This window comes from Spermophilus citellus, assembly GCF_964194105.1.
Source record: "Spermophilus citellus genome assembly, chromosome: 9".
NCBI lineage: Eukaryota > Metazoa > Chordata > Mammalia > Rodentia > Sciuridae > Spermophilus > Spermophilus citellus.
This window is the reverse complement of record NC_138191.1, coordinates 96,130,711-96,196,221: the sequence shown is the minus strand read 5'-3', so window position 1 is coordinate 96,196,221 and position 65,511 is coordinate 96,130,711. Positions and strand designations below refer to the sequence as shown.

Below are 65,511 nucleotides of genomic sequence, written 5' to 3'. Positions count from 1 at the left end.
TGAAATTTAGATACGGTCAGTGGTTTAGTTGACAATGTTATGCAATGTGAATTTGTTTTGATCATTTTGCTGTGATCATGTAGCCAGTGTGAACATTAGGAGAGAGTCTGGGAGAGGGGATGTTGGAACTCTGTACTATCATTGCAGCTTTTATGTTAAGCTTAAACTAATTCAAAATAAAAAATATATTCAATAAAACTTTTGTTAAAAGACAGTTTACCTTATAGTATGAGTACATTTCTTGGAATGTATCTGTCAACTATCATATTACTGATAGTCACTGTCCCCATGGAGGTCAGCAGATTTAGAATACTCACTTTTGTATAAGAGAAGACTGTGTAACAACTTGCACTTAGTTCTTTTAAGTATTTTGCTGGAGATAACCAATGAACTTGCATGTTGTTCTGAAAGTTATGTGTGCTGAGGAGGAATGCCCACCTATGAGTGCAAAGATTGGCTGGCTTCCAGGTCAGGTTTATCAGTGTGGAGGCTAGAGGCACCACATCCCCAGGGGCTGCCCTCACTGGTGGAAGTTAGTGTATCTGACACCCAGCTCCCTCAGCCCCTGAGGGGTACAATTTGAAGTGCATGTTTTACATTGCCTTCTGAAGATTTCCCCAGGGCAATTAAACTCTAGTTTAATAAGCAACTTGCCCTTGAATTCTTTTCTCAGGGTCAACTTCTAGGGAAACCTAAACCAGGACAAATGCTAATATTTATTCTGGCATCATTCTGGTGGATCATCTTGCACACCTCTGGATTTGGTACCTCATTTTGAAGACCATTGTTCTTCTCCCTGACAATCATTCCATCTTCCAGTCTCCTCTCTCATTCCCCAGACAGCCTCTCCCATCACAGAGAAGTGATGAGTGTAAGTGTCCTTTGATGTTGACTTGAAATCTTGCTCCTGTGACCTTTGCCCTTTTGCTTGGGCAAGGCCAGAAGAGGACATGAGATGTGAGGTTTATTAACAGGGCCCTGCTGAGGCCTCTAGCACCCCTTGGGGAAGGAGGGCACAGGGGCTGGACTTCTGGCTCTACCCTGCTGGAATCAAAAGAAGTTCCATGTTGGTTATACAGTGGACTTTTCCTAAAAGCATTTGTTTGGAAAAAAAAGAGTTCCATGGCCAATAAATAATAGATGCTAATAGCCACCTATTCTAGTTTGATCTTTTAACACAGTTTTGAAGAAGACTGGGTTGAATACTTGGGCACATAAATCTAATAAAGTTAACATAGGTTCTGGCACCTCCCCAGCTGGTCAGGAAGGTAGCACTTTATTCCACTCCAGTGTGAGATCCTGCCAGGTTGTGAGAAGCTCTGAGCAGGACCAAAATTGCCTTTCCCAAGCCACCAGACCTAACATCCAGGTTCCTCACTAGGCTTCCCGCATCTTGCCACACAGACCACAGGTACTAAAACAAGGAGCGGGCATCACACTCAGACAGTACTGCTGCAAGCAGGTCCTGGTGAGCAGGTAGTGGGTGTGGCAGATGGGCATTGGCCATGCTGTGGCAGCACCAAGAATGAATGGCATAGCTGCTCACTTGACAAGGAGAAACCGAAGCCCAGAGAAGGATCCCATTTACCTAGTTGACACAGGGTTAGTGCTTTAGTAAACACACAGAACAAGGTCTTCCTTGGCTATGTGAGGGTCTTATCAGTTTCTGAGGGCAATGGTTCTGACACCAGTGTCTTATTTGGCTTTATATTCACAATCCACAATATTCCAGCAACCAGGGTAGATGAGAGGAGTACTGTTCTAGGACCCAGGGTCACAGGCATGCTAGGCAAGTGTTCTACCTCTGAATTACATTCACAACCCTTCTTATTTTGTATTTTGAGTCAGGGTCTTGCTAAGTTATCCAGATTGGGCTCAAATTTGGGATCCTCCTACCTTAGCCTCCTGGGTGGCTGGGATCTTCAAAGTTGTTGGCTGCTGGGTATGTGTCCTGGTCTCGAGTCAGTGCAGCCTCACTGCTGGCCCTGCCTGCTGTGGTCCTTCGGCCCTGCAGGCAGCCTCACTCATTTAGCTTGACCCTACAAGTCCTCCTTAGGGCCATCTGTGTACATTCTGGGTTCCATTATCCGCTCTCTTTTCCTAGATCTGCTACAGTATTGGCCAGGGAATGGGGATTCAACAAGAATGGGAATGAGTGGCTGGGGTGTGGGGAGGATCTCAGAGATGCGGAGATTCCAAAGCCTGAGAGATGAGTGTGCTGAGGCCAGGGAGAGCTGAGGGATGAGGCCCTTTCCTGCTGAACTTGCAGTTGGGAGGGTGTCAGGAACAGAGCTATCTAAGTGGTGTCTGACAGTTGGTTCTCCAAACGGAGCACCTGTGATAGTTAAGGTTATATGTCAGTTCACACCATAGAGTGCCCAGACCCTGGAGCAAGCATTCTTTTGGTTGTTCTATGAGGGCATTTATTGCTCCTCCCTAGTGTGGGTGGGCTTTATCCAGTCAACTGAAGACCTGAATACAAAGACTGAGTGAGGAGAACCCCTCCTGCCTGACTCCTGCAGCCCAGGCTTCAGTCTTTTCCTGCCTTTGGACTTGAATGGAAACATTGGTTCTTCCTGGGTCTTGAGCCTGCTGGCCTTGGATTAGAGCTACAGTATGGGCTCCTCTGGGTCTCTACCCTGATGACTGTAGACCTTGGAATGGTTTAGCCTCTGTCATCATGGGAGCCGATATCTAATAACTCTCTGTTGTGCTGGTTCTCTGGAGAACCCTGACTCTCATAACACCAGAGCAAAACAGGCCCTGATCTGTAGTGATTGCTAATTTCTGTGGTATAGACAAATGATTTCATGCTGCGGGCATCACTGAGCACAGAGGTGGGAGAAGGTATGTACAGTGGCTCTTGAAGACAGTTTAAAGCAGCCCAGTACACCGCCGTCCCCTCCTCCACACACCTTCCACATTGTTCCCGCTGAGGAGTCAGACTTGGGGTTTGTGGGTGAGGCTTCTGGGAGTTTCAAGGTCATGCATGGGAGGGCTCTTCTGCCTGCAGCTCCACAAGGTTGGGGAGTGGACACGCTGCTGGCCTGACCACCTGGCTCTTCCACCCTCCTGCATGGCTGAGTTGACAGCAAGACAGGGCAGTCCCCCTTGCTCCTCTCACAGGTCTCAGTGCCAGGTCCCAGGCTTCAGGTCAGGAGCCCACTGCTTCTAAGATTCAGGATTGGAACTGGAGGAGGACACAGCAGTGTGCAGACTGAAGTGCAGACCCAACCCATCAAGGCCTCTGGTCTGAGCTCTTGGGCATCAGCCCAGTTAGCAAGTGGTTCAATTTAAAACAAAAAACATTCCTTGGATCTGCTCCGTAGGAGGCCCGTGGGGAGGTGGGGTGATGGGCAGAGCCAAGTTCAGCTCTTTCTGAGTCACTTGGCCCAACAAAATTAACATCACCAAAAGGTCACCTCCTGGAGCTCAGCAGGCCTGCAATCCTCCTCCACACAGCAGTTAGCTGCCATCATCAGTGGCCATAGGATGCTACCTGTGGGCCATATCAACACTGGGACACAGCCGAGAAGCATGTTGTTGAAATGCATTCCATGTAGCTTGCATAGTGGTGTGTGATTTTTTTTTTTGGTACCAGGGATTGAACCCACAAAGTCTTAATAACTGAGTCACATCCACAGCCCTTTTTGTTTTGTGCCAGGGTCTCCCTAAGCTGCTTAGGGCTGGCTTTGAACTTGCAAACATCCTGCCTTAGCCTCCTAAACTGCTGGGATTATAGGCATGTGCCACCACCCCTGGTTTGTGATTCTTTCTCTTTGGAAAGCCAGCTATTACAACTCTGGCATGAAGGTAATTATCTGGACACTGCCCTGGGGACTGAGGGTCTGGCTCCCAACAGAAGGAATTGCTCCAGATCAAAGCAGAACACTCCTTGTTGACCACTAGTGGCTTCCCTTCTAAGCCAAGCCCAGTGCTGTGAACTCTGACTACCTGCCACCCACAGGCTCAGACACAAGCCTCTCCCCACCTTGGATGGAGCCTCACCTCCGATGGCTTGGGCTCTAAAGTGCTTTTATGAAAGGCTAGACGATGAGTCTGCATCCTTGCCTAACCCATGAGCAGTCTCAATGTGGCTTTTTAGGCAACTCAAGCTTTCTTGAGCTTCACTTTTCTTCATTTGTAAAATGGGGATAGAAGCTGACCCTTCTAAAATTGTGAAGATTAAATAAATAAGATATTGTGCTATTAAAATGTAAGGTGCAGGGGGAAGTGCTAGGGAGTGATACTGGTCAAATTATGATGTGACATTGTGTGCATGGACAAATACCCAACAACCCATCCCACCAATATGTACAGCTATTAAAAAAAAAAGAGAGATAAAATGTATTCAAAAATCATGGAAGCTGCAGGCTGTTCTAAGGAATGCTATGGCTTGGATCTGGAATGCCCCAAGGACCAGGTGTCAAAGGCTTGGCTCTATTGGTAGGTGGTAGAACCTTTGAGAGGTAGGAAGTCTTTAGGCCTCTGGGGGACTTGTGTCCTCAGGAGGAATGTGGACCTCAGTCCCCTCCTGGCTCTTCTTTTTATTCCCTGGCTGGTGAAGTGAGGGTCTAGGTCCACCACACACTCCACCACGAGGAGCTGCCTCACCACAGGCCCAATTGACCATGGACTGAATCTTTTCAAAACTGTGAGCCAAAATAAACCCTTTTCTGATAGTCTCAAGTGTTTTGTTATAGTGCTGGAAAGCCGAGAACACAAAGAACCTTAAAGATTTCTCCTTTAAAGAGAATATGCAGAACCCAGTTTGTGAAACTGAACCACTGGAAAAGGAATTTCCTAAATGCATCTCTGGAGAGAACTTTAGAGTAAGATTCACACATCGCATATATTTTAGGAAAATGACCACTGTGTATATCCTTGTGTTTGCATAAAACTTTTTTGCATTAAATTCAACTTTTATATCTATTCACTTAGCCTATGGTATTTGAGGTGAACTACTATACAATCTTGTTGAAGTGGCTCAACTGCCATAGAAGTTTTTCTTGCTCCCATAACTCAGGATAGGGTTTGGGTTGGTGGCCAGTTCTCCATACAGTCACTCAGGGATCCAGTCTCTCTCCAACTGAGGACTTTCCTGCCTCCTATGCTTGGAAGACTGCCTCCTTCAGGCAAGATGTCATTTTCACCCAGCTTACATGCCACTGGAGAACACTCTTTTCAAGGACACACCTGACTACAAGGGAGGCTGAGAAACACCATTCAGCTGTGTATGTACAAAGGGAGGGATGTGCTCTGGTGGACAGCTAATGGTTCCTGAACTAACAGATGAGGAAAACACTCAATGGATTAACTAGCTTGTCAAAACCAGTCGGTCACAACCAAGTGATAAAGCCAGGACGGTAGCTAAACTTCCTGATGGCTCTGTCTGGTGCCTTAAAAAGGACTGCCCCACCCTGACCTGAGCAGCGCTCCTCTCACTTGGACTCCGGCCTTTTCTCTGGTCTCCTCACTTCAGCCTGTTCTCTACCTGGCAGGGGACTGACTCCAGGAGAGCCCAGTCCAGACCTCAGTGGGATGACAGAAATGCAGCTCATCCCCCCATGTTCTTGTCGTCCTGTCCCTGGGCACGCAGGTTTGGAGAAGGCATCTGAGGGGCAGAGCAGCATGGCCTGCACCTAAGCCCAGGTGTGACTGTGCATCGTGGTCCCGAGCAAGAAATGACGAAGGCTAGCTTCCAGGCCATACTTTTATTTTGACAGAAGCAGCAGCCCCACAGCCACAGGACGTGTGTTCAAGTAGGCACAGTGTCTGCAGCTGAAAGAGCCTTATAGGGGAGACTCATGCCTTTCTCTTTGGTCCCCATGACCAAAGAAAAAAAAAGTAAAAATCACACACCACACAACGCCACACCCATCCCCACCCCTCTCTTCTCGGTCAGTTAACAGTCAACAATTCATCCTTCAAAAGAAACGGGATTTTACATTAAACCTCAAGCAACCAAGAAACCAGGGCCCTGGAGGGGAGAGGCTCACTGTTCCTTTCTATACTCACTGCCCCGTAGCACCAAGTTTAACTCTGCCCAAAGCCACCACATGGATGGACAATGACAGGGCTGGCTACAAGAAAAGCTAGAATGCAGCTCAGCATGCTTGGGAGACGGACTCTTTCAGGCAAGATGTCACAGGGGCCAAACGTCAACCTGGTGGGACTCCAAAAACCTCCCCTTTGAAGCCCTGGGTTCTGCCTAAGGTCTGTGAAGGGCTAGACTGGGGTTATAGGACTCAGGGTGACACAGGATGCTGGCATCTCTGGCCACCAGTGGCTTTGCGATGGGGCCTCCACTGGTGAAATGATGGCACTTCAGCTGCTGGATTAGCCTCTCAGGTCAACCATTCATCCACAGAAGTGGAGTCATCAGTTGACACCGAGTGAGGAAGCCTGGGGCCCACTCAGAGCTCAGGCCACAACGTGCGGCTTTGCAGACTAGAGAATGAAGGCTACTTTCTTCTGCCTCGCCCAGAGGCCAATGGGTAAGGGTGGCTCCTTTGCCTCCTGAGTGCCACAGCCAGACCTCACAGGACCACAAGAAGACACGGCAGTGTGCCAAGGCCTGGTGGGAAGGTCCTTCAGTAAAAGTGTGACAAGATCTCAAGAGGATACTGGCCCTGGAAGGGACAAGACAGAAGCCAGCTGAAGATGAGCTGTTCTGAAAATGAGATGGGAACTGGCCCTGGGGCTGAAGGAAGGACCTTAAATGACGGACAATCCCTAAGGGTCACCTGCCTCATTTATTCTTCCTCTGACTTTCAACACAAATAAGGGTTGATCCTCATGGGTTTTGCAACCATGGTATCGAAGACAGAAAGGCTCTAGGGAGGTCTTATCTGTTCCAATGTGACCGATGAGGAAACTGCAGCTCGGAGGGACAAATGATTTGCCCACGGTTGCACAGCTCGTTGACGGTAGAGCAGGGACTGAAAGCCAGGCCCCCTGACTCCATCATCATGGCCGTGACTGGCTCAGCTCACAGAGTCTGGCTTCCCTTTAATAGGTCCTTCCCACATTCTGGGTTTCCAGCTGGGCCAGCAGTTCTCAAAGTGGAGCTGCGTAAACAAACAGGCTTTGATAACAAGGCAGAAGGACCTAGGAAGGTCCCTTCCCTCTGAACGGAAACTGAGCTAACTTTCTCTGAGCTTAGGATTTGTAAGGCACTGAAATTAACTACAGCTGGGGCAGGAGAAAGAAAAAGGGGATTAATGATTGGAGAAATCCAGTTGATGGTCTTTTCTTTCAGCCCCACAGGGAGACTCCTCACAGAAACACAATGATGGCGGACTCCACTTTCTCACCTGTTGCAGTCCACCTGCCCTGATGCCACAGAGCAGTGCGGACCTGCCCCCACCATGCCTAAGTGGGGTCTGCATACAAGAGGAGGCCTAGGGGGTTGGTGAGCCATGAAGAATGAGCCTGTGGTGCTCTGGATCCAATCAGAACCAAGGCCCTTCTCCCCACCTGGGCATACTGGGCCGGGCCGGACAGGATCCCAGATGTCTTCTCCAGGAACACAGTCCTCTGAGTGAACTTGGTGACGGCTGAGGTGGACCCACAGGCTTGAGCATGCAGGAGAAAGGGATAGGACATCACCAAGGATGGCAGAGAGAACTTCGGAATCGAACCTGGCTTTGGCACGGCACATCTCGGGCCTGCCCACCCTATGTGTTGCCCTCCTGAGACCCCAGGGGTGGAGAGTAGTCTTCCTTCTCCCCACGAGGAGCTCTTCTGACTGACTCAGGCAATGGCAGTACAACTCCAGGGCTCCCCCTTCATCATTCCAGCCAAACCTGTGCCCAGGGGACCTAACCCGGGTGGCCTTTTTGGACTCAGCTGCTGAATCCAAAGCACTTCAGTCAGAATGACACTGAATGGGAAGCACTAATAACAGCTCCTGCTCACACAGCCCCTTCCATGTGACAGGTGCATGACTTTGAGGACAACCTGCAGGTAGGTATTACTGCCCCTTCAAAAGATGAAGAGGCTGGGACACAGAGGGATTAAGTGACTCACCCAGAGTTACACAGCTAATGAGTGGCTAATCTTGAGCCTGGATTCAGGTGTGCCTGATTCCAGATCCCATGTCCTGGCCACCTGATTGGGCTGCCCCTAGAAGCCAGTAGGAAGCGGTCAGGGCTCTCTGGATGGGATTTCTGCAGGGGATTCTTTCTGAAAATGTGGATCTGGGAAAGCAGCCAAGCTGGAGTAAAGGGAAGACGCCGGTCCCTGCCACATGTCTGTCTCTCCAGGTGGCCCCCCTCAGTGCCTCGCGGCCTTGCAGATCTTGTCGTACACCTCAGGGAAGGCGTCTTGGCAACCGAGCTGCTTGCGCAACTTGTGGTACAAGGAGCCATCAAACATCTCCCAGAACTCCTCCCGGTTCATGTAGCAGTCAGCATAGAGCATCTGGAATCTGCAGAGGGAGAGAAGCGGGTGAGGGCACAGGTTGGTGGCATCCAGAAGGGTGGGAGATAAGAGGCACGTGGGAGAAGCCACAACTCCCCTGGCACCCTGAGACACCTGCTCACCCATGCACGCTCCGGACGAACTTCTCCAACTGCCTCATGCAGGATCTGGCTTCAAAGTGCTTCACCCGCGGCTCTCCATATGCCCCAATGTCGACGTACAGCTCTGCCTCGTCTCCCTTGGGGTGCACCAGGCCTGGCTGGCTGGGCAGGATGAACGGACACAACCAGATGGGGTAAACCTGAGGAGGCCAGGGAGGAGGGTATTGGTGCTTTTTCTCCAGCAGGTGACAGTTGATGGCTGTAGCCCGCCCCCTCCAGTCCTGCCTAAGACTCCCGACTCCCCCACATGAGGTGACCCACCCAAGCTGTCCACAGAGGTGCTCATCACCAGGCCATCGCTGATAGGCTGAGGCCCCTATAGGCCTGGGGATGAGGCCCCCATAGACCTGGGGACGAGCCCCCCATTTTGTAGTTGGGGAAGGTGAGGCCCAGAGGGCAGGCCTGCCAAAGTGGGGCATGTGGTTTAGACAAGACTGGGGATTCGGTGGGACCCCGCCCGGCCCCTGGCTCACGTGGATGTCGTTGTGGAAGGTGAGCAGGGCCTGCCGCAGGCACTTCATGGGCACCAGCATGTCCTGCACCACGTGGTGCTGCTCGTACAGTTTGCGCAGGGTCTCGCCCTGGGTCAGCTTCAGGAGGGAGATCTTGGGAGGCACCATCCAACCAAAGAGGTAGCGGAAAATGGGGTTGTTGCCAAAGGGAATGATATCCTGCAAGATGGAGGCGGGGGTGGAGAGCAGGGCTGAGGGTCCACGTGCATGGATCACGGCCAGGTCCTCGTTCTGTGCTCCATGTAAGTACTCCATGTACAATCTCCTCACGTGGTGGGGCGTGAGGGCACTTAGGACTTGATCAAGTAGGTGTGGATTTGATTGTCAGCTCTGACATTAACAGCTGTGATGACCTTGGGCTAGTTATTTAACCTCTCTGAGCTTAGTTTCCTTATCTGTGAAAAGGGACTTGTGAGGCTAATAAGACATCAAATGGAAGACACTCTGCCCAGTTTCTGGAGCAAAATGATAAGGTGGCTATCATTCCTGTTCTAATAATTGAGGTCAGGGTGGCTGGCACAGAGCAGACATTCCATAAATGTCTGAAAAATGAATGCTGTTGAATGAGAAGAGCAATACCCAGAGAGCTTAAGTAATTTCCTTCAGGTTACACAGCAGGGAGGGTGAAGCCTGGCTCAGGTTCCATAAGGAGTCCGCTGACTGGCAGCTTCCCTTGCTCACAGCCTGACGCTTGCCTGCCTTTCCAGCTTAGGGCTGCTGGCCACCCTGCTGAGCAGAAGCAGCCCTTCCTCTTCCACAATGCTGACTGTCAGGAGGGATGAGCCACCTCACACAGTGCTGCTGCTTTCCAGTGATGCCCTCTGCTCCCTGCCAGCCCCTCCAGGGCTCTCATAGCTGGTGATCCTGCCGACCCCAGAGAAGACTTTGGCCCCCTGGCTTGCAATGTTCCTCAATGCTGCAAGTCCTGCCGTCTTCCTGAGCGCCTCAGTGCCCCGGGGGAATCCCTTGAAGCCATGGCTGCTCCATTCTTTAGACAGTCATAAGGCACCTGTGAGGTCAGGTACCAGGTTCTATGCTGGGCACTGGTGCTACCTGTGGCAATGGAGACATGGGCCCTGTCTTTATGACACTTGTTCCCTCAGGTATGGAAGGAACAGGCCACTGGACTGTGGTGTGGATGAGCTGAGACAAATGGAGCAGAAGCAGCTCATCAAAGAAGCCACACGTGCCAAGCACTGAAGGCATGTGACTCTTCTGCAACCCCTCAAATTAATCAGACCATTCCATAAGGGCAGGGACCTATCTGCTTCCTTCTCTGTTGAATCCCTGCGGCTCATCAACGCCTGTACACTGCAAAGGCTCAATAAATTATATATATCTTTTATTGTTTCCTGGGAAGCTTTAAAAAAGCAGATATCCCATTGGACAAAGGTTAAAAGGCCTCCTTTCACACCCTGACTCTTTCCAAGAGCAACTGCTAATATGAATTCACTTGTGTGCATTGCTGGGCTGCAGGGGCCACTAGGGACCCAGCCAGGCCAGGACCCCCATTCCTAGAAGCAGAGCCTATGGCAATAGCCCCCCAAGAAGACCAATGACCAAGGGCCCAGCATCTGCTCTTACCTGTGCTAACTGCCTACAGGACTAGCCACCTTCACCAAAAACAAGAGGACTCCTCTCTTGGGATGCCATCTTCTCCTGGTTTTTCTCTCCCAGATGCTGGGTTCCTTGGCGGGTTTGCCCTTCCCTAACCTACAGGCCCCCCTAGGCTCTTGCACCTTTCTTTTATCCACCCTCACTCTTCTACTCCCCTGGCTTTAAATAACATTCATCTGTTACTGACACCCACATTTATTTTTGTAGCCTCAACCTCTGCTGAATCTGAGGTCCTGACCCACATACAGGCTGCCTGCAGGTGTCCCATCCAGGTGTCAGGAGGCATCTCAAACTGACACGCCCCAGACTAAGCTTCTGATTGCCCTTCCAGAGCCCCCCTGCTTCTTCCCGTGGCAGCCAAGGGCACCTCTGTCCACCCAGTTCTTGGGCCCCTAACCTCGGACTCACACCCACTGCCGATCTATCTGGAAAGCCTGTCAAATGGCTTGTCTCTTACAGTACATCTCAGGCCCGACACTTCTTTCCAAAGCTGTCACCTGGTCAGCAGAAATCTTTCCTTTCCTCTTCTACTTATGTCCACCCGCCATGCCATCAAGCTGTTTAAAAGTCATTCTTTAAAACAAAAATCAGGTCATTGTCACTTCCCTCCTCGGATCCCCCACTGATTTCCTGCCACACTTACAACAGCCATGGGGTCCAGCCTCTGGCTGCCATTTGACCTCATTCTGCACCAAGGCTCTAGCCCTGCAGCCTTCGTGCTGTTTTCCAAACATTCTTGCCTGGACTACACAGCTACAAGCAAAACAATGGAGGTTGACTCCTACCTCACACAGCATAGAGAAGTTGACTCAAAATGTGCAGCAACCTAAATAGAAGAGCTAAAACCTTAAATAAAGCATTTATGGAAAAACGGGCAAATTGTGATCTTGCATTTGGCATGGATTCTTAAATAGGACACTAAAAGTATAAACAACAAAGGGGGAAATAGATAAACTGGATTTTGTCTGAATTAAAAACTATTGAGTACCAAAGGGCATGACCAAGGAAGCGAAAGAACAACATACAGAATGGGAGAAAATTCTTGCAAATCACATATGAAGAACATATGACGTACTCTTAGAACTCAACAACAAACAGCCTAGTTAAAAATGGACATAGGATCTAAACAGACATTTTTGCAAAAAAAGATATACAAATGCTCAAGAAGACACAAAATGACGCTCAACACGGTTAGTCAATAAGCAAATGCAAATTAAAACCAAGAGATAAACATTTCACATTGACTAGGATGGCTGTAATTAGACTAATACTTTAAAAATCATGCTGGGTGTGGTAGTGCATGCCTGTAATCCCAGAGGCTTGGGAGGCTGAGGCAGGAGGATCACAAGTTTGAGACCAGTCTTAGCAAGTTATCCAAGACCCTGTCTCAAAATAAAAAATAAAAAGGACTGGGGATGTGGCTCAGTAGTTAAGTGCCTCTGGGTTTAATCCCTGGTACAAAACAAACAAACAAACAACCTCCCCCCCAAAAAAACAACCAATCAGAAATAACAGGGAGGGAGGAAGTGCTGAGGAATGATAGTGGCCAAATTATATTGTGCATGTGAAAATATGTAAAAAGAAATCCCATCATTACATGCAACTATAATGTACCAATAAAAATTGTGGAAAAATAAAACAAAATAAACTGCAATAAGTAAATAATAAACAAACAAATAAATAAATAGCTATCTATCTCAGAAGTAAGTGTTGGTGAGAAGGCAGAAAAATCAGAACACTCGTATGTTGCTAGTGGGAATGGTAAATGGTGTGGCCATTGTGGAAAACGGTAGGCTCCTTAATTAACCAGACAGAATTACCATACAATCCAGCAAATCCACTCCTGGATCTATGTACACATCCCTCCAAACAACCAAAAACTGGCCCTCGAACAAACACTCATGCACGAATGCTTACAACAGCACTGCTGTAAGAGGGCTGAAACCCAGATGTCCACCGACAGGTACATGGAAAAAACCAATGTGGGACATCTATCCAATGGAGCATGATTCAGCCACAAAGAGAAATACTGATACCTGACAGCATTCTGCTAAGTGAAAGAAGCAAGTCCCAAAGGCACATACTGTATGTCTATTTTTATGAAATTTCTAGAATAGATCAATCCACAGGGATAGAGAACAAATTGTGGTTGCCACAGGCTGGGGGAAGGCAGGATAGAGAGGCGCTGCTTAATGGGCACCAGGCTTCCTTGTGGAACGAGGAAAGTGTTTTGGAGCCAGGGGGGTGGAGGTTCCCCTCCTCTGAGTACCTGACACAGTGAATTTTCTGTTGGTCCACCTTAGCTGTTTCAGCTGTTCCCTGCCTGGGCACTCTCCAGGAGGTTCTGCGTGGTCTGCCCTCCTCACATTCAGTTCCTGCTCATCTCCTAAGGGGCCTTTTCTGACCCCATTTAAAATGTCCCTGCTTTCCATCTGCCCACTCCTCCCTACATAAAGCACAAATTCTTGCTCACCTTTCAAGGCCAAGGCCAAGTTTGACTGCCCCCTTCCACTCGAAGGAGAACTAGCCACTTCCTCCTCTTGTTCTCTAGCCCTGTACCAAGCCAGAATCCATCGGTTCGATGAGGCTAACTGCTTCTCTAAGATAGAGCAGGTTTCTATTCCCCAAAACACCAGCCCAGAGACCCACTGCCAGACCCTTGAAGGAAGTTTACTGCTCTCACTGCAGGGATCACAACTATTGCAGCTTAAGGTGTTTGTCCCTCAGGACAAGGTGTCAGTGTAGCTACAGTCCTAACCATCCTGGTTCCTGCTGCTGGCCAGGTGGACCCAGGGCTGTGCAAAGCCAAGCCTCACCTGGAGCTCCCAGAAGATGCTGCGCGTGTGGCGGTGGTAATAGTGTCTCAGGGGAATGTACTCCAGGCCCTCTCGGTTTGTCTTCAGGTAGTTCTCCACATGCTTGAAGAACCACGGCTTGTAGTAATTACCAATGCTATTCAGCTGAAATGACAGAGGCCATTGTGATCAGCATGTAGACAAATGCCAAATGCCACCAGGGAGTGAAAGTGGCCAGGGAGTGGCCTTTTCAAAGCTGTCATGTTGATTGCTGCCTTTGAGACTTGAAAGCCAGGTAAGGTTGGGCATTAACAGTGTCTGCCACCAACAGAGCTCCGTGCAGGTGGGCTCCTTCCTGCTCTCACTAGGCCAGCATGGGGCACCCATCTCATTGCAACCACTGCCCACAGTTCTAATTGACCATGGCACCTCTACGCTGCTCCTGGACCAAGCTCCACCATCCTCTGGGCACAGTACTTCCCCAGGCATCCTCATCCCCTGGAGAAGCTCAGCAGTACGAACCAGCACACTCTGTGGTCTGCAACATGCAATTCTTACAGTGAGCCATCTTCTGCAGTTACAAATGGTTCAGGACTCACTGTGCTGTGCACCCTGAGATGACTCAGCTTCTCCACACCTCAGCTCCCTCATCTATGAAACGCATTCTGGGCAGATGCTCCTGGGGATTGGTGGGGGTGGAGGGGCATCCTGGACAGAGCATAGGCTCTGGGGCTGGGTGGCTGGGGCCAGATAATGTTCAGTTGTCCTCTAGCTATGTGACTCTGAACAGGTCACTCTCTGAGCCTATTTCTTCATATGTAAAAATGACAAAATACATATTTGGGGGGGGGAGTTCTTTGTGCCTTATAGATAATATACACACATACTCTCACACACACACATGCACGCAGTTGTTATAAAAATAGAACCATCCTTTACATACTGCTCCAATTTGCTTTTTCCATTTACAACCTACTTGGCTGCTTCTGTGCAGGCTACTTAGCCTCTCTGAGCCTCACTTTCTGAACAGGCAAGATGGAGACACTGCTGCCCCCTGGGGTGGTTGGGGAGGCTAAAAGAGAGAACACAGGATGTGCCAAGCCTGGTGCCTGGCCTGCAGCAGGGCTCACCCTTAGTTCTGGCCCCATACAGGGTAGAATCCATTTGCTTGGCGAGGCTCACCACTCCTCCAGGACAGAGCAGGTCTTTGTTCCCCAAAGTATGGCCCAGTGGCCCACTCCTGGCAATGCAGCAACTTGGACCACGCCAAGCAGGGTCCAGCCACACTGGCAGTGGCACCTACTTCATACTCAAGTTGAGACTTGGGGTACCTGGCTACAGGGTTCCTGGTGTCTAGATACTTCAGGTACCTTATGTGCCAGAGAAGCTTAGGAGACAATAAAGAAGCTAGATAGTGTGTCTCTCCTGGAGTGCGTGTCAGCTGGGGAGGCCAGGTGGCAGCACCAGCCTCACTTCATTGCTTCATTAATTACAATCATGAAAAAACTGGAAGCAACTTAAATTTCCCACTACAGGACAGTGGCATTAAGTGACAGGCACTCGCTCGGTGCAGTGTTCTGCAGAAATCAACTAAGGTGATGTGACTCACTGTTTCACGGGCAACACTTACCATGCCCAGTGAGATGAATTTGAAGAGGTGATCACAGATGAAGACAAGAATGGAAAACTCTGTAAAGAGATGTCCAACCCCACGAGTAACCCAAGAACTGCCAAATAAAAAGACTTACTAATTTTAGCCTTATCAGATTGGCAAAAATGAAAGAGTAACACTATCATCACTAGTGCTGGCAAAAATGTAGGGGAAAAGAAATTCTGCTACCCCACTGCCGCCAGCAGACATCGAAGTGACTTTTCTGGAAGGCTGTGTGGTCCTATTTATCAGTATTTAATGTGCTCAAAGCCTTAGATTAGGAATTCCACTTATTTGACTCAACTCTACAAAAATGTCTGTATGAAAGGCCAAGGACAGATGTGAGAGAATCTTCAGTGCCATCTTGCTTGTAGGAGCAAAACAACTTACGCAACATAAATGCTCATCAGTAAACGATGAGTCAGGCTATTTCTATACAGCAATGGATGTTAAGGAATGAAATCAGAGCACACTCACGTGTGCACACACATACACACAGAAAATGGGTCTGGAAGAATGCACACCAAACCCCCGAGTGGTTACCCTGGGGGTAAAGAGATACCCTTTAACTTTTCTCTTATATATTTCAATATCATCTATCACTTTTATAATTTAACAAGTTAAACTCTATGCATAGAGAAAGACAGGAAATAAATAAACTCTGACATAGAGTTTCTATGTCTATTGTCTTCTACCTGAAGTGGCAGCTGGCTGTGGGTCACATTTACAGATGAAGTCTTTTTTTTTCCTTTTACTTATTTCCACCTTCCAAGTCTCTTTAGGAAGGACAATTCAATTCCTCTCTTTTCTTTTTTTTTTGGTTTTGGTTTTGGTATCAGGAATTGAACCCAGGGTTGCTTAACCACTGAGCTACAATCCCTTTTTATATTTTATTTAGAGACAGGGTCTTGCTGGGTTGCTTACAGCTTCACCAAGCTGCTGAGGATGGCTTTGAACTCATGATCCTCCAACCTCCACCTCTCAAGCTGCTGGGATTACAGGCATACACCACCTTGCCCAGCTTGGGAGGGACAAAATCCTTTCTAAATGGAGAAAAAATGGCTACTAAAAAATGACATGGTGTAAGTTGAAGGAATGTGAATCTGGACTCTAAGGCATCAGATCTTGGCTTTGTCACCCTGTGGAAATTTACATCATCTCTTGGAGCCTTGGTCTCCCCCATGGTCTATAAAATGGGGCTGCTGTGAGAAGCAAAGATCACACCTACCAAGAGGGGCCCACAACCCTGGCAGGTGGCAGGAGCAGAGAAGACGGAGGCTTTCATCTCTGCCTAAGCCACCTCAGGAGGTCGAGTCCAGGTGGGGTGACCCAGGGAGCAGGCTCAAAGAGGCCCGGCCCAGGCCCCCAGGCCGTCTTCTCCCCGGATCTTGGTCTGGGGCAGAGGATGCCCTGGCCTACCTTGCTGGGTTCTGCTTCATCTGTCATGACCCCTGTCATGATGACAGCCTCATCCAGAGAGTAGAGCAGCCCTTCCACGAAGTGGTTCTCCGGCTGCTGGGACTCGCGGGTGAATTTTTCACAGATGGCCTCCAGGCCCCGCACTGGCTCAAACCGAAGCTTGACATACTTCTTGGCAGGGATGATGCGGATCTCAGCAGCCACCAGGAAGCCCAGGGTCCCACAGGACCAGGGCACAGCGTAGAACAGGTCCGAGTTTTCAGACTAGGAGACGGAATTGACACACGTTGAGAACTTGAACCCTGGACCCTACATTGTGGCCAGCAGCCACTGGGAGGACCTGGGGCTGGGGCTGCATTCCTGACCTGTCACTATCTCATATACATCTGAAGAGGAACTTCAGAAACTGTGCCCAGCTTTCCCTTTCAAATGCCACATGATACTTAACCCACCACTGCTCTCTACAGTAGGGCTGTTCATTGGGACAGCATCGTCCTCTTCCATTGAGAGGGGAAAGCCCCCGAGCCATAGGACACCCAGGAAGAAGGCCATGACAAGAAGTGTTCAGATCCCAAACAGGGACTAAGAGGCAGGGGGCCCACGCCAGGCTAAAAAAGAGCTGAACCTTAACTAAGAGTCAAGGTAGCCGAACAACAGGACACTGCCTCTCTTCTCAGCTGGTATGAAGAGTTACCCTGCATTCCTGTGTCCACTAGATTGGGAGATCCTCCTTCACCCTGATACACACACGCAAAGCCCGTGGGGGGGCATTGCCTCTTCGATAGCAAGGAAAGTGAGCCTCCAAGAGGTGGCCTACCTTGCCCAAGGCTTCCCCAAAAGCCAGCTGCAACACTGCTAGGCTCAGGCCAGGATCCCTAACTCTGGGTCCAACATTTCTTCCTGCAGGATCTCACCTGGTCCCGTCAATCTGTTTCTTACTTCACAAATTTCTTGCTTTGACATTTGTCTCAGAGACAAACTGCTGGCCTTCCCTCTGGCCATTCTAACTCAGACTCTTTGATTCTAAAACAGCTCCTTTTGCAAAAGTCCTGCCCTGGTTGCCATTACCAACAGACTTGCCCTGTGGATGCTCTCCTAGACTGGAACACCCTAGGTGGCGGACATGGGGGAGGCAGATGCTAGGAGCCACAAACAAAATATAAATGGCACCTTTGGTTGTAAAGTGACGCCAACTAGCCACTGAGGTATTATTATGCTAAGATTTACATTCATATGCAAATTGGGCTCCTGCTGTTCACCTTGGCTTGCTACAGGACTCTAGTTACCGGACTGCTGGAGAGTTCCCATTGGTTGGGGAAAGATAGTAGGAGGAAATTCCGGGGAAAGTCCGGGACCCTGGCTCCGGGAGGCGCGCGGTTCCGGCAGACGCCCGCGTGGGAGGACCGGGTTTGGCTTGCCTGCGGCGGCTTTTTCAAAATAAAGTTTTGTTCCTGCTTGACTGGCTCGTGATTCTGTGCCCAGCCAAAACTGCAACATTTGGTGGCCCGTACGGGGAACGCCTAAAACTTAGAGGTGAGTAAAACTGCTCGCCCCTGAGGGAAGGCAACAGAATGGGTGAACATTTAGAAAAACAATGTGTTCTTGTTTTGATTTATTTTGTTTTCATTTCAAGCTCCCTAACCCTAGAATTTTCTCAGGCGAACTGGAAAAAATGGTTGGCTCAAGGTTTGAAGTTATTCGGCCCTAAGAAAGAGAAAATTGATACAACCATTGTCTGTTCCGTTTTTGTTTCATTCTGTTTTGGCTTTGTTTTATCCTATCTTATTGGGTTACGTTACCTTTATAGTAGATTAGAATCCAGTAAAAAACAAACCGAAAAACTGCTAAGTAAATTGTTAGAGGTCCAGACTATGGTAGAAAAAACGCTAAGTCAAGCAAAAGAGAAGGTCTCTCAAGCTAGTCAGACAGAGGAAAATTTAAAGAAACCAAGCTTAGAGGAAAAGCAGCCATCAGGTGGAGAATTACAACAGGAGGTTGCTACTAACTCCGTTCTATCACCAGAGGGCATAACTCAACCAACAGCTCCATCTACCGCTGAGCAGCCCTCAACTCCCGTAGTTGATGGACGGAATTCTGAGGCAGGACCCCAAAGATTAGCATGCCCTGTACTTGAGCAGGCAGGAAGGCAACGAATTCACCGTGCTTTAGATTTCAAAACAATAAAGCAATTAAAGGAGGCTATAACGACCTATGGGCCGCAAGCTCCCTTCACAATAAGCATGGTCGAATCTGTTACCAACTTGGACATGACACCAACAGATTGGGCTAACATGTGTCGATCTGTGCTAAACGGAGGACAATATTTATTATGGAAAGTTGCCAATGAGGAATTTTGCATGGAGACAGCTAGGCAAAATGCAGAAGCTGGTTATCCTCAAAGAAATATAGAAATGCTTTTGGGGAAAGGACCTTATGAGGGTCAAAGACAGCAAATTGAATATGACCCTGGCGTATACGCACAGATTGCTATAGATGCAGTTAGGGCATGGAAAACTTTACAGGGGCATGGAGACTTACAAGGTCAATTATCTAAGGTAATACAAGGAACTAATGAACCTTACGCTGAATTTGTAGATAGACTTATTCAGTCAACCTCTAGGATATTTGGTAATACAGAACAGATAATGCCATTTATAAAACAACTGGCTTATGACCAAGCAAATCGTTGCTGCAGAGAGGTCATTAGACCATGGAGACATGAAGATTTAAACACATATATTAAATTATGTAGAGACATTAATGAACAAGGGCAAGTCTTAGCAGCAGTACAACAGGCTTTAGATGCCAGGCCAAAAACATGCTATAATTGTAATCAAACAGGACATTTTAAAAGGAGTTGCCCCATAAGAGGAGGGTTTAACAAAGCGGGGTATCAAAGGAATAGAATACCGGGTATTTGCCCACGATGCCATAGAGGGAAACATTGGGCTAATGAATGCCGTTCTCAAACCACCATAGAGGGTATTCCGTTATCAAAAAACGGACAAAGACCAAATGTTTACCCACGATATCATGGAGAAAGGTATCAAGCTCCGTTGCCAAAAAACGGACTAGAAGGCCCAATGCCCCGGGGCCCAAAACCACAAATATATGGGGCAATGGAGGAACCCAACAGCACCATCAAGGTAGTGCCCAGGACGCATTATCCATTAAATCCCTCATCAGACAAACTAGAGGGAACGCAAGGCTGGACATCTGCTCCTCTGCCAGAGCAGTACTAACTCCAGAGATGGGAATTCAAATCATTCCCACAGGAGTAAAAGGACCTCTTCCCCAGGGAACAGTAGGCTTATTATTGGGACGCAGTTCTTCTACACTAAAAGGACTTACGATAAGTCCTGGGGTAATTGATCCCGATTATGAGGGTAAAATAAAAATTATAGCTAGTTCTCCAAGAGGTATATCAGTAATTTCACCAGGAGATAGAATAGCACAGTTATTAATAATACCCAGCCTACATGATAAATTTTCCAGTCGTAATGTAGAAAGAGGTTCCAAGGGATTAGGCTCCACAGGTGTAGATTGGGCTATGCTGTCTTTGAATTTAGATTCTCGCCCAATGCTAAAATTAAATATACAAGGACATAACTTTAATGGGCTGCTGGACACAGGAGCTGACCTTAGTGTCATCTCTCGTCAAGAATGGCCAAAACATTGGCCATTACAACAAGCCACTCAAACGCTTCGAAGCCTAAGAGTGGCGACTAATCCCCATAGAAGTGCTATGGTATTAGATTGGAGGGATCCTAAAGGATGTGAAGGAACTATACAGCCCTATGTATTGGATCATCTTCCCGTAAATTTATGGGGACGAAATATCCTAGATCAATTAGGATTGACATTAACAAATAACATCAATCCTAATGCGCCCACTACTAGGGCTAAACAAGGCTTTAGGAAAGAAAAAAGATTAAGAGAACAAGAACAAGGTATAACAGCACCTATTCAAATAGATCAAGAAATAAATAGACACGAATTGGGTTTTCAGAAAGGGCCACTGAGACAATCAAAATTACTTGGAAATCAGAAAGACCAATATGGGTTCCTCAGTGGCCCCTGACTAAAGAAAAGATACAAGTAGCCCATGACTTGGTCAGACAACAATTAGCGGAAGGACATATACAACCTTCCGTATCTCCCCATAATACTCCCATTTTTGTCATTAAAAAGAAATCTGGTAAATGGAGATTATTACAAGATTTAAGAGCCATTAATAATGAGATGGTTATTATGGGACCTGCTCAATCAGGGATTCCTCAATTGTCTGCTTTACCAAAAACCTGGCATGTTTTAGCTATAGATATTAAAGATTGTTTCTTTTCAATTCCAATTCATCCCGAGGATAGTCCACATTTTGCATTTACTATCCCTGCACTGAATCATGAAGGTCCTGATCAGAGATATGAATGGAAAGTACTCCCTCAAGGGATGGCTAACAGCCCAACTATGTGTCAAATTTATGTTAATAAAGCAATCCAGCCACTTAGAAACCAAAATCCTGAACTACAAATATTTCACTATATGGATGATGTGTTATTGGCACATAAAGATAAAAACACATTACTAGAATGTTATGCCACACTTACAAACTTATTGAAAAATTATAATCTAGAGATAGCAATAGATAAAGTACAATTAAATCTTCCAATTAATTATTTAGGAGTTCTATTATCCTCAACCATGGTCCGTCCACCAAAAATTCAAATACGAGTAGATCAACTCAAATCACTTAATGACTTTCAAAAGTTATTGGGAGACATAAATTGGATAAGGCCTTATCTAGGCATACCAACAGGAGAGTTAGGACCTTTATTTGATATTCTAAAAGGTCCATCAGATCCAAATTCACCCCGCATGTTAACGCCTGAAGCAAGAAAAACATTAAAAATCATTGAAACGTATATGGAAAATATGCATTTGGATAGAATTGATATAAGTTTGCCTTTATTATTTATTGTACTACCAACAAAAAATATTCCTACAGGAGTATTTTGGCAGGAAGGTCCATTATTGTGGATACATTTATCTTATTCTCCTAACACTATTCTTACTAGATATCCTGAGGCTGTAGGACAATTAATACTCAAAGGAATAAAAACAGCTAAGGGAGTATTTGGGATTTCTCCCAATAAAATTATCACTCCATATACTATGGATCAAATTGATGAGTTAGCTAATGAGTTAAATACTTGGGCAATAATCATATGTAAAACTAGTGTTTCATTTGATAATCACTTACCATCTAATCCTTTGTTGTCTTTTTGGTCTAAGCATCCTGTAATTTTTCCAAAAATGACAAGAAAAACCCCTATCATAAATGCTCCAAATATATTCACTGATGGGTCAAACAATGGTACAGCAGCAGTAGTTACTCCTGATCAAACTTTTACATTTTTAGTTCCCAAACAATCAGCTCAAAAGGTAGAGCTTAATGCAGTATTACAAGCTTTTATGATGTTTAAAGATTCTGTATTTAATTTATTTTCTGATAGTCAGTATGTAATTAATGCTATAATATCCCTTGAAGATGCTGGTAGGATTTCACCTTCTTCTACTGTTTTCTCTTTGTTTTCTGCTATACAAAGTCTAATCTGGGACCGAAAAGATCCATTCTTTATAGGTCATATCAGGGCACATACAGGATTGCCTGGAGCCCTTAGTATGGGCAATGAACTAGCAGATAAATCTACACATGACATACATATTTTCTCTACAATAGAAGAAGCTATAAATTTTCATAAAAGGTTCCATATCAATGCTAATACTTTACAAAAACGTTTTAAAATAACTAAAGAACAAGCCAAACATATAATAAAACAATGTCAAAATTGTGTGACATTTTTACCACAAGTTAATCTTGGAGTCAATCCTAGAGGACTGATACCTAACCATATTTGGCAGATGGACGTCACACACTTGCCAGAATTTGGAAAATTAAAATATTTACATGTTACAGTTGATACCTCTTCCGGATTTTTGATGGGCTCCCTTCATGCCGGAGAAAAAACTAAAAATATTATAGCTCATTGCTTACAAAATTTTGCCACTGTGGGTGTTCCAAAACAGTTAAAAACGGACAACAGTCCTGGTTATACTTCCACCTCTTTTAAACAATTTTGCTCATCATTTGGTATTACTCACATAACAGGAATTCCATACAATCCACAAGGACAAAACATAGTTGAAAGAGCTCATCAAACTATTAAAATGTACTTATTAAAACAAAAGGAGGAAATTAAAAAGGGGTATATATCCCCCAAAGATAAACTTAAAATAACCCTTTTTACTCTAAACTTTTTAAATTTAGATTCATCGGGACTTAGTGCTGCAGAAAGACACTTGTACCCCAAAAATGTACATAAGCCTAAGGTACTTTGGAAAGATATTCTAACAGGACAATGGAAAGGCCCCGATCCAGTCATAGTATGGAATCGGGGTGCTATCTGTGTTTTCCCACAGGATGAACAGCAACCGATTTGGATTCCAGAGAGATTAACTAAAACAATTTCTACAGAAAAAGAAGATGATTTGACTCAAATTCATAACAGCTGACATCCAAAGCTCCAGCTTGGCTATTCTTACATCTGCGGCAGTGATTAACCAAAATGTTTTTTTTTTTTTTTTCAATATCTATTTTATTATTGCATTTTTCCCACACCATAAAGTTCTATTTTATTTTATTTTATTTATTTATTTATTTTTTGAGCTCATACAAACCTAGGTTAATGTTTTTCTGATCAGTTTTATTTTTTGACTGTGTTTTATTTTTTGACTGTGGAGTTTTTAAACATTGCAATGGAAATTTCACCTAGGTATAGTTACAAGGCCTTTATTTACTATTGTCTTATGTGTTGTATGTTGTGTGCACACTTCTGTTTTGTGTTGTATGTCTGTATGTATGTATGTCCATATTTCTTATATGAGGAGCGCTCATGAAAAAATGGATCCAAATTTTTTCTTTATTCACGTGATTTATATGGTTTAATTTAAATTAGGTGAACAGCTGTTAATGATTGTTTTTAAAGATGGTTAACAGATCTGTTTATTTGCTAATTTAAATTTGGTAAACAGCTGTTAAGGATTGTTTTTAAAGGAGTTTAACAGATCTGTTTGTTTACTTTCACCTTTCCTTTTTATTATATTTAATAATTCTGTTCAGGATAATGTCTCTTTAGCATCATTGCCAGAATTCCCATCTCCATCCCAGTGCCGGTGAAGACTAAGATAAAACCAAACTACAGCTTCTATGATAGCAATCACAGTAAACTGTATAAACTGATGCATCAATGAATATAACTCAACAAGTAATGCTATCAAGGACTTGATTTACTTTGGGAGGAAATAGACACATTGATAGACTCCTCCAATTTGAACTGCTTCCAGAACTTGCCTGGACTATATATCAGTTGCATACATTGTGAAATATCATCTGGTGCACCGAATTGTGGTACTGCTGGCATATCTTTGCTGATGGTGTCACCAGTGATGCAATTTCCTTGCCAGCTCACCCCATGTTTATTGTGGTAATACTGGCATATCTTTGCTGATGGTGTCACCAGTGACGCAATTTTTCCAAGGAGCCATCAATTGGCTTAATGTCGTGGCATTTCTGTATCCTCCTCCCTTCTACTAGTGATGGTCTAAAATTTGGGGGCCAACAGAGGTGAGGCAAAGAACCTCACCCCCCCACTGGCACCAAGGCAAAATTTGGGGGCCAACAAAGGTGAGGCAAGAACCTCACCCCCCCCACTGGTGCATAGGCCTATCCACAAGCATGGCTAAATGCTGGACCGGTAATCAGTGACGGGTTGATCTGATTACAATGGATTCAACCTAAGACAGGAAGCTGACGCCTAAAGGTCAGTTCTCCCATGACGGGTAAGAACCATATGTTAAATTGGACAACCTACCAGGCACGGTCCATAGCCACATTGCTTGTTGCTTAATTAAACAGAAGGGGGCAAAATAATGTTGCAGTTTTGGCTGGGCACAGAATCACGAGCCAGTCAAGCAGGAACAAAACTTTATTTTGAAAAAGCCGCCGCAGGCAAGCCAAACCCGGTCCTCCCACGCGGGCGTCTGCCGGAACCGCGCGCCTCCCGGAGCCAGGGTCCCGGACTTTCCCCGGAATTTCCTCCTACTATCTTTCCCCAACCAATGGGAACTCTCCAGCAGTCCGGTAACTAGAGTCCTGTAGCAAGCCAAGGTGAACAGCAGGAGCCCAATTTGCATATGAATGTAAATCTTAGCATAATAATACTTCAGTGGCTAGTTGGCGTCACTTTACAACCAAAGGTGCCATTTATATTTTGTTTGTGGCTCCTAGCAGGCAGCGGAATAGGGAAGCCAGGGCAGGGACATTTGGTAGTGGGCCAGGAGAAGACTCTGGAACTGCAGAAATGGACCAGCCCCCGATCTGAGTTGCTAGCTGATTGCACCATTCTGATCGTGGCAGCAGAAACTGAACACTCATTGCGTGCCTGTCTCAATGCTAGGAGCTTTGAACACACCACCTACTTATCTTCCTAACTGTGCATCTGAAGCCTAGCCTCAGAAGAGAGGCCAATCCGTAGCATCTGTCTCCTTTCTCTGCTGGTAACAAGTAGGCCAAAAGTGGGGGCCCAGGCAAGTGTTCAGGAAAACATGCTGAAACTGATGGAGGCGCACCTGTCCAAGACCAGAGCTCCAAGCAGGCTTCGAGTGCCTGACTCTGTTCTGTGAAGCCAATAGCTTTGGTGGCTCTCTAAAATATCCCCTTCAAAAGGATCAGAATGTCCTTCTTATCCCAGGGGCCTCTGGCCTATGCCAGGACAGATCTGAGGTTATTTAAAGCTTCAATTCTGTCTCATTCCTTAGATAAAATTCTTCAAATGTTTGTGTCCTACAGCCCCTCTAATTGCTTTTAATTACCTCAAAACATCTGAAATTGAGTTTTAATGCAGAGGCCTGACTTCCTTCAGAGAGGCAATCTGGAATGATCCATGGAAGCCTCATTATCTAGGTTTGAGCCCCAACTGTGTAGGATTTACTGTCTGTGTGATGTAGGGCAAGCTTATTAACCTCTCTGTGCATTACTGTTCTATCCATAAAAATGCAGATAATACTAGAACTCACCTTATAGACTGCTGAAGGATTAAATGCCTATATATATATAAAGCATTCGCAAGAGTGCTTAAGCACATATAAGGGGCTATATAAATTTTTGTTATTATTATTTGAAATGATAAATCAGGGAGCTACTTCCCTGACCCCAGGATCCCTAATGACCAGAGCAGGCTGGTGCAGATGTCCCCAACTCACCAGCGTGCATCGCACAAAGCTGCCATCGGCCAGGACCAGTTCGTAGGCGGTGCAGATGTGTTGGAACAGGCCATACTTGTGGGATGATGACTCGATGCCTGTGCCCATGATCAAGCCCCCTGCAGAGACACAAGCGTTAGCCAGAGAGAACAGCGAGCTGCAGGTCAGGGCAGAGATGGGGACGCTGACCTAGGGGAGACTTCCCATCTCTGCCAATTTAGATGGACTTAGATGGGAGCTTGAGGGCTTCCCCCAGACCAGAGGAGGGATGGGCAGACCCCTCCAGGGTGCTCACGACCTCACCTCCAGCCCCTCTCCATCTGGACACCCGTGTGCATTCATTTTAAGAAGGACTTTATGGAAAGGGCTGTTGCTGGGTGGGCAGGAAGCCATGACTCCTGGGAATGGTTCGAGGAACGGAAGGTGCTTCCCCTGGACAAGAATAGGCTCTAGGGGCCATAAATGCTGTGCAAAGGAAAGAGGGATTAGACTGATTGTGTGTTCCATAGGTCGAACTGGAGCAAGGAGCACAAGTCATAGGGAAGCAGATTCAACCTAGAAATTTAGAAGTGCTGTCTGTTAACCTGAGTTGCTCAGAAATTGGGTGGTGGATAGGGAGGGCCCTGTCATTGGCTCCAGGCAAGTAAAAGACAGGGTGCTTATATGTCACCGACAGAAGAGTGGCCATTCCTGGACCAAATGGAAGGTGGCCAAGGACCCTTGACTCGGATCCTGAGATTGTCAGACTCCTCTTGCCCTTGAACATGGACTACTTACCCACTGTGAGATCATCAAGCTCAGGTAACACAGGCAGGGTCCAGCCAATGGAGGTCAGTAGGGCAGTCACCTGACCCATGGACACCAAGGGCTCTACACGGACAATCTGTAGACACAAGAAAAGCATCCTGGGTCTCAAGAAGGTGGCCAGTCCTGTCGAGGGCTCTTGTGTGTGAAAGTGTCATCCCAAACCTTCTTGAAAACACTCAACGTATGGATTCCTATGCAGTTGTTATAGGTGATCTCTGGCTCTAGACTAACCAGGGTTGGATTGCATCCTTTCAGATATTTTCCAATGAATGCTTTCTTAATTTTTTCAAGATAACAGGAAAAATATTCATTTGGAAGATACAACAAAAGTGAAAAAGAAAACAAAAATAATCTATCCTAGCTCTTCAGAGTTATCAGTGTTAATGATGGAGTGATTTACATGTTTTTTTTTTCATATATGCCTATATATTGCTATTTTGTAAACACACCCTTCTGTCTTGCCTGTTAAAAAGTTAGCACAGTATTGTGACTTATCATTAAATATCCTTGGAAAACATGCTTTTAATGAACATGTTAATATGCTGTCACTTGAACTTCTCTGCTTCTAGCTGAGATGGAGCAACAGAGAACAGATTTACACTGCTATCTGGGGGGAAAAAAAAGCATGAAAAAAATATATGAAACAAGTTTTCGACATGATGGACACAGGGCCTGAGACTTAGTGATCCCTGAGATAGGAAGCAAACATGGCTAGCTCTGCGCACGCCCCAGCTGTCTGGAGTTAGGCAGTGTGGGGAGGGGAACCCAGGTGGAGCCCAGTGCACTGAGCTGTGGAGGTGGAGGTGAGAGACCTGGAAGACCAAGGAGAAAGTGTTCGCAGGACAGAGCACTAGGAGGAACGCATTGCAGAGAGAGCACCTTGAAGAACTGCAAAGGGTGCCGCTGGCTATCAACTGAGTAGGACTGGTGCATTCAGGCAGACAGTACCTGAGGCGGGGGCTGAGGATGAGGCAGGGAACAACCATCAGAAAAGATAACAGGTAAAGACAGCTCACATGGGGCAGGAAATGGTATCTGTTCCCAGAAGCCAGCCTGGGGAACCTCATGATTCCCAGGGACTTGGACAGAGGACTCAGAATGGTCTTGCCTCAGCAATGGGGAACAATGAACCCCAGGTTAAATGCTGCTGTGGTCCCACCCAACAAAATCAAGACCCAGTGGGATCAAACTGTTTCCAAGTAACTCAGCTGCCTCCTAGAACAAAGCTTAAGACTTACAGGACTACAACACCTAGCACCCAACGAGGTAAAATCAGAATGTCTTAATGTCAGAATCCACTTGACATTTACCAGGCATGCAAAGAGGTAGGAAAATTCCAGCCATAGGGAGGAGAAATATCACTCAAGCAAAACAGACCCAGAACTGTAACGTGTGTTAGAATTAGCAATCAGGAATACCAAAACAGTTATTCTATCTGTATTTTCTATATTCAAATACTTTAGTAGGAAACATTCCAAAGATATCAGAAAGACCCCAATCAAACTTCTAGAAATGAAAATCACAATGTTTGGAATGAAATATACACTGAATTGGACTAACAGCAAATTAGATATTACAGAATAAAAGATTAATAAACTTAAATACAGAAACGATCCAAAATGAAACAAAGAGAAAAACATTTAAAAAAACGAACAGTTCATCAATGAGCTGCGCTGTGGAACTTGAAGCAGCCTAATACACATGTGATCGTCTCCAAAGGAGAGGAAAAGGAGAAGACAGAAAAAAAATATTTGAAGAAATAGTGGCCATCAAGTTTCTAGATTTGATGAAAAATAATAGATTCCAAACCTAGGAATTATGAAGAAAACTACACAAAGGAACATCATCGTAAAATTGCTCAAAGCCAGTAATTAAGAAAAAAAAAATCTTAAAAGCAGGCAGATGTAAAAATAAACACAGGAGACACAGTGAATCGAAGATGAGGGTAACAGATTACTTGCCAGAAACAAAGCAACTAAAAAGACAGTGGAGTATCTTCTTTATGGTACTGAAAGAAACACCTGTCAACCAGGGGAAATAAATGGTATGTGTATACACCCCCCCCCCCCCCCCCACAAAACATCTAGGCTGACAAGTATACAATGGAACATAGAGATGGCAAGTACAAGGGCAAATACGAAAGGTTCTTCCTTATTAAATTTCTTGAAGCTGGGTGCAATGGCACATGTCTGTGATCCCCATGACTCAGGAGGCTGAGGTTGGAGGATCAGGAGTTCAAGTGCAGTCCCAGCAACTTAGCAAGGTCCTAAGCAACTCAGCGAGACCATGTCTCTAAAAATATAAAAAAGGGGTAGGGATGTGGCTTGGTGGTTAAGTGCCCCTGGGTTCAATCCCTGAAACCAAAAAAAAAAAAAAAAAAAAAAAAAAAAAAAAAAAAATCTTTAATAGATAAATTGACATTTAAAATAATAATATAGTGTGGGGTTTATAACATGTAAAAATATGACAGCAATAGTACAAAAAGATAGGAGGAAAGAAGTGGAAGTCGATTATTGTAAGATGATTATGTACTACATGTGAAATAAGGTAACTGCACTTGAAGGTGGACCCGAGTAAGTAAAATGTGTATCATATACCTTAAAATAGCGGCTAACATAGCAAAACAAAGAGTGAATAGCTGGGGCTGGGGATGTGGCTCAAGCGGTAGCGTGCTCGCCTGGCATGCGTGTGGCCCGGGTTCGATCCTCAGCACCACATACCAACAAAGATGTTGTGTCCGCCGAGAACTAAAAAATAAATAGTAAAAAAAAAATTCTCTCTCTCTCTCTCTCCTCTCTCACTCTCTCTTTAAAAAAAAAAAAAAAAGAGTGAATAGCTAATGTCAATAAAGGAACTAAAACAGGGTCTTAAAATTTTTTCAATAATCCAAAAGAAGATGGGAGATTAAAAAAAGAAACAGAGAATAAAAAATATATAGGATAGATAGAAAATAAATAACAAGATGTCAGATTTAAACATCATATCAATCACATCAAATGTAAATGGTCTTACCACCCCCAGTTAAAAGGCAGAGGTTGTCAGATTCAATAAAAAAGCAAGACCCAGGGGCTGGGGTTGTGGCTCAGTGGTAGAGCACTTCCTAGTACATGTGAGGCACTGGGTTTGATTCTCAGCACCACATATAAATAAATGAATAAAATAAAGGTCCAGCAACATCTAAAAATATATTTTAAAAAATACATCATTTCTTTTTTAAAAAAAATAAATGACAGCAGACTGCATTACAATTCTTATTACATGTATACAGCATAATTTTTCATATCTCTGGTTGTATATAAAGTATGTTGACACCAATTTGTGTCTTCATACATATACTTTGGATGATGATGTCTATCATATTCCACCATCTTTGCTAATCCCCTGCCCACTCCCTTTCCCTCCCACTCCTCTGCCCCATCTAGAATTCATCTATTCCTCCCATGCTCCTCCTCCCTACCCCACTATGAGTCAGCTTCCTTATATCAGAGAAAACATTTGGCATTTGTTTTTTTGGGATTGGCTAACTTCACTTAGCATTATCTTCTTCAACACCATCCATTTACATGCAAATGCCATGATTATATTCTCTTTTATTGCTAAGTAATATTCCATTGTGTATATATATATATAGGCCACATTTTTTTAATCCATTCATCCACTGAAGGGCATCTACGTTGGCTTCACAGTGTAGCTATTGTGAATTGTGCTGCTATAAACATTGATGTGGCTGTGTTCCTGTAGTATGATGTTTTTAAGTTTTTTGGGTATAAACCGAGGAGAGGGATAGCTGGGTCAAATAGTGATTTCATTCCCAGATTTCCAAGGAATCTCCATTCTGCTTTCCATAATGGCTGCACCAATTTGCAGTCCCACCAGAAATATATGAGTGTACATTTTCCCCCACATCCTCGCCAACACTTATTGTTGTTAAATAAATGAATAAAATAAAGGTGCAGCAACATCTAAAAAAAAAAAAAAAAGATATTTTAAAAATACATCATTTCTTAAAAAAAAAAATCAAATCAAGCCCCAGGGCTGGGGTTGTGGCTCAGTGGTAGAGCTCTTGCATGAGGTGCTCGGTGTGCTCCCCAGCACCACATATAAATGAAGAAATAATGTGACACAGCAATCTGTATACGGGGTAAAAATGGGAGTTCATAACCCACTTGAATCAATCTGTGAAATATGGTATATTAAGAACTATGTAAGGTTTTGAACAACCAACAATAAAAAAAAAAAAAGAAATAAAGGTATTGTGACCACCTACAACTAAAAAATATATATATATTAAAAAAAAAGCAAGACCCAACTACATGTTGCCTACAAGAGAAATACCCTTTAAAGATTAAGAGACATTAGTCAAATGAAAACTGGGTGGTTTGTTTTTTTTAGTATCAAAGTAGATTTCAGAGCAAAGAATATAGAAGGGTTATAAAAGTTGATTTCATAATGAAAAAGGGATTGATTAATCAAAGACCCAAAAAATATTAAATATGCTTATACCTAATAACAGAATGTCCAAATACATGAAGCAGAAATTGATGAAACTATAAGAGAAATAAGTACACAGTTAGAGATTTCAATATCCCCTCTCTTAATAAATGATAGAATAAATAAAATTTGTTAAGTTCATAGAAGACTTGAATAAAACTACTAAACAACATGACCTAATAGACATTCATAGGACATGCCATCCCCAAATATCAGAATATATTTTTAAAAAAAAGTATGAAACATTTACCCAGATAGAGCATATTCTGGGCTATAAAGGTAATCTCAGGGCTGGGGGTGAAGCACGGTGGTAGAACATTTGCCAAGCATGCATGAAGTCCCAGTTTCCATCTCCAGCAATGTAGAAAAAAAAGTTAAGCCTCAATAAATTGAAAGCATTCTAATCTGAAAGTGTTTTTGACAACTGAATTAAATCAGATATCAGAAATATAAAGACCTCTGGAATATTTCCAAGTATTTGGAAACTTAGTAACATACTCGTATAACCCAGGGATCAAAGCACAGCACACATCAAAAGAAAAATCAAAGTATTCTGAACTAAATGAAAAGAAGATATACTGTATTTGTGTGCTGTCTCTAAAACAGTGCTTAGGAAAAAATTTATAGCATCAAACATCTCTATTAGATAAAAGCAAAGGTCTAATGTATGACTTATGCCATAACCTTAAAAAATTACAAAAAGGGTCTGAAGATGTAGTTCAGTGGTAAAACCGAGTGCTTTGCATGTCCTGCTTTAATCCCCAGCACTGCAAAAGGGAGAGTAAAATAAAAAAAAAAAAAAATAAGGAAAGAAAGGGAATAACAAAGATCACAGCAAGATCTCTATTTCTCAACGAATTAGAGAAAAAGAGAAAAATCAATGAAATCAAAGCTAGTTTTTTGAGAAGCTCAATAAAATTGACTAACCTTTAGCCAGAATGATCAGGAAGAAAGGAGAGGACTCAAAAATTACCAATATCAAGAATGAAGGATGTCGCCGGGCATGGTAGCGCATGCCTGGAATCCCAGTGGCTTGGGAGGCTGAGGCAGGAGGATGATGAGTTCAAAGCCAGACTCAACAACTTAGTGAGGCCCTAATAAACTTAGTGAAATCTTGTCTCTAAATAAAATATAAAAAAGGCCTGCAGATGTAGCTCAGTGGTTAAGAGCCCCTGGGTTCAATCCCCGGTTAAAAAGAAAGAATGATGTGACAATAGCTACAGATTCTATAGATTTCAAAAGGACAATCTGGGAATATTACAAACAAGTCTGTCAATAGATCATACAATTTTGTGAAATGAATTAATGCCTTTGAGAACAAATTACCAAAGCTCCCTTAACAAGAAACAAAGAGAAGGGGCTGGGGATGTGGCTCAAGCGGTAGCGCGCTCGCCTGGCATGCATGCGGCCCGGGTTCGATCCTCAGCACCACATACAAACAAAGATGTTGTGTCCGCCGAGAACTAAAAAAATAAATATTAAAAAATTCTCTCTCTCTCTCACTCTCTCTTTAAAAAAAAAAAAAAAGAAACAAAGGAAGAGCCATATCTATTAAAGAAATTTAACTGGTAGTTAAAATGTTGCTCACAACTCCAGGCCCAAACAGCTTCACTTAAATCAGATATCAGAAATATAAAGATTTCTGGAACATTTCCAAGTATTTGGAAACTAAGTAAGTAACATACTCGTGAATAACCTAGGGATCAAAGCACACTTCAAAAGAAAAATCAAAATAATAATAATCATTAAATCTCTGAACTAAATGAAAAGAAGATATACTGCTATTTGTGTGCTGGTTTCTATAAAACATAGGAGAAATCCTTTGTGACATTGGATTAGGCAAAGATTTCTTAAATAAGGCACCAAAAGCATGATCTAGAAAAGAAGAAACTAATGAGCTAGATTTTTAACAAAATTAAAAACTTTTTGAAAGACAAGCCACAGACTGGGAGAAAATATTTGCAAATTGTTGGTTTATAGAATATATAAGAAAAGAAATAACGCGATTTTTAAAAATTGGCGAAAAGTCTGAACAGGCCTCACACCAAAGATATACAAATGGGGCTGGGGATGTGGCTCAAGCAGTAGCTAGCGCGCTCGCCTGGCATGCGTGCGGCCCAGGTTCGATCCTCAGCACCACATACAAAGATGTTGTGTCCGCTGAAAACTAAAAAATAAATATTAAAATTCTCTCTCTCTCTCTCTAAAAAAAAAAGATACATAAATGGCAAACATGAACATGAAAAGACTCCCATCATTAATACAAACTAAAGCCACAATGAGATATTAGTACACATCTATTAGAATGGCTAAGATTAAGACTAACCATACTGTGCTCTGATGGTACACAGCAATGGGAACATTCACGCTGCTGTTGGGAATGCAAAATGCTACAACCCCTTTGGAAAACAATTTGGCAATTTCTTTAAAAATTAAACATACAGAGCCTGGCACAGTGGTGCACACCTGTCATCCCAGCAACTTGAGAGGCTGAGGCAGGAGAATTGCAAGTTTGAGGCCAGCCTAGGCAACTTAACTATGTGAAAAACTAAGTGGGAGTGTAGCTCCATGGTAGAGTGCCTATGAGTCTAGTCCCCAGTACCAAAAAAAAGAAAAACATAAAGATAAAGAAAGTTAAATATCATAAGCTTCAGCCACTCAACTCCTAGTTATTTGTCCAGGAGAAAGTCTTTATGTGCCTATAAAGAGATTGCTCACTCAAGTTCCTAATCATTTTATTTGTAATAGTCCCAACCTGGAAATAGCCCATGTGTTATCAACAGCTGAATGGATGAACAAACTGTAAATTCACAAAATGGAATATTACAACAGTAAAACAGAACGTACTACTGATTTATGCTTTCACCCAAATGAATCTTGAAATAATCATTAAAGCAGTCAAACCTTTCTCCCCCAAAGAGTATATATTATATGTTTCCAATGATATCAAACTCTAAATATGAACCAATTTATAGGGAGAGAAAGCAGACCATGATTTGCCTAAGGATATGGAAGAAGAGGCAGGGAGTTTAAGCCAGGTTTCAAGAAGTAGAATTACTGGTGGGCCAAAGAGTAAGCCTATTCCTAAGACTGTTATAAACGAGTGAGTCTCAAGGAAGCTCGTAACAAGGTCCCCTCCTTCCAACACCTTTGTAGCCCTTTTTTTTTTTTTTTTTTTTTTTTTTTTTTTACCAGCACATACCAGGTAGGGGTAAACGAATGCTCTTTTGTCTCATCTTTACTCATATTTCCCCATCCTTGATTTTCTGTAGAAATGAAGACAATCAAAGGACCCCTCCCCCCTTGAGTTCTGAGTTTGCCTTTCTGTGGAATGGGGCTGACCAGTCCCCAAGCTGGGAGGCTTGGGAGAACAGCAATGGTAGACAGAGACTTTCTTGATGACCATGGGCCTTGGCCCTGTCCACTCTGAGATGCTCTTGGCTAAAACCATCATCCTGAGTCTGTCCCCCCTCCCAGAGCTAGGCACCCACAGTGCATTCTCACCTGCTTCTTGGTGTCCACCTCCAGGATGTCCATCAGATTGATCATGATGTTTTTGTGTGTCTTCTTGTACTTCCCAACGCGCAGCGAGACGGTGAGCCAACCGGGGCGCCCGGTGCACATGAACGTCTTGCTTCCCTGTTCCTTCCATTCTCGCACCTGCAAGGTGGGACAGAAGCTGAGCTAGTCCCACAAGGGATTCCCAGAGAGCCGCAGCCTTGTTTCAGGGAGGGAGCTGACAAAGTTGTTTCCATCCAGGAACTGATTAAGACAGTAAAAGGCCTACTGGCCCCACCTTTTGGCATCTCCCTGGTTGGCAAGGCTGACAGAAAAAGCTGATTTATTGCTACACCACAAGGTAGAATGAAGACAGAGAGAATACATAATCAGGGCATTTTGAAAATAATAACTGGAAAGTTCAGGAAAGGTTTTGCAATGGTAATTAGTGCAATTACAACAATGATCACCATTTACCGTGTACCCCCACCATGCTATGTAACTGTTGTATGCAGTCTTTCACAATTCCGCATGGTTGGGATGACTCCCTTTTGCATATGAGGAAACTCAGAGGCAATAAAACTTTCCCAAGGTCCCACACGAAATAACTGGCAGGGCCTGGATTTGTAGCCAGGACTGTCTGACAACATGTCTAGGAGCACAGCTGGGCTTGTGATGGTAGTCACAGATCAGCTAACACTACTGAGGCCTATTCTGCACATGCCCTGTTCTCAGCATTCACCCAGGTGAACTCATGACCATTCTGACAGGAACAAAAGGGGAGGAAAAGACCAGAAAGCCAATGGAAGGGACAGCTTTGGCAAAGCCTTGACTATAAGTGACCAGCGCACAAAATAGGAAATGAATGACCCTGATGATGACAAGCCTTCAGGAACAGAGAAGGAGGCATCTGCTCCTGCTGAGAAGGAAAGGGCAGGGGAGGTGGACAGCTCTTGTTCTGACTGGCAAACATTGAGCCCTTGGTCAAGCTGGAGGGTAGGCCAGCCTCTACCAAAGGGTAGAAGTAAAAAGCCTGAAACACTGGTTGAATAGGATTCTAATGGGAGGTGACCAACATTTTGGGCAGGGAAGCAATGCTGAGAAAAACACTCTTCAAACTACACAGGACAAAGGTTAGGGGTAGGTCCTTGGAAAAGGGAACTGGTCAGGCAGCTATTTACAACAACCAGATTTACAGAATGGAATGGAAACGATGGAAAAGAAAACAGACCAAGGGCTCAGGCTCTGAATTCAAGATAACCAGGATGAGCTTGTCATGCTGGGCACGTAACTCAGTTTGAACCTCCATTTTTTCCATTAGTAAAACAGGTATAAGATCTATGACGATTTCTGTGGGAATTATAAATAAGGGACATTAATAGCACAGGGGAGTGGGACATGGCAGGTCCAGGGCAAGAGGCTCGTTTAGCGTCCACAGTGCATCCTTCTGTTGAGTTTGAGTTCATAAGCACTCCCCAAGCTGCCTGGAGTCTGGCCCCAGGGGCCAGAGGTGAGTCAGATAACAGTCCTTGCCTTCCAGGAGCTCACCGTCTGATGGGGTTGATCAGCAGGTAAATCAAGAATCCGAACTCTAGGAAAGAGCTGGGAAAAAGAATGCACCTGGAGGGAGGGCAGGCAGAGCTCTTGTGCTGCGACTGCTCAGAAAAAACACTTCCAAAACATTGCATTCTTTGCCACCAGGCCTAAGGTCTCTGCATCGTCACCCTCTTGCCTGCAGCACCCAGTGTGGAACAGACAGAATATAAAGGCTGCTGCACCTGCAACGAGGGTGACAGCAGGAAACAGAAGCTTTCTGCAACCTGATGCCAGTGAGAGAGGAACATAAGAAGGGACCCAGGGGACCAAGAAACTGCCCAGGCCAGAATTCCAAGTCAGCCCTGAATGTGAAGAAGGTGGTTCCACCTGGAGCTGCAGCAAGGTCCCAGCAGGGTGCTGGGAGTATAGGAGTATGTCCAGTTACTGGGAAATGGACTGCCTAGGTCAAAGAGTGAACCCTGGGTCACCAGAGGATGTGAAGCTCTTCACTAGGGGTTGTGGGCTGGACTCTACCTTTATGCTTTAGTCTTCTACTCTAAATGCGTCAAACCACCTTGTTGCTACAAGATAAACTTTAACCTCTAACCTGGCATCAAGGACCCTCTCCAAGGTAGCTCCAAACTGACTGTCCAACCTTATTCTGTCAGCACTTTTCTTTCCCTGCCTTTGCTCACACCAGTTTCTCCACCTAACATAACTTCCCCAATAATTTCTCTTCCTTCCCAGCCCCACCTCCCGGAAGCCTTTCCTCCTCTGAAATGTTTGGGCCTGGTGAGAGTTACCTGACTGTTGCGCACCTTCCCCTCATCTGAGTGTTTTTTATATCCGTCCACATGCCTAGTGGGCACTCCATAAACATCGGGGCAATGTTTTGTTGCCCCCAAACCTTTCCTTATTCTCTTCCCTCTCCAGAAAGCCCCTATCACAGGTTTGCTTCGTCCAATTCATCCCCCCCTCCCCCGCTCCAGCTCCTCCTCCGCCAGATCTAGGGTGCCTCCTGCACCGTTCTAGCCTTCGCTGCCTCGCGGACCGCTATCCCCGAAGCCCGTGGTGCTGGGCCCTGGTCAGGCCGGCGTCGCTCACCTGCTTTTGGATGTCCCGCACGCGCTGCTCGTGCAGGCGCGGCGCGCTGCTGAGCTTGAATACCACCCAGGCGCGCACGGAGTAGTAGATGTCGAAAATGAGCGAGAGCGGTAGGAGGAAGAGGCACACGAACACCCAGCGCTGGTGGATGAGCACGAACTCCAGCCCCTTCACGCGCACCCACAGCAGGAAGAGCAGCGCGCACACGGCCAGCGACACGGCGGGCTCCATGGTGTAGCGGCGCGCCGCGCGGGGAGCGTGCGGGCTCGCGCCGCCTGTCACCGCCACCCGCGCAGCGCCTGGCCGGCTCAGCGCCCGCCGCCGCCGCCGCCCCGGGAGCCGGTAGGTCGCCCGCCGCCTCGTGATTGGCTTAGATATCCAAGGTTCGGTGGGCCGAGACCCAGGAGGCGACCAATGGTGAACCGCGCTGGGGATCGGACCAGGAACCCGCTTTTATGATTGGCTGCGGGAGCCGGACCGCTCCACCCTCTTCCCGCCGACGCGCGAGGAGGGGTTGACCCGGGCGGGGGACGCTGGTGGGGTTGGCTGCGTTTAGTCGCGCAGGGGGCGGTGGGGACTCTGTTTTCCCGGCCTTGGGGTCTGCAGAGCCGTCCCTCCGTTTCCCCTTAGGTGGCGCCTCCTGGAGACGCGCGTCGAACGGTCACGCGTAGGGTTGCCTCCCGAGGGTGGGAGGCGCACCAGGCCACGAGTCAGGCACCCCGCCATCCCACAGCTTCTTGGCAGGTCTTGTCACTCAGGGCGAGCTAGGCCAGCAGGGGCACCTTTTCATTTTTCGAAGTGCTTTCTCCATACATTCATTTGAACTACCCAGCAGTACTAGGCAATGAGTAGTTTGTGAGCCCCGTTTTTTACGCGGGGACCCAGCAGGTAGAGGGTGAAGACCCCGACATGAACTCCAAAGTACTTTTTGAAGTATAGAGGCCTCTGCTGACGCCCTTCCATTTTTCCCACACTTGAGGCTCTTGGGGAGGCCTGCGGAGAAAAAAGGAAGGAAGGAATTCCAGCCAGTGTAAATAAATCCCCCAGGGCCCGGGCCCCTTTGCAGGCTCTGGGGTAAGGTGGTGAACAAAGCAGAAGGCCCCGCCCTCCCAGAGCAACCTGGAGCAGCCCCGGTGCCCAGCTGAAACCTAAGTCTGGTGTGATTTGCATTTCATCTGGAATTATAGGAAGTTTTTGAGGTGTTTTATTTTAGAAGCCAAACGTGACCTACCCGGCCTTCTCTGTCTGGCCCTCCTATCTTTACAGTTGCCTCTCCTTTCACCCTTGCCCTGACACACATTTCTAGGAGGTTCCCTTGGCTGGCTTTCCGGGCCCCTCATTTCAGCCTCTTTGGTTAAGGAGTCACTTCAGGGATAGTTTTCCCATTTCCTTCACAGAGCTAGCATTCCACAGCTCAGACCCACCTTAAGCTACATTTATGGCACTGGTCTACCCTTGCAGGTGCTCATAAAATAATGTGCATTATTCTGCCACATTATTTTATAGTTGTCTCTTTATGTGTCTCTACCCCCATAGACTGAGCTGTAGGGCAAACATTATCTTGTTTGCTTTTGTATTTAAGTTTCTAGCACAGTGCTTGGAGCATAGTAGACATGTCAGGATGTGTTAACCAATGGCTGAGTAAAGAATATAGGCCAAGGCTCAAGTATTCAATAATAATTGAAGTCCAAAGAGTGAGAGGTTGTTTACACTGGACTTGAAAAGGGAATAGTCTAGACTTGTCTTAACATAACCGCTATGTATGGCTACAAGTATGTGGGAAACTCAAATTGAGAAGCCTCAAGAATAAAACACACACTAGGTTTCAAAGACTTAGGAAAAAAAAAAAGATGGTGCAAAATACTTCATTAATATTTCTCATTAATTATATATTGAGATGATACATTTTGATATATTGGATTGAGTAAAGTAGTAAAGTCATTGTCACCTGCTTTATTTACTTAAAAAAAATGTTGTTGTTGTAGATGGACACTATATATATATATATATATATATATATATATATATATATATATATTTATTTATTTATTTTTATGTGGGGCTGAGGATTGAACCCAGTGCCTCATATGTGCTAGGCAAGTGCTCTACCACTGAGCTAAAACCCCAACCCCTTTATTTACATTTCTAAGGTGGCGACTAGAAATTTTTAAATTTAATATTTGTCTTGCATTATATCTCTAGAAGCTGCAGTCCTGAGGAGGCATCTTCAGTATGCAAAGGGTACAAAATAGTTCCATCACCTCCAAACCTCCCTCCTGTTGCCTGTTTGAAATCCCACCCAAGCCCCAGGCATCTGCTGCTCTGTTCTTGGCCACAGTAGTTTTGTTTTTTCCAGAAGGTCAAATAAATGATTATATGATAGCCAACCGGAGGCCATTAATTTTTGCTAGAGTCAAAGCTTCTCTCTTTCATAGGGAATCTACACAAAATTGTACCTTATTTACGGACTTGGTAACTCATGAAAATAGAATGTGTAGGAATAGGATGTTCTGAGCAATAACTCCTCAGGTTAACTGGGAATTAAGCAAAATCCTTTTCTAGTTTTGTCATATTATAATCTTTATGAAATATGAGTCTCTATTTTTTTTCAATATAGACCCTAATGAACACAATTTTTTTAAATTAAGGAGCTCAGTAAATACCAGAGTCCTAGAAACAGCATTTTCTTATATTTGTACAGTACAGTTACTGAGATCATTTGGTCTTTACAACCAGCATGAGGGGTGGCAATGCAGAGAACTATTGATCTGTTATTATTAACAAATGGAGACATTAGGACTAAGACTCAGAGGTTAAATGATGTCTTGTTGTAAATAATGAAGCTGAGATATAGCTCCCATCTTCTGGATATTTGCATCAGATGAATCTATTCCCTTGATTATGGTGTGAAACATGTTTTCTTGAGTTTCCATTCCGTAAATAAAAGTCAAAGTGTTATAATAGAAGTTCTTGTGTAGTTTGCAGACCAGTTACATCAGAATGCTTACTGAAATGCAGATCCTGGACTCCACAGTATCCCACTGAATCTAACCCTCCAGCAGTGGGGCCCAAGTACCTGCTTTTAAAAAATGGTCTCAAGTTATTCTTATGTGTGCTAAATTTAGGAGATGGGACTGATTATATATTGATCCTGGAATGTCTCCAAGGATTTTACTCTTGTTTTAAATAAAGCCCCATTTGGGGGATTTCTTTTCCCTTACAAAGTGAGGTTTCTACCAAAAAGCCAAGTTTATCCAGAAAACTATAATAAGCTAACTTCCAGATAATCAAGGCTTTTACTCTTATTGCCTTGAGTTTCTCAAGTACTCTTAGAAGTTTTTGAAGTCTCCAAGGCAAGACTTGAATGGATCTAGGGGAGTTGGCGTTCTTATGCTAGTGAATGTCCAGTTATCATTGGACATTCATTCACTCATGTTCTGATGATTTTGGCTGCATGTAACAGAAAACCCTGATTCCAGCAGCTCCAAAAGCAGAGGTGCTTGTTAGTCCGCATAACAAATCTGAATGTAGATGGGCCCAGAGTGGTTTAATTTGTTAGTCAGGGGCAGTGTGAAAGACGCAGTTCTTCCTATCTTTTGCCCACTCCTTCTCAGGTTACCTCCCCTGGCAGTAGTGAAGAACAGCCATAGTTCTAGGTGGTGTAGCTGATAGATCAGTATCCAGCAAAAGAAGGGGAATGGATTTGGAGAAGTCAACCATGTTTGCAGCACATTCATTCTGGGATTAATGATGTGTAGGAATTGTGCAAAGTGCTCAGGATACAGTAGTGAATTAGAAATCTTGCCCTAACAGATTGTTGTGGAGGATTCAGAGAGATCAACAAGCAATTATAAACCAATGTGATAAGGAATTATAGGATGCTATAGAAGCACATGAAGGTGTGTGTGTGGGTGTGTATGCAGACTACACAGAGATGCCATGGGGTGAGTAGGAGTTAGGCAGGTGAAACAATGCATTGGGTTTAAAGGGATAAGATCATTCCAGGAGAGTAATGCCACATACAAAAGCTCAGAAGAGGGCTGGGGATATAGCTCAGTTGGTAGAGTGTTTGCCTTGATTTCACAAGGTCCTGGGTTCAATCCCCAGCACCACAGAAGCTCAGAAGAGAACAAGAGGATGTGGTATTTGGATAATCAAAAGGAGAGCAACTGGCAGACTTTTAGAAGAGTCATCCCCATGTTTGAAATGATCATTCTGGCTGCAGGAAGAGGAGTGAATCAGGAAAGGTGGCGAGCAGGTGGGAGGCCAGGTAGGAGGACATGATGAAAATCCAGGTAAGAAGTTATGGGCTTATAAAGCTCAAGTGGTACTGGTAGATATGGAGAGGAGATGGACATTAGAGATACTGAAGGGGAAGACAGGAAAAAGGAGGCGGAGCCCAAGATGCTTTCTGGGTGTCTTGCCTGGATGACAAGGTAGATGGGAATGTTTACCAGCAAGTCAGAGAGTAGGTTTAGGGCCAGACTTGTAGGTAGAGTGGAAGGCTGGATGAGTCAGAGGTCTTCTGGTCTGATGCAAAGAAATGATAACTGGACATCATCAGGGTATGAGGAAAGACAAAGCTGTGGGAGCTCATCTCCTGTATCCCTTCCATTTGGGCACTGTTGTTGTCTTTCCAGAAAGTCAGTGAATCAAACTGAGGAATTAACTACAGCACAGTCATCTCAGAAGGCATCATAGATTTCGAAAGGAGATAATAACAGCTATAACATATTTCACATGAAAATAGTTTTATTGCTTTTTTAATCATGGGATATACTCTTCTAAGCAAAGCAAGTTATACAGGAAAGTACAGAGAAGAAAGTAAAAATCATCTCCAATTTCCTCATGCAGAGCTAACTAAGGTTTCCATTTTCATGACATTGCCTTTAGACCTGTCTCTACATCCATATATATGCGTGCGTGTGTCGTATGTGTATGTAATGCATATGTGTGTATATCTATCTATATATTTATATGACTTTACAAAATGTTAACTCTACATGAGTTTTACAATTTGCTTTTGAAGAACTTGACAATATGTAACAGCTATTTCAAATGCTTTCTTTGTATTCCAATGAGTGTGATTGTGTGTTATATATATATATAGGTGTGTGAATGTTTGTGTGTGTGCTCGTATGTGGCTTATTTTAATCAATCATCCTATTATTAATGGACATTTGTTTCCAAAGTTTTGTTATTATGAGCAGAATTTCATTGCAGTTTCCTTATCATTCATGTTTCCCATCTTATGAAATTATCTTAAAATACACATAGAGAAGAGAGATATTTCCTCTTCCCCCCTTAATTTTTATGTAAGCTTTTTGGCTGGATCTAGGAACCCAATAAATGCAAGAGCTAATAGAAAGAGAAAAACATAACAGTTTTTTTTTTTTAAATTTTAATGTGTATAAGGAGTCTTCATGAGAAAGTAAAGCTGGAAGAAATGACCAAAGTATGATGTTTTTATAATTTTTTAAGACAAGGAACAATAAATTGGTGAAGGAAAGACAGGTATCTGGTCCAGAGTAATAAATTCTAGGGATCTTACTAAGAGTTATATGGGGGGAGGGTTCAGAAGCCAGTAGAAGATAGGGTCACTTCAAAGAGTTTGTTTATTCAGATTCACTGCAGCCTCAGTTGCCAGACTCTGATGATGAAAGCTACCTTCTGGCCTTGGTATGTGAAGTAAATCCCTCCCAAAAGAATTGTGACAGGGCTGGGGATGTGCTTCAAGTGGTAACGCGCTCGCCTGGCATGCGTGCAGCCTGGTTGGATTCCTCAGCACCATATACAAACAAAAATGTTGTGTCCGCCGAAAACTAAAAAATAAATATTAAAAAATTCTCTCTCTCTCTCTCTCTCTCTTAAAAAAAAAAAAAAAAAGAATTGTGACGGCTTGTTCACACAGGACAAGGGAAGTCAAATGGCCCTTTCTGACATTACAGTTCCTCAAGTAATTGCAGCTTAACAGCATATCCTTCCACCTTCATAAAACTTTTTTTTTTTTTAAATTTTAAAACCTTTTGCCAAATTGCTCTCCAAGAGTGCTCCCACAGGATATAAAAATACCAGTTTCTCCTTCACCTTACCACTGTGTGGCATCCCATCATAGTTTAAACAGGAGCCTTTCAGGAAGTAGCTGGTTGCTCCGTTTGGTCTTTCAGTATCTCTCCCATCACACAAGTAAGTAGTTTGCTTAATACCAGCAAAGACCAAAGGAAACTTGGCCACCCACCTCCTTTCCCAGCCTGCCATCATGTCCACATTCTAGATAAGGAAGACCGAAGCAAACATCCCAAGCTGACAGGTCTTCTGCAGTCAGCAGAAGTCCTTGGTGCTGTGGCAGCCCAGACTGTGTCATTTCCAAGCGCAGTTCTTACAGTTGCTTTGTGGCTACAACCTTCTGTGCTTAGGTCAGTGACAAACTTTCTGACTACTGTTCGTGAATGCCACTCAGTCATTTAAGGAATCTTATCAATAAATCATTAAATATTTATTAAACATCTACAGAACAGTCATAAAACCCCTATATATTGGCTCATGTCTCTGTTTTTTAATTCATTTTCATTCTTTTTTTGTGTGTGTAGAACGTTATGATGTCAGGAAGTTTCTTCATACCCTTTAGCTGTCACTATGAGAGGAAATAAATGTACAGAACACAGATGCAGCTAGAATCAGGATGGAGAGTAGTAAAAAGCATGCTTACGACTTTTGTGGCCATGCTGAACTATAGCAGGCACTCTGCCAGACTCTGGGGATTAAACAGAAAATAAAACGTTGCAGTTCCTACCCTCAGGGACTCAGCAGGCTACTCAACCTTGGAATCATTGACACGTTGGGCCAAATAATTCTTGGCTACGATGCTATCTTGTGTATTTCAGGATTTCAGTAGATAGATGCCAGTATCACCCTTTCCCAGGTTGTGTTAACCCAAAGATGTCTTCAGGTGTGCTGAGTGTCCCCTGGGAGGTGAACTCTGCCATGGTTGTGAATTACCAGTGTGAGGAGAAGACAGACTGAATGAGCAATCACGAGTGAAACTCTTCTCAGGTTGCAGAGTGAGATCAGTGGGGAGAAGCAAAGGGCCTGATGATGCTACTCAAAATGATGCCTGGCTACTCAAAATGCAGGCTTTTTGGACAGCAGCATCCACATCACCTGTGTCTTAGTCCATTTGAGCTGCTATGATAGAATACCTAGATTGGGTGGCTTGACGTTCTGGAAGATGAGAAGTCCAATGTCAGAGTGCTGCCAGATTTGATGTCTAGAGAGGGCTTTCTTCCTGAGCTTCTTTCTGGGTCCTTGGTGAGATGAAGGCACTCTCCTGTTGTTGTTTTTTTTTAATAATAATAGTAACATTGATCCCATTCATAAAGTTTCTACCCTTATGACCTCATCACCTCCCAGAGTCCCCACTTCTACAACCATCACATTGGGGGTTAGGATTTCAACATGTGCATTTTGGGGTGGAGACATGTATTCAATCTTCACTTTAACATGATCTTGTCTAGAAGAGGAGGGACAGTTTGGCTGAGAAAATAGAAAAGAGTATTTAATCTAAAACCTGAGAAGCAAATAAGCATTATCCAGCAAGAACTAGGGATAATAATTGGTCAAGACGGAAGAAATAGCCTCCCTGAAGGAAGGCCTTGGACCTGGGAGGAACCGTGGAAAAAGTTCTATGTGGCTGGAGCTTAATGTGATTTAATCAGATTTTTATTTTTTTAAAAAATCAGCCAATGAGGCTATTTCCAATTTCATGAAGCCTAAGGTATATACAATTTGGGATGCCCTTCTTAAGGAAAATTATGAAACCTAAATTTGAATATTTATTTATAATTTTAAAAAGCACAACACATTACAATTTTCTAAAAGCTGACAAATGGTACAAATATAAAAACCTAGAAAAGTAGCATAGTATTTTTATCAAGTTGCCAGATAACAGTTTTCTAATACTTTCCCCCGATATTTTGGGGCTATATTCTCTTTTAACATTTCTGCATGTGACAACAATTTTAAAACACAATTTTATATGCAGAGAATAAAGTGATAATTCAGTCCTCCTTCCTGCATGGTGAATTAAAATTTCCTTTTTATCATTGATAGTTTGGGAAAGTTTTAGGTACACAAATACTTGTTGTTAAAGTCATGCCAATCTTTTTAGGGTTGTTGTCCAATTTTGGTAAATCTTTATTAAGTTTCTTTCAATTATGAACTGTGAGGTTTTCAAATGTTTCAGATTTTCTCACGTAGTAGATAATCTCTGCTTTCTGAAGTGAGTGTGTTCATTAACCAGAGCTTTGGGAAGTGTTCCATCAAGTGAGGATCTCGGAAGCCTAATCTTCACTAATTGCGTACTTTTCTGTGTATCCAGCTCCAACTACGTATGGCATACTGAGCTGGGTCTTAGTTGGTAGAAACTCCATCTTTACCCTGTAGACCAGTCCTGGACCAATGGAGCAGACATGACTGGACTAAAACCTCTAAGATCATGAGCCAAAACAACGCTTTTTTCTTTATAAGTTATCATCTCAGCTATTTTGTTATAGTGATATAGTTTCCACCAAGATTTCAAAGGAAAGTCTGGGAAACCAGTGTGCTACAGGGTCAGGATCCTGAAAACACCTCCTGCAGGGTGATTTTGGAACTTTGGGAGTGAGGCTGCTGCTGCAATGGAGACCCCAGGAAGGAAGATGTGCCAGCAACATGCAAAGCCTGTGAAGGGAAGGAGCAGGCAGTGAGTGGAACCCCTGAAGAGTGGCCATGTGGGCTGCAACCAGCAAAGCCATGGGTCAGAGCTGCCCAGGCTCTTGGGAGCCCACATCCTACCATAGTGTGCCCAGGCTGCTGGACATACAGATTTAGGATTTAATGTTTGCCCTGCTAGGTTTTGGTCTCGCTTTGGTCTATCCCTTCATACTGTTTTCCTATCCTTCCCTTTTGAAATGGGAACGCTTACCCTCTCCCTGCCCCACCACGGTATCTTGGAAGTATGTAACATTCTTTTTTATTTTTTAGCAGGGGCTCGTGGCTGACTTTGCCTTGAGTCTCGGAGGAGATTTTGGACTTGGATTTTGGAGTAATGATGGAACAGTTAAGACTTTGGAGAACCCTTGAGGACATACTAAGTAGATTTCACAATGTGAAACAAACAGGAATCTTTGGGGGCCAGCCATTAAATGTAATAGTCTGGATATTGAATGGCCCCCAAAGGCCTGTGTGTTAAAGGCTTGGTCCCCAGGACAGCACTATTGAGAGGTGGTAGAGCCTTTGAGATGTGGAGCCTTGTGAGAGGTCATTGGTGGCATTCCCCCAAAGGAGATTGTGGGACTCTGGCCCCCTGTTTTCTCCCTCTCTCTCTCTCTCTCTCTCTCTCTCTCTCTCTCTCTCTCTCTCTCTCTTTCCTGGCTTATAAGGTGAGTAGTTTTACTCCACCATATGTTCCCACCATCATGTGTTGTCTTGGTACAGTTCTAAAGCAATAGGGCCAACTGATCATGGACTAGAACCTCTAAAACAACCCTTTTCTATTTATAAGTTAACTGTCTCAGGAATTTTATTACAGTAACAGAAAACTGACTAACGTACATACCCTCAATATATAAGTGTTCAGTGAAATTAGGGAGCTAATTCAAGGTATTAGAAGTAGTAGAATCAAGTTTTAGACATTTATTTTCCTGGAGAAGTTGAAACCACAAACCAGTCACAGATAGCCAGCATGGGTTTTGGCTTTGATCAACTTTAATAAAGGTTTAAGACAATTAAATAAATTCCCAGTTCTGCAAAAATTAAATTAAATTTAAAAATGAAATAAAATAAGATTCCTGAGAATCCTGAGTGTGCCTTTGGAAGAGCCTTCTGAGAGGAATCAATCACTATAAATGCTTTTACTATCATGTAAATCCAACTGGCCAAAGCAGTCTCTCCTGCTTCTCCCTGTACCCAGGATGTGTTTTCTTCTCTTGTAGCTGGTTCCATTAGGCAAAGATCCCCTTGAGGGCAAGCACTATCTCCTAATCTCTGTAGGCCCAGTTCCCTCAAGGCCAATGCCCTTAAATCAACAGCTTCTCAGCTTGGTTCTTGAATCAGAATAATATCAACTTTTTCTATCAGAGTTTCTTTAAAAAAGGGCTATTATCATATAAGCCTAACATATGTAGAGTAATATATATGTATCTTCACTTATTTAGTGTTCAGACTTTAGCAACTTACTGTTGAAAATACTAACAGGATTTAGCCAGAGAAACGTCATTCAAGGATTCCTAGTTTGAATCCTAACTTTTCCACCTGTTAACCTTGCGCAAGTTACTCAGCTACTCTAGATAAGGTCTGTCTTAAGTTATGGATGATTCTGTCATTACCATGTCTTAGCAGAAGGGGCAAATCTCTTTGGTGACTTATTGAGCCCATGCCCTCATTCCTAGACAGAGATAAATCGTCTTATTAGAGTCACAGACTATTGAATTAAATTGATGTGCATAAAGAAAGCACCAATTTAATCAGTTTGGTGGGCTGACACTCTGCGGCATGGGGACAGGAAAAAGCTGACATGAAGAAGAGATGGCTAATGGGGCGAGTAAACTGCAGAGGTACTGAGATTGCCGTGCAAAATTAGAAGCACACCCAGGGTGGCTTAATGAGGGACAAGCAGTCCTCCTGACTTAAGTAGACTCCTAGAGGACACGGCTGTGGGTTTGACAGCTCTTTCTAGTAATAGATGTATATAATGAACACCTTAAGCATTCATAAAAGGTCAAATATGTTCGGAGGAAGCATTCAGCTGAGCATAAAGGTGTATAATGCTTTCTTAAAAGACACCTGAAAGCCGGGCACAGTGGTGCACGCTTATAATCCCAGTAGCTTGGAAGGCTAAGGCAGGAGGATTGTGAGTTCAAAGCCAGCCTCAGCAACTTAGCAAGACCTTGTTTCAAAATAAAAATAAAAAAGGACTGGGGATGTGGTTTAGTGGTTGAGTACGCTGGGTTCAATTACTGGTTCCAAAATAAAAAATAATAAAAAAATAAAAAGACACCTGAGGACTGGGGGTATAGCACAGTAGTAGAGTGCTTGCCAAGTATGTGTGAGGCCCTGGGTTCAATTCCCAGTTCTGCAAAATATAAATTAAATTTTAAAATGAAATAAAATAAGATTCCTGAGAATCCTGAGTGTGCCTTTAGAAGAGCCCTCTGAGAGGAGCCAATCACTATAAACTCTGATACGCTGAGGGGCAGCGTTTACTGGAATTTTTTAAAAGTGAAGGACCACCATGGGGTTGCCGGCTTATTATTTTACCACATAAAGATGATAAGAAATAAACCAATAAAAGAACTACCATCTACTGTTGCCTTCTTCTCACAAAAGGAAGGAAAACAGTAGGAAGCTCACAATCTTGGGATAAAAGACAATTCTTCAAATCAGATGTGTTGAATATGAAGAAAAACTTGGGGCATTTCACAATTTTTCCAACCTGCTGCAATTTCTGGAAACATCATCATGGACCCACCAAATGGGCCCAGCATTTTGAAGCTACTCTGTTCTAGAGCAATGGTTTTCCAAGTGTCGGGTCCAGGGCAGCAGGGCTGGCATTCCCTGGAACCAGCCAGAGATACAGATTCCCAGGCCCCGAGCCAGGGCAAGTGAGGCAAAGATTCTGGTCACGGGATCAGAACTTAGCAAACCCTGCACATAGTTCTGACATACCCTGTTTGAGAACAACCGCTACCGCGCCTCCCTTCTAGACAGATCACATAGGCCTTTTCTAGACAATCTTCAGAAACAGGATCCCACTGCCAGCTTGGAAGAAAACTGGTTTGTCTCCTAGTCCCACTTCTGCCCTCCTGATCCACATGGAATGGATCTTCTCAGTCTCTACTCCTTGACAACACTGTGTATACTTGGACACGACCATTCCCTCTCCCCTTTCCAGTCAGCACAGCCATACCTCTTAGCTGGTCCTCACCTGGTTTGATCTCTAGTCTTCTCATCAGCCTGGTCTGGATGCCCATTGTTTATGAACAACTACCACTTACCGTGTGCCAGTCACTACCTAGAAATGTTCCATAGGGCTTGACTTTAATTGTTCATGACAACTTTATGAAGTAGGTCTGTGATGTTCAATGTACAGAAAGAAAATAAGCTCGCACCCAACATACTTAGCTTGTAAGCAGGCCAGGGTTCAATACTTAGGTCTGTGGTACTCTGGAGCTCATGCTAGTTACACTACACCAGGCTGTCCTGAAATTTCTATCAAAAGATGAGGTCTCGAAGTGTGGGAGGCCAACATATATGGGACAGTGTTTGCCTTCCCTTTTGATGGGTGTGGCACTGTCAGACACCTTGTGATCTGGTTGCTTAGATAACCAAAGATAGTAGCCCTGATCTTTAGGGTTGAGAAAACCCAAATGTGTCTTTATGCATGGGTGTGCCTTCCTACATCCCCAGGGGTCGAGCTATGCTCACCTATTACTTTGTGATATTACCCTTTGCCCTGTTTGGGATAGAATGTTCCATGGAAACGCCCTTTGTGTGTTCCTTTCTCTTACTGTGCCCTTGGGTGTGGCCTATCTAGATGTCAGTCAACCTGCTTACAGCAGACATCACGAAGCTAGACTCAGCCCCTTGAAACCTGACCCCTTGCCTCATTTGAATAGCTTCTCCTCAATAAAAGGGGTCAGCATGCGCGGGCTCTCTCTCTTTCTGCGGACCTTTAAGATCAGAGGAGCTGTTACAGCACCCCCAAAGAAAAAAGGTATCTCTGTCTCTTGTGTGGTTATTTCGTGCAGCCCAGTTCACCTGGAGTGACCCCTGAGTGTTTAAATACTTCAATGTGACATTGAAGTATTTCCAAAAGGTCAAATATGTTCAGGGTAAGCATTCATCCAGGCAGATTAAGTAGAGCCTGAGCCAGGAAGAGGTGGCCACAGGACAGAGTGTGTAGTGTGGTGGATATGACATGGACTTTGGAGTCAAACAGATCTACACAGGGTTAATTCCTGTCTATAATTACTGATTATATGGACTTAACTGTGTTTCTACTCTCTCTCAGCCTCAATTTCCTCATACATACAATAGAGATAATAATAGCATCCACCTCATAAAACTGCTATGAGTAGCAAATGGGTTAGTGCTTAAAAAGCACTATACCAAGTTCCTGGTAGACAACAAGTGTTCAGTAAATAGCTCTATTACTGCTACTGAATGTAAGTACTCAGCAATCATGTAAGTATCATATAGATCATATAGATGGGGTGTGTCCAGACACATGCAAGTTACAGTGACATAAATCAGGGTCCTTTGTACTGCCGCCCCCACAATACCTCCTGCTTCTGATCCTGGTTAGCAACCTCATAACTGATTGTCTGCCCACAATTTCTCTCTCTTTTGCAAACCAATCTCTATGAATTGACAAGTTAATTTTTCTAAAACCCAGCTCTGATTATGTGCATCATCCTCCGGTTGAAACACCATCTTCAACTTAAGTCCAAGTGTCTCTTCTTGGCTTTCAAAGGTTTTTTTATACACAGTTCCAAATTCTCCCTCTCACCTTGTTCCCACTGTTGCCCTGTGTGGACTCTGGTTCTAGCTGGACCGAGTTTTAGCCTTTCTTCATACATAGAGTCCTGCATTTTCTTCATTCAAAAATGGCACCCTCTTCACCTCCCCCCACTCCCTATGCCTCTGGGATTTTTGTGGAAAAAATTTCAATGAGTAGGAAGATCATTACTTTGCCAAAAAAAAAAGAGAATTTGGAGGGAGGAAAACAGGGGATTGCTGAAATAATCTAGAACCAGAACTAGGTGGGTGTTCTGTGGGATGGGAAGGACACTGATTTATGTCACTTTAATGTCCATGCGTCTGGATATGCCCCATCTATATGGGGCATAATTGTTGAGTACATATGTTCAGTAGTGGCAACAGCTATTTATCAAGTGTTTGGGTGTGCTGGGTACATTGCTAAGTGCTTTATAAGCACTAACTCATTTTCTACTTGTAGAAGCCTTATGAGATGGGTGCTATCATTATTTCCATTGCACAAGAAGAAATGAGGCCTCTTAAGGCCATATAATTAGAAATTGCTTGAACAGGACTCAACCCAGATTTGCTTATCTTAAGTCACGTTCATACCAGCTAAAATACATACTTGTCCCACTACCTCCAAGGAAATGTGGGCAATTAACTTTCTTTCAACTCATTTGACTTTTGCTTCTTGACTTATAATAGTGTTATAAATAGCTTGAATAGCTTCTCCTCAATAAAAGTTGAATAGCTTCTCCTATATTTTGCCACCAGAGTATACCAAATTCTATGTATGTATGACTTTGTCAAAATGAATCAACTACTGTGTCTAACTATAATGCCCTGACTTTAAAAAGTAAATAATAATGAAAAGAAAAAGATTTTGCCACCAGGTAGACCTGAGTTCAAATGCTAAGTCTTCTTGTGTATCATGTCTCTGAGTTTAAATTTCCTTATCTGTAAATTTGGGATAATAAAATCTCCTTCATATGGTGTCTGTGAAGATGAAACGAGATGGAGGAATACAAGGCCCCCTGCTCAGAGCCTCATTCACGGCAAGTTTCTGACTTTCTGTCTCTTACCCCTCCCCTGCATAACATGATTTGTTCTCCCTATTCATTGAGACATCGACTTCCCCTTAATCACCGTTCTATCCTTCGTAGTGCTTAGAATACTACTTTTTACTCAGAGCTCAATAAACACACACTGAGCCTGTCACAGAGGTTCACACCTGTAATCCCAGCGATTTGAGTGGCTAAGGCAGGAGGATTGAAATTTTGAGACCAGACTCTGCAACTCAGTGAGACCCTGTCTCAAAATAACAAATCAAGAAGTCCCTCTGGAGGCCATCCCAGTGGGCACACGCTCGGGCAGCGCTCCAGCCCCGCGCTCCTTCCCTCTTTCATTCCCAGCTGCCAAGACCTTGGAAGCTTTGAAACTCAGCAAAGAAGGGAAATCCATCCAGAACGGTCTGTAAAGGAATGAACTCCGTTTTTCCTAAGATGGCGGCGAAGGGAGTGTATCACTCCCGTGTACCGAGTCACTGTTTGGAAGAATGATGAGTTAGAACAGCTAAAAACTATCTTGTTAGGAATTTCTAGCAAAACTGGGGTGCTCCATTTGACCCAGCTATTCCCCTTCTCGGTCTATTCCCTAAAGACCTAATAAGAGCATGCTACAGGGACACTGCTACATTGATGTTCATAGCAGCACAATTCACGATAGCAAGATTGTGGAAGCAACCTAGATGCCCTTCAATAGATGAGTGGATAAAAAAAAATGTGGCATTTATACACAATGGAGTATTACTCTGCATTAAAAAATGACAAAATCATAGAATTTGGAGGGAAATGGATGGCATTAGAGCAGATTATGCTAAGTGAAGCTAGCCAATCCTTAAAAAACAAATGCCAAATGACTTCTTTGATATAAGGGGAGTAACTAAGAACAGAGTAGGGACGAAGAGCTTGAGAAGAAGATTAACATTAAACAGGGATGAGAGGTGGGAGGGAAAGGGAGAGAGAAGGGAAATTGCATGGAAATGGAAGGTGATCCTCAGGGTTATACAAAATTACATATAAGAGGAAATGAGGGGTAAGAGAAGAATAATACAAGTGGAAGAAATGATTTACAGTAGAGGGGGTAGAGAGAGAAGAGGAGAGGGGAGGGGAGGGGAGGGGAGGGGGGATAGTAGAGAATAGGATAGACAGCAGAATACATCAGACACTAGAATGGCAATATGTAAATCAATGGAAGTGTAACTGATGTGATAAAGCAATCTGTATACGGGGTAAAAATGGGAGTTCATAACCCACTTGAATCAAACTGTGAAATATGATATATTAAGAACTATGTAATGTTTTGAACGACCAACAATAAAAATAAATAAATAAATAAATAAATAAATAAACTGGGGTGCTCCAAAACCTAGTGGAAGGATTTTCATTGCACGAGGATCAGCTACAGGGGCTCAAACGGGAGCGATTTGTCCAGACGGAGGGTCACGCCACTTATTCAGCAAATCGCCCCGTGGCTAGAATCTGCGGCACGCGCTGGGAAGCAAGAGATAGCAACGCAAAGATACAGCGTTGCGGATTCTGTGGGCTCCTGCCAGCTGTGCAATCACGGTACACAGTGCTGAATTCTGGGTTTGAGACGGGGAAGGAAGCAGTCCAGTTTGGTTCTCCACCGGTCAGACCACAAAGGAAGCCAGCGGCCACCATCTTGGAGAGTTGACGTCATCAACCCTGTTTTCGACTGATCACGCAGCTCATTCAACCATAGAGCAGGTAATTTTAGGCTGCTATTCGCCTGCATCTTGCAGACAAATTACACAGGTGCAGTGCTAAAGAACCCGCGGAAACTGCTTCTTGGGGCCTGCTCCTATCAGAACATACACGGAGCCCGAGGTGGCCGAATTCTGGCTCCCAGAACTGCTCTGGCCCAGGGCTAAGGAGCCTGCAGAGGCTGCTTCTTGGAGCCTGCTCCTATCAGAGCATGCACGGAGCCCAGAGCAGCCGAGTTCTGGCTCCCGGAGCTGCTCTGACCCAGGGCTGAGGAACCCGTGGAGACTGCTTCTCGGTCCGGATCCTGCTGAGTGCTGTGGGGGCCAGAGGGGCAGAGCAGAGCTGCAGCCCGCGTCCAGAACAGCCCCAGCGACCCGCCGGCGTGGTATCACTTCACCCCAACTGCGGTGGGGGCTGAGCAGAGCTGCCGCCGAGCCCGCAAGGTAGGCAGACCACCGGCTGATCGGCGGAACGGGCCCAGCGGCCTGCCAGCATGGTAGACACGTCACACCAACGGGAGTAGGGGCAGAGCAGGGCCGCCGCCCACACCTGGAGTGGGCCTAGTGACCCGCCGGCATGGTATCGCTTCACCCCAACTATAGTGGGGGCCGAGCAGAGCTGCCGCCCGAGCCCGCAAGGTAGGTAGACCTGCGACCGACCAGCGGGACAGGCCCAGCGGCCTGCCGGTGTGGTAGACACGTCACACCAATTGGAGTAGGGACAGAGCAGAGCCGCCGCCCACGCCCGGAACAGGCCTAGCGACCCGCCAGCGTGGTATCACTTCACCCCAACTGCAGTAGGGGCCGAGCAGAGCCGCCGCCCGAGCCCGCAAGGTAGGCAGACCTGCGACTGACCGGTGGGACAGGCCCAGCGGCCTGCCGGCGTGGTAGACACGTCACACCAATTGGAGTAGGGGCAGAGCAGAGCCGCTGCCTGCATCCGGAACAGACCCAACGACCCGCGGGCGTGGTAGTCACGTCACCCCAATTGGAGAAGGGGCAGAGCAGAGCTGCTGCCCGCACCCTGAACAGGCCCATCGACCCCCCGGCGTGGTAGACACGTCACCCCAATTGGTGTAAGGGCAGAGCAGAGCCGCCGCCCACGCCTGCAAGGTAGGCAGACCTGCGACCGACCGGCAGAACAGCCCCAGGGGTCCGCGGGCATGGTAGACACATCACACCAACTGGAGGAGGAGCACAGCCGCTGCCTGCCCTGCAAGGGAGACTTTTCAACTATACAAGAGTAATATAAATATATAGGGGGAAAATTTCAAAAACACAACAGTTTCACCAAGCAGAAAGAAACGCGAGCAGTATGAAACAACAAGGAAAGAAAGGACCACAAGCAATGCAGGTCAACTCAACTTTAGAAGAGGTAATAGCTGCAGCAGATGGAATGTCAGATAAAGAATTCAGGATATACACGCTTCAGATGATCTGGAGTCTCAAGGAAGACATTAGACAGCAAAATCAGTCAATGAAAGATGACTTCGACAATGAATTACATAAACAAATCCAAGAAGCAAAAGATCAACTATACAGGGAGATAGAGGTAATAAAAAACAAACAGAAATCCTAGAAATGCAGGAAGCAATAAACCAACTTAAAAACTCAATTGAGAATACTACCAGCAGAGTAGAACACTTAGAAGATAGAACATCAGACAATGAAGACAAAGTATTTCAACTTGAAAAGAACATAGACAGCTCAGCAAGACTGTTAAGGAACCATGAGCAGAACATTCAAGAAATATGGGACAATATAAAGAGACCAAACTTAAGAGTCATTGGGATACAGGAAGGTATAGAGGTCCAAACCAAAGGAATGAGCAATCTATTCAATGAAATAATACGAGAAAACTTCCCAGACTTGAAGAATGAGACAGAATCCCAAATCCTAGAAGCCTACAGGACGCCAAATGTGCAAAATCATAAGAGATCCACACCTAGACACATTATAATGAAGATGCCTAGCATACAGAATAAGGAGAGAATTTTAAAAGCTACAAGAGAAAGGAAGCAGATTACATTTAGGGGTAAACCAATCAGGATAACAGCTGATCTTTCAACACAGACTCTGAAAGCTAGAAGATCCTGGAATAACATATTTCAAACTCTGAAAGAAAATGGGTTCCAACCAAGAATCGTGTATCCAGCGAAATTAAGCTTCAGGATGGAAGATGAATTTAAAACCTTCCACGATAAACAAAAGTTAAAAGAATTTGCAGCTAGAAAACCATCTCTTCAAAACATCCTTGGCAAAACATTTCAGGAAGAGGAAATGGAAAACAACAATGAAAACCAACAGTGGGAGGTAGGACAGTAAAGGGGGTGAAAATAATCAAAGAGGAAAACAAACCATGTTTAGTAACATAAATAAACAAATATGGCTGGAAGAACAAACCATATCTCAATAATAACCCTAAATGTTAATGGCTTAAACTCACCAATTAAGAGACACAGGCTAGTAGAATGGATCACAAAACAAGACCCAACAATATGCTGCCTACAGGAGACGCATTTGATAGGAAAAGATATACATAGACTGAAGGTGAAAGGTTGGGAAAAATCATATCACTCATATGGACTTCGGAAACAAGCAGGAGTGTCCATACTCATATCAAATAAAATAGATTTCAAGCAAAGTTAATCAAAAGGGATAAATAGGGACACTACATACTGCTCAAGGGAACCATACACCAACAAGACATAACAATCATAAATATATATGCCCCCAAAAATGGTGCAGCTATGTTCATCAAGCAAACTCTTCTCAAGTTCAAGAGTCTAATAGACCACCATACAATAATCATGGGAGACTTCAACACACCTCTCTCACCACTGGACAGATCTTCCAAACAAAAGTTGAATAAGGAAACTATAGAACTCAATAACACAATTAACAACCTAGACTTAATTGACATATATAGAATATACCACCCAATATCAAGCAGTTACACTTTTTTCTCAGCAGCACATGGATCCTTCTCAAAAATAGATCATATATTATGTCACAGGGCAACTCTTAGACAATATAAAGGAGTAGAGATAATACCATGCATCTTATCTGATCATAATGGAATGAAACTGAAAATGAATGATAAAAGAAGGAAGGAAAAATCATGCATCACTTGGAGAATGAACAATAGGTTACTGAATGATCAATGGGTTATAGAAGACATCAAGGAGGAAATTAAAAAATTCTTAGAGATAAATGAAAACACAGACACAACATATCGGAATCTATGGGACACATTGAAAGCAGTTCTAAGAGGAAAATTCATTGCTTGGAGTTCATTCCTTAAAAAAAGAAAAAACCAACAAATAAATGATCTCATACTTCATCTCAAAATCCTAGAAAAAGAAGAGCAAAATAACAGCAAAAGAAGTAGAAGGCAAGAAATAATTAAAATCAGAGCTGAAATTAATGAAATTGAAACAAAAGAAACAATTGAAAAAATTGACAAAACTAAAAGTTGGTTCTTTGAAAAAATAAATAAAATCGACAGACCCTTAGCCATGCTAACAAAGAGAAGAAGAGAAAGAACTCAAATTACTAGCATACGGGATGAAAAAGGCAACATCACAACAGACACTTCAGAAATACAGAAGATAATCAGAAATTATTTTGAATCCTTATACTCCAATAAAATAGAAGATAGTGAAGGCATAGATAAATTTCTTAAGTCATATGATCTGCCCAGATTGAGTCAGGAGGATATAGACAACCTAAACAGACCAACATCAATTGAAGAAATAGAAGAAACCATCAAAAGACTACCAACTAAGAAAAGCCCAGGACCGGATGGGTATACAGCAGAGTTTTACAAAACCTTTAAAGAGGAACTAATACCAATACTTTTCAAGCTATTTCAGGAAATAGAAAAAGAGGGAGAACTTCCAAATTCATTCTATGAGGCCAACATCACCCTGATTCCTAAACCAGACAAAGACACTTCAAAGAAAGAAAACTACAGACCAATATCTCTAATGAACCTAGATGCAAAAATCCTCAATAAAATTCTGGCGAATCGGATTCAAAAACATATCAAAAAAATTGTGCATCATGATCAAGTAGGATTCATCCCTGGGATGCAAGGCTGGTTCAATATACGGAAATCAATAAATGTTATTCACCACATCAATAGACTTAAAATTAAGAACCATATGATCATCTCGATAGATTCAGAAAAAGCATTCGACAAAGTACAGCATCCCTTTATGTTCAAAACTCTAGAAAAACTAGGGATAACAGGAACATACCTCAACATTGTTAAAGCAATCTATGCTAAGCCTCAGGCTAGCATCATTCTGAATGGAGAAAAATTGAAGGCATTCCCTCTAAAATCTGGAACAAGACAGGGATGCCCTCTCTCACCACTTCTGTTCAACATAGTCCTCGAAACACTGGCCAGAGCAATTAGACAGACAAAAGAAATTAAAGGCATAAAAATAGGAAAAGAAGAACTTAAATTATCACTATTTGCAGATGACATAATTCTATACCTAGCAGACCCAAAAGGGTCTACGAAGAAACTATTAGAGCTAATAAATGAATTTAGCAAAGTGGCAGGATATAAAATCAACATGCATAAATCAAAGGCATTCCTGTATATCAGCGACAAATCCTCTGAAATGGAAATGAGGAAAAACACTCCATTCATTATATCCTCAAAAAAAATAAAATACTTGGGAATCAACCTAACAAAAGAGGTGAAAGACTTATACAATGAAAACTACAGAACCCTAAAGAGAGAAATAGAAGAAGATCTTAGAAGATGGAAAAATATACCCTGTTCATGGATAGGCAGAACTAACATCATCAAAATGGCGATATTACCAAAAGTTCTCTATAGGTTTAATGCAATGCCAATCAAAATCCCAACGGCATTTCTTGTAGAAATAGATAAAGCAATCATGAAATTCATATGGAAAAACAAAAGACCCAGAATAGCAAAAACAATGCTAAGCAGGAAGTGTGAATCAGGCGGTATAGCAATACCAGACTTCAAACTATACTACAGAGCAATAGTAACAAAAACAGCATGGTACTGGTACCAAAACAGGCGGGTGGACCAATGGTACAGAATAGAGGACACAGAAACCAATCCACAAAACTACAACTATCTTATATTTGATAAAGGGGCTAAAAGCGTGCAATGGAGGAAGGATAGCATCTTCAACAAATGGTGTTGGGAAAACTGGAAATCCATATGCATCAAAATGAAACTGAATCCCTTTCTCTCGCCATGCACAAAAGTTAACTCAAAATGGATCAAGGAGCTTGATATCAAATCAGAGACACAGCGTCTGATAGAAGAAAAAGTTGGCTCCGATCTACAGATTGTGGGGTCGGGCCCCAAATTCCTCAATAGGACACCCATAGCACAAGAGTTAATAACTAGAATCAACAAATGGGACTTACTCAAACTAAAAAGTTTTTTCTCAGCAAAAGAAACAATATGAGAGGTAAATAGGGAGCCTACGTCCTGGGAACAAATCTTTACTCCTCACACTTCAGATAGAGCCCTAATATCCAGAGTATACAAAGAATTAAAAAAATTAGACAATAAGATAACAAATAACCCAATCAACAGATGGACCAAGGACCTGAACAGACAATTCTCAGAGGAGGACATACTATCAATCAACAAGCACATGAAAAAATGCTCAGCATCGCTAGCAGTCAGAGAAATGCAAATCAAAACCACCCTAAGATACCATCTCACTCCAGTAAGATTGGCAGCCATTAGGAAGTCAAACAACAAGAAGTGCTGGCGAGGATGTGGGGAAAAGGGTACACTTGCTCATTGTTGGTGGGACTGCAAATTGGTGCAGCCAATTTGGAAAGCAGTATGGAGATTTCTTGGAAAGCTGGGAATGGAACCACCATTTGACCCAACTATTCCCCTTCTTGGTCTATTCCCTAAAGACCTAAAAAGAGCATGCTACAGGGACACTGCTACATCGATGTTCATAGCAGCACAATTCACAATAGCAAGACTGTGGAACCAACCTAGATGCCCTTCAATAGATGAATGGATAAAAAAAAATGTGGCATCTATACACAATGGAGTATTACTCTGCATTAAAAAATGACAAAATCATAGAATTTGGAGGGAAATGGATGGCATTAGAGCAGATTATGCTAAGTGAAGCCAGCCAATCCCTAAAAAACAAATGCCAAATGTCCTCTTTGATATAAGGAGAGTAACTAAGAACAGAGTAGGGACGAAGAGCATGAGAAGAAGATTAACATTAAACAGGGATAAGAGGTGGGAGGGAAAGCGAGAGGGAAGGGAAATTGCATGGAAATGGAAGGAGACCCTCATGGTTATACAAAATTACATACAAGAGGAAGTGAGGGGAAAGGGAAAAATAATACAAGGGGGAGAAATGAATTACAGTTGATGGGGTAGAGAGAGAAGAGGGGAGGGGAGGGGAGGGGAGGGGGATAGTAGAGGATAGGAAAGGCAGCAGAATACAACAGACACTAGTATGGCAATATGTAAATCAATGGAAGTGTAACTGATGTGATTCTGCAATCTGTATATGGGGTAAAAATGGGAGTTCATAACCCACTTGAATCAAAATGTGAAATATGATGTCAAGAACTATGTAATGCTTTGAATAACCAACAATAAAAAAATAACAAATCAAAAGATCTGGAGATGTAGCTCAGTGGTAGAGCACCCCTGGGTTCAGCCCTCAGTGCCACAAAACAACGACAACAAAAATAACAAATCAAAATAAATACGTGCTAAACTGAATCAACTGCCCTTCCCTAACAGTGTGTCTCCATTTGCTTATCCTCAACAAATCTTTCTGTTCCTTCTAGCTATGACCTTCTTTCATTTACCGGACAGACCTCTCCTGGGCATCTCCCGTATGTTAGGCTGTGTCCTGGGTGCTGGGATACAATTGCTCAGAAGTTGGACCTTCTATAACTTGAACTTTGCTCCACATAATGGGAATTCAGCCTAGCCCTGGTCCCCAAGCCCTGGTCCCTGACTGCAGGGCTATCATAAATGTGTCAGGAGAAAAACAGGTGTAGGCGGCTTGGCAGGGCTGGTGCCTGATGATTCAATTAAGTTCTCTTTTCACATCAAGATTTCTCAACGCTATCCTTTCACAACTCACTGGGCAACGTGACAGTGAGGTGAGGGAAGATGGAAATCTAACGTCACCCTCAGGTAAAAAAGGTGTTGTGGTGTTTTTTTTTTTTTTTTTTAATTATTTTAGCAGATTTATTGAGATAGAATTTACATGTTACATTCACCCATGCACCCAGTGTATAATTCAATGATTTTTGAGCACATTTACAGAGTTGTGCAACCATTACTCTAATTTTAAGACATTTTTATCCCCAAATAAATCAGCACCTTTATGAGACAGGCTGAGTTAGTACCTTCTCCCCAGCCAAGCCCCAGCTTTACTGGCATGAGTACGGCTGGGCTCACTGTGAAGGTGCCAGGTTTGAGGAGCAGGGCACGGGAGCCTATGTGGTCATGTGATGAGCTGGCTTCAAACAACCAGACGCCCCCCCGGAGAGACTTGGTAAAAAGCAGACATGTCAGCCACATTCATCTCCCAGTGCTCAGCACAGCGTTAACAGCCCCTGGCCCCCAGCGCCAGCTGCCGGCTCTGTCAGGGCGGATTCCTACTCCCACATCCACAGGGTGCCCTAAGCCTGGCCCCACCCATGCTTCCTGTTTTTTTTTTTCTCTCTTCCCTCCCTCACTCAGGGCAATGATTTCTCCTCTGTCCTGTCTTCCAAAGTGCTCCTGCAACAACAGAGCCCTCTCTTGATCCTCTCTCCTACCCCACCCAGTGCTTGTCCTCACCTCTCCCCTCTCTGCACAGACAAGCTGCTGGACACCCTGGCCACACTTCTGCCCATTTCCACCCCTATACCCACCCCGGCCTCCCTTCCCTCCTGGGCCCTCTCCTAACCACCCATCTGGATAACTGTGGAGGGTTAGATCCAGTGGTCCCTGGTCAGTTTTCCTAAATGCCAACTTGTCCTTGAAACCTGGTACTCCCCTGATTCTGAGACCGGTGGCCTCCTTCCACCCATCTGACGCCTTGCCTCTTGCCTGGCTCTGCCCCAGCCCCACCCCTAGCTAGATGCTGCCAGGCCTTGGCTCACACCTTGGCTCAGCACCTGCAGGAGCATGCTTGAATGTCAGTGTGACTTTGCAATGGCTGATGGCTTCATCAGGTGTGGCATGCAGGTGACATGCATGAGAGGAAGAGGAGAGGCACTTTGTTGGCCCGCTCCAGGGCCCATTGCCCTCTGAATGCTGATGACCCACCCCACGTGGGCCTGCTCACCACCCAGGTGCAGAGGCTCCCAAGCCTCCCCGGGCAGCGGCAGTCTGACAGAGACTTTCAGGCAAAGCTGCCCTGAGGCTGACCTCAGTGTGGCCACCTGGGAGAAGAGGGCCTCAGCCCATGCTCCTCTGCCCTTGGTGTGTGGGGGATCTGAGGATCTGAGGGAGCATGAAGCAGTTTATATAAGACGACACCTCCCCCACCCTTCTCCCTATGATCTGAAGTGAGTGATCATCATGACCTTGTTTGTGGTCCCAGATATTTTTTTTTTGGTATAAAGTTTTTATTTATAAACATCAGTTTGGACAGTCATCCAGTGTGGGGAGGTAGGGAGCCCCAGAACACAGCCCCTAGCAGGGGAAGTGGGGTTGGAAGGTAGACTGGGGGTCAAGGGTAGGAATGAGGCCTGATGGCAGCAAGGCCAGCCCCCAGCCAGGCCTCAGACTAGGGGGGTCGGGTAATAGCCACCAAGGTGAGACACAGCTGCCACCCAGCAAATCAGTGGGTGACAATCACTGTGTGTCTGAATCAGCCAGGGAGGACATGAAGTCTAGGGGCAAGCCAGGCTCCAAGGCAGATTGCTGTGGCTAGGGAGGTCTGGGAAGGACGCTGACCCCAGGGTCCCCTCATGGGGGGACAACAGGGAGGCAAGTTTCACTACTCCTGGGGAATCTCTGGGTAGACAAGGACTTTAACTGAGAAAGCTCCTGTGGCTCCTGGGTTCCCCAGTTATAAGGGGGATTTGAAGGTGGTGGCATTGGGGGATGGTCTTTTAATCCACGGCCAGATCACAGATGGAGGTCAGCACCAAGACACCAAAGAGGGCTGGGAGAAGGACCACCACGTGGGTGGTCAGTCACAGTGCTGACTGTGGCTGGTGGCAGTCCTCTGTACCTTTTTTCTTTTGAGGTCTAGGGGATTGAACCTGGAGCCTTGTGTGTACCAGGCAAGCCCTCGACCACTGAGCCAAACACCTGCAACATGTCAGAAAAAGGGGTCCACCTGGAGGGTGAGCCATGGGGACAGCCATCAGGCCGCATGGCTACAACCATGGTTTGCAGGACCGTGGACAGGCAGGAACGCCATCTCCCCTACGCAGACCAATGAGCCTTTTCTAATCAAGTCTCCCTGGAAGCCTTGGCTCAGCCCCTGCAGCAGGTTGGGGAAGGGGCTCAGCCACATCATGTAGTGACCACATTTTGAGGAGGGCCTGGTACACAGGAGATGTGATGTCCCCAGCTGGCTTTCTAGACCTCATGTTGAAGACAGGCAAGGAATGGTCGAGACAGTCACATTCAGCTGAACCACAGTGAGGAAGCTCAGGTGGACATACTGGCGGGCCAGGGTAGTTGGCATCTGTACCTTAGGGAATGTTGCCCAGACCGGGCTCTGCACTCACAATTTGTTCTGGAACTACAGGTATCTGAACATTGGCCAGACACCAATGAAGGAGCGAATGACTGCCCAGGTTCTGTGTTATCTGATCCTTTGAGTTGTTCTACAGGTTTGGTTTGCCCTTTATTGTGATCAGAGGGCTGATCCCAGGGATCCCCTAGGTGTTGAGGTGGTTCTTGGGTGGGCTCCCAGTGCTCCAAGTTACACCTATGATTCTGATAAGGCCGGTGCTGGGTTTCTGTTCTCGGGACTAAAAGGCTCAGGGGTTACTCCAGTAGAACTGGGCTAACTGGCCTGCACTGCATGACTGAGTGTGACTCAGTATTGTGCAAGGTTGCTCTCCCACATATTCCCCCTTTCTTAATATATAAAAAAAAAATATAACTGGGAAGTTCTATCTTTCAATCACTTGACTCTTGGTCCAAGGTCATCATGATCTACTATTGAAACACAAAAGGACACAAATACCTTTTTTCTTTGGGGTCACTGTGATGGCTCCTCTGACCTTAAGGGTCTGCAGGAAGAGAGAGTGAGAGCACACTCTGACCCTTTTATTGAGGAGAAGCTATTCAAAATGAGGCAAGGGGTCAGGTTTCAGGGGGCTGAGTCTATCTTCATGATGTCCACTGTCAGCAGGTTGACTGACACCTGGGTAGGCCACACCCAAGGGCACAGTAAAAGAAGGGGACACACACAAGGCACTTCCATGGAAGATTCTATCCTAAACAGGGCAAGGGGTTATATTACAAAGGAACAGGTGAGCATAGCTCCACCCATGGGGCTGTAGCAAGACACACCCATGCACGAGACAGCAACCCTCGCACCCAAGAAGAGTAGGGAAAGCTCTGCCACATTTCTGTGACTGAGCGCCTCAGCACCCAGCCGGGAAGTGTGACTCAGTCATGTGCAAGGTCAGTCTCCCACATATTCCCCCTTTCTTAATATATATAAAAAATGTAACTGGGAAATTCTACCTTTCAATCACTTGGCTCTTGGTCCAAGGTCATCACGATCTACTATTGAAACACAAAAGGAATTACAGAAAACATATCATCTTCATAACACAATCAACTTGGAAGATCCAGGTTATTATCATTATTACTTTGCCAAACACTCATCAGAAGATTTGTAATCTTTTCCCAATCTTATTGGGAGGGGAACTGTGTTTGGCCATAGTAACAAAAACATTCTCATTGGCATGGCATTTAGGCCTCTCCATAAACCATAGAGCAAAGGGCTCACTCACATTATTTATTACATTGTCTTCTAGAACATTATTACTTAGTTCTCATCCTTCCATCAGCACTTATCTGACCATGAAGGATTTTGGAAGTAATTTAAGTCAAACATTAAGAAAATCCATACATTGTAAGTTTTAAGACATAGCCACAAAGACTGCAATTGAATAAACAATGGATAATATTTAAAGTAGTCACTTCAGGGATCGTGAGACCAGAAGCTTGCTTAGGTCTGGTTAATGGACATACATCTGTTTTAAAGCCTGAATATTAACTTTAGCATATTATAGCTCTGAAATATTAACTGGCAATAACTAATGATACAATAAGTTATATTTTTACAGGCTACAGGATATTTATCATCTTTTAACTCTCACATTTAAGGAGTTAATTAGGTCTGTCAGTAATATAAATACTCTTGGAAAAATCTATTTTAATAATCTTTCCAACAATTGCCCATATAGGTAAATATAGACTTAGTCGCTAAGTCCAGCATAATTGGCTGGCTTAGGTTTCTCATATGCTGTCTTGCATACGTTCCTGTCACTGGTGTGGTCCATTAGTTGCGCAGCTACTTTGGCTGCCTCAGTCGTGGGGTGGGGGGTAGAGACACGGAATCAACACACAGACTCCAGGAGGTGTGAGAACTGGCAGGTGACAAACCTCAAGTCGATGTCCAGTAGCTCAGTTTCTTTTTGGAATGCACACAACTGTTATAGGGATCGAGTGGGGTGTGCCCGCCAATCACACAAAAGCAAGAGAGTATGTATAAGCCAATCATCTTTTGTTTAATGAAACCACACTGTGAGGAAACTCTAAATGCTCCTAGCTGCTAGTTGCAACTGAAGGCTATTCCAACATTTCCTCCCCTTTTATTAAATTTGTTGCCAAAGGAGAACCCTGATG

At 44.3% G+C, this 65,511-nt stretch overlaps 1 protein-coding gene across 1 annotated transcript; it reads right to left on the bottom strand.

Annotated features, from left to right (window-relative positions):
• Window positions 1–5,699: 5,699 nt before the first annotated feature.
• On the bottom strand, window positions 5,700–37,685 carry DHCR24 (24-dehydrocholesterol reductase). Its single transcript, XM_081308353.1, has 9 exons — window positions 37,337–37,685; window positions 34,703–34,858; window positions 26,678–26,783; window positions 25,901–26,019; window positions 16,580–16,843; window positions 13,531–13,674; window positions 9,059–9,256; window positions 8,547–8,725; window positions 5,700–8,431 (listed from the first exon to the last, which is right to left on the bottom strand). The coding sequence occupies exons 1-9, from the start codon at window positions 37,565–37,567 to the stop codon at window positions 8,278–8,280; spliced, it is 1,551 nt and encodes a 516-aa protein (XP_081164479.1). The 5' UTR covers window positions 37,568–37,685; the 3' UTR covers window positions 5,700–8,277.
• Window positions 37,686–65,511: the final 27,826 nt, after the last annotated feature.

What these genes read in the sequence shown, in the direction of transcription:
- DHCR24 (XM_081308353.1), bottom strand. Translation starts at nt 37,567, where the DNA reads ATGGAGCCCGCCGTGTCGCTGGCCGTGTGCGCGCTGCTCTTCCTGCTG. An exon ending in CCTTCCACAACGACATCCAC is followed by an intron (nt 8,726 to 9,058) that starts GTGAGCCAGGGG and finishes TGGCCTCCTCAG; the next exon opens with GTTTACCCCATCTGGTTGTG. An exon ending in TTCGTCCGGAGCGTGCATGG is followed by an intron (nt 8,432 to 8,546) that starts GTGAGCAGGTGT and finishes CTCCCTCTGCAG; the next exon opens with ATTCCAGATGCTCTATGCTG.